The sequence below is a fragment of the Aegilops tauschii genome, chromosome 3, assembly GCF_002575655.3.
Source record: "Aegilops tauschii subsp. strangulata cultivar AL8/78 chromosome 3, Aet v6.0, whole genome shotgun sequence".
NCBI classification, from domain to species: domain Eukaryota; kingdom Viridiplantae; phylum Streptophyta; class Magnoliopsida; order Poales; family Poaceae; genus Aegilops; species Aegilops tauschii.
In genome coordinates, this window is record NC_053037.3 from 517595989 (window position 1) to 517667668 (window position 71680).

Sequence of the window (71680 nt, forward strand, 5' to 3'; positions counted from 1 at the left end):
CTCTGCGAAGATCTAGTGCTCACCCATCTACCATTAGTTATTCCAAGCATGCCAGGCAACGACCAAAGCTTCGACGTCGACACCTACCTGCGTTACATCTTCAGCGAGGAGAACGAGCCGGAGCAAGTCGGGGAGCAAGAGCTTCATCGGCCGGTGCAGGCACCATGGCCCATCTGCAGCGATATCGGTGTCACAGTCCTTGGGAGCACAATCGACATATTGCAGAGGAGGTGTGATGAGCAGTTTGCCATCCACCGTGCCAAATGATCGACGACCCACCCGAAGAGCCGCCGTCACCAGTTCTCATCGAGAGCATGATGCCCCGCAAGGAATGGGCAGAGGACCTCTGCGATTCAGTCAAGAGAAAGGCAGCATACGGCTTCATTATTGCCCGCGGCGGCCGTGTCAACCTCGATCCCGATGATGTGGTGGCCAGGCTCGAGCGCATCCTTGGCGGAGTTGACGTCCCCGATGAAGTAGAACATCACCAACGTGATATCTTGAGGATGCAGGTGATCGACGGAATTTGCTACCAGGCCAAAGACATGGAAATGGAGCGGTTCCGCGGAGTTGTCATGCGCGCGATTGCACGCTGTCAAGCTCTTCTAGAAGAGGCCCAGCAGCCCCAAGAGCCTCCCAGCGCCAGCAGCTTCGTAGGCGGAGGCGGGTCGGGACACTCGGATTGAACGGTCGCAAGGGTGCTATGCTGATCATGGAGTCCGAGAAGACCATCGTCGGAAGGCCGCTAGCTCAGCCTTTTAGCTTATATTTTATTATAATTGTATGCATATGTAGGTCGTGAGTGTTCTGGGCCTTGCCGCATTTGGCATTTTGAATTATCCTGAATATTTAAGACAATTATTAAGAATTATTAACAGTTGCCATTGTGACTTTGCCTCAACGGCGAGCAGAGCGCGCGCAGGGACGCCAGAGCAGAGCGCGCCGCGGCCGCCTCAATGGCGAGCAACCATGTGGTCAACCTTCTGCCATCAATAAATTTTGACCTTGTTTCTCGTCACATTGCTGATTACAACGCAATAAGTATAATTGCAAATCTGTTCACACCTATCAAACTAATATGTGTTCACACTTAGCACCGGGCTATATAAACTACCCACTCAAAAATTACTTCACAGATCCTCTCCTCATCACCCACAAAACTGGTTTTCTCTATCAAGTTGTTCCACCATGCCCGGTAGGAGGAGTTTAGGGTGGACATATAACCAGGCAGCAAAGACCAAGGCCGCGGAAGCACTAGAGAGGTCCCGCCGCGAAGCCGCAGCAGAGATGTCCCGGCGCGCCGCGGAGCCCTCGAACGAGCTCTCATGGGCACGCGAGGGCTCTCACAAGCGCATTCGCGGCGTCGGCCATTGCGACAAGCCGGCGTTCCTGAAGTCCTTCGCCGGCGATGATGACATTCTCGCTGGCATCACTACGCAGCAGGAGCTGGTCGATGGCTTGATGAACCTGCTTAAGATCAGCGATGCCTCGGTTGACAAGGCGACCGGCCTCATCGAGCAACTCATGGATGACAATGCGAAGCTCCTCAAGTTGGTCGCCGAGGAGGAGGAGGAGGCCGCCGGCTGGAAGATGCTGGATGAGCAGAGAAGTGCCTCGGAAATGACGCTGAAAGTGCTCGTCGAGGAACTGATGGGTGGCTTGAGGAAGCTCCGGATCGAGCGCGAGCAGGAGGTGGAGGAATCCGTGGCTGCTTTCAAGCAAATACGTGAGGAATTGAAGAAGGAGCTGCAGGATTTCGCCGCCCGGCGATCCATCGACGAGTAGAGACAGTAGCGACCCAGATCGTTGTCTGCAATTTCCTTTATTTCTTGCCCCCGTGTCTTCCGGGCTTTGCCACATGTGGCATTTTAAATTATCCGGAATATGTAAGACAATTATTATGTGCGCCATTGTAAATTTGTCGTCGTATTATCCGTTGCCATTTTATTTGTGGTCGTATTATCTGTTGCCCTATGTGGCAATTTAAATTAGGGCGGAATACTAGTTGAAAACACGAACAAAGCAAATGCTGCCATGTGATCACAAGCAAACACCCTCCGTCCAGGTGCTTTAATTAACCCATTAATGGAGAAGTTGTGAGCGAGGCGGGCGGCGGCTGGTGCATGGAGGTCAAAGAGCTCGCTTCCCGGTGAGCATGGGCGGCCTTGCTGCCCGCACGTGTCCCGTCGAGCCTGCGAGGTGGACAGGATGCACGCCTCCCGTCGAGCCTGCGCGGCAGACTGCTCGCACGTGTCCTGTTGATCCTGCACGGCGGACTTCTCGCACTCACCCCGTCTAATCAAACAGCTGCACGCACGCCACCGAGTATGGTTAAATTTCGAGACGGTAAATATAATACAACCATTTGCGATATTGACGTGTCAACTTTTTGTTTCAAAAAGGACTTCGTTGGCTACTAATGTGTGCGCCTCTTCTCAAACTGGACGATTTTTTTTACCATGACATATATGTGCCATGTCATGAAACCATGCCAAGTTTCATGTTTCTTGGGTGACTTTTTTATTTACTGGGATTTAAAAACCGAGGTTCTCATTGTTTCAGGACGACGACAAGTTTGTAATTCATTCTCATTCCTTAAACGAGACCTAAACATGCACCCAATGACACATGTATGATTTCCCACCCATTTTGCTTCACTGGAGCATGTGGTTGTAGTTCAAATTTGAATTATGAACTACATTAAATGCATAGAAAACTTAGTAATTAGTAATATATATACATTGGCCGAACGAACCCTGAACAATTTCAAATTTTAGCCCGACACTCCTGTTATTCTATGTTGCCTGTAGAAAACAAAGTTCAAGGCGAGAAGAGGCATCGATTATCGTTTTGCCCACAAGAGGGGCATGTTTCCCTACCGGAACCACGAGGGTTGCAACAGGCTCCGGTTTGTAAAAGGCTTGTAATATAGCTTCGCCCAATTAGACAATTATATATACCATGTAGTGACACCATGCCATGTTTCATGATTTCCTGGTGAGTTTTGGATTTACAGACATTTAAAAACCTAAATTCGCAATGTTTGTGGCCAGGTCAGGACGGCGAGACGGTTGAATTCGTTCCCATTCGTTCCATGGGACCTAAACATGCACCCCAAGGAAACATGTACGTTTTTTCTAGCCATTTTGGTGCACTGGAGCATGTATTTGTAGTTCGGATTTGAATGATGGACATTAAATGCCTAGAAAACTCAATTAATAAATAAAAAAGGTCAAACGAACCCTGAATAATTTTAAAGTTCAGTGCGAATCTCCAGTTGTTCCGTGTCGCGTGTAGAAGAAAATACGAGGCTAGAAGAGGGAGTGATTATCGTTTGGCCCACAAGGGGACACGTTTCCCTATCGAAACCACGAGGGTCTTGCGACAGGCTCCGGTTTGTAAGAGGTTTGTAATAAAGCTTGGCTCAAATTGGCAATGTTTTTACCACGACATATATGTGCCATGACATGACACCTTGCCACCTTTGACGACTTTCTGGTGAGTTTAGGATTTAAGGGAACTTAAAAACCGAGATTCGAAATGTTTGAGGAAGAGCCAGGACACCGGTACGGTTGTAATTCGTTCCCATTCCTGGCATGAGACCTAAACATGCACCCAAGGACACATGTATAATTTTTTTAGCCATTTTGGTGAACTGGAGCATGTATTTGTAGTTCAGATTTGAATTATGGACATTAAATGCCTAGGAAACTCAGTTAGTGTATAAAAAGGCCAAACGAACCCTGAATAAGTTTAAATTTCAGCACGGATATCCCGTGGTTCCATGTTGCCCGTGGAAGAAAATACAAGGCAAAAAGAGGCAGTGATTACGTTACGCCCACAAGGGGAACATGTTTCCCTATCAGAACCACGAGGCTTCTTTGAGAGAAGCTCCAGTTTTTGTAAGAGGTTTGTAATAAAGCTTGGCCCAAATTGGACAATTTTTTTACCACGACATATATGTGCCATGACGTGACACCATGCCACCTTTGATGACTTTCTGGTGAGTTTAGGATTTATGGGGACTTAAAAACCAAGATTCGAAATGTTTGAGTACGAGCCATGACACCAGTACGGTTGTAATTCGTTCCCATTCCTGGCATGGGACCTAAACATGCACCCAAGGACACATTTATAATTTTTCTAGCCATTTTGGTGAACTGGAGCATGTATTTGTAGTTCATATTTGAATTATGGACATTAAATGCCTAGGAAGATCAATTAGTGTATAAAAAGGCCAAACGAACCCTGAATAAGTTTAAATTTCAGCATGGATATCCTATCGTTCCATGTTGCCCGTAGAAGAAAATACAAGGTGAAAAGAGGCAGTGATTACGTTTCGGCCACAAGGGGGACACGTTTCCCTATCGGAACCACGAGGCTTCTTTGAGAGAAGCTCCGGTTTGTAAGAGGCTTGTAATAAAACTTGCGCCGCAATGGACGAAAAGATATCCTCGACATATAAGTGCGATGTTGTGACACCATGGCAGGTTTCACGATTTTCAGCTTAGTTTTGGATTTACGGGGATTTAAAAACCGAGATTCTTCTCACGAAATGTTTTCAAATAGCACACGGTTCACTCACGAAAGCCGATATTCAATGAAAACTTCGTGAAACCATATTTTAAAGTTTCATAAAAATCTGAAAAATTTGTGGGATGTTAAGAAGGTGATGTTTTATTGCGACACAAAATTTCAAGTTGAAAAACATTACGAGATGTGAGCTATGAAAAAGACAAATTCCGCCCTGAATAGTGACATTACTATTCGGCACTATTCAACACTGATTTTGTCTTTTTCATAGCTCACATCTCTTAATGTGTTTCAACTTGAAATTTTGTGTGCCAATAAAACATCATCCTCTTAACATCCCGCATTTTTTTGAATTTTTTCAAAACTTCAAAACATCTTTTTCTCGTGGTTTTCACCGGTTTCCACCGAATGTTGGTTTCCGTATGATATCCCCCCCCCCCCCGCTAGGCGCGCGATCTGAGTCCTGCGTTCTGACTGGCCAGAACCCAAACCCCACGGATCGTACGTGTGCATCGTTGGATGCTCCCAGATTGAACGGCAACCTTGAGCCCTTTCGACAGCACATGCAGTACATGGGTAAGCACTGTGCGCATGCATCGTGTAGCTCACGCTTCCTTCTCTACTAGTAGGTTTTCATTCAAAACAGGTTACCGTTTCTCGCCACTCCTCTCATCGGGTTCCCGCCTCTTCTCCCAGATATGCATGATGTAGATGTTCGTTTAATTCTTATAGTTCATCTCATCCAAAATCAATTAGTTTTGTAAAAAAAACTATTTTAAGATTCATGGAATTGTGCATTGTAAAGGTAAAAACAAAAAGTGACAATTCATTTAGAAAAAAAAGGTTTGGGCAATTAAGATATGAAAGATTCTAGAGAACAAAGGAGAAGTGCTTGTGTTTTGAGGTTTGTGCATTATGCTTAAGTTCAACCATGGAGTCTTCTAGATTGTACATGTGGTAGAATCTGGTGGAATGTAGATGATATCCAACGGCCAGTAGTGCTCGGATTTGCCATCTCTGTACCGTCGGATTGGCTTCATCCAACGAGCAACTTTCATAGTTATTCGCACACTATATATGTGTATAGATGTATAGATATATATAAATGTGTCCCATGCTAGACAAAATAAAGTTTGAGCGCATGCGTGGGACACCCCCCCCCCCCCGCCGTCGCCTCGAAGTTGGGAAACTGACATCATAGGTATTGAACCAGGCTTGGAGTCGGGTACGGTGTTCGGTTTGTAATGTACTTGGCGTGGCCCATCGAAGTTGTGCATTTGGGATTTAAACACATCATACACCATCGTACCCATACATATTTTCGGGCCGCATGCAGTGTATATGGGGTCTTCTGATCGACCACGTCTCCCTTGTGCGGTTTTTTGTGACGACACTGATATCTGTGGGCTCCCCGAGTGTATATATATCATCCCTTTGACCGATAATGAGGGGTATGTGTTGGCCATGAATGGATTCCTCCTAGTTCATGTTAGGGCCGGTCACCGTCAAATGTCGGTCAACCAAAGCTCGAGCTCATGTGTTGTCAGGATTCCCTCCCAGATGCTCGGATTGCTGGGTTCGACCTACATCAAACCTTGCGTATGTATCTCGTCCTTAACTACCTTGCCTTCATGGTTGTTGTCTGTATCGAGAGGTAGGCACCACATCTAAATTGTACATTATTCTATATTGAAAACACACATCACCCCTTCCCAACGTACATCATTTTGGGCCGCATGCAAGAGGTTCTGATTTTGTGGTCCCTCTTGTGCGATGTTTATGATGGTTCAATCTATTGGCCCAAGCGGTTTATTGACAACAACAACTGTCATTTGACCAAACGAAAGATTCATTGGTCCGTCTTATGGTAGGTCATGGCGACATGCATGTATGACCAAAGTATCGATCATTACATGCATCCACCCCGCTGACACGAAGTGGGAGGTGGTGGACCAAGCATCCTAGCTAGGTACGACATTATGTCATTATATATATCCTAGCTAGGTGGTTGTTAGGGTGCTTTCGGGTTTGCGAGGCAGGTGCCACCAAAGTTATGCATTGTGTATTTAAAGTTTTAAACATACCCAATATTCATACATATATTTGGCCACTTCTAGGTGGTTCTTGACTTCTGGCCCCTCTCATGGATCTTCAATGACGCGCCCAACCGTGGGCCCGCGGGGTCAAAGTTGTGCATTGGAATTTTGAACATCACATACCACCCTTTTCACTCATATATTTGGGCCACATGCTGGTGTGGCTGTCTTTTGACCCTCCCTAATGTTATTTTTTGCTGCAAAGACTCTGATGATCGTCAACGGACACGGGGTATAAAATCCTAACCGTGTGCGATACAAGTGCGATGTGAATCACCACGACCGCGCAAGCGCGAGCAAATTAATATGGAGGTACTGGCTCAACCATGTGTGATGCAAGTGCGCTGAAATCACCACGACCGCGCAAGCGCGAGCAAAGGGTGGAGGTACTGGCTCAACCGTGTGCGATGCAAGTGCGCTGAAATCACCACGACCGCGCAAGCGCGAGCAAAGGGTGGAGGTACTGGCTTAACCGTGTGCGATGCAAGTGCGCTGTAAAACCACCACCTGTGGAAGCTAAAGGCGGGTAAGTTTATTTGAAAATTAGGACGAACCGTGTGCGATGGACCAGCTAGCTAGAAATATAAAAAACAAACTACCCGCCTTGAGCGTTGCAAAAATTGGAGGATCCGCGCCACTTTTCCTCATTATCATACACGCATATTATTATTGGACCATGCGCGATCTTGGGCACTACCGCCCCGCATCAATTCCTTTACCCAAATTTTAGTAGCCGCCGTACTTCAACCGTCGCTCACACTCCTCCAGCACCGCCCCGCATTTGAACCATCGCCCTCCCTCGTCCACCACCATCCCCACCCACCATTACTAAAATTTTCATTAGCCGCGGCGTATCCTCAAACACCCCCCCCCCTCCACAGTCCCCCACCCGCCCCCCTCCCCCCTTTGAACCCTAGCTCACGGCCGCCGCCGGCGCCGCCGCCAACCCTGCCGGTCTGCCCATTCCTCCTAGCTTAGATAATAAAGTTCAGGTTATCCAGCGATTCCCATATCGTCGCCCCACTCCCCAGTTTTTAGATGAGGCCTGCGGTGTCTAACGCCAACGATGCGGTTATATCTCCCACGTGTCGAGGCACGACTTAGAGGCATAACCGCATTGTGGTATTGTCGCAAGAATGGTTATCTTCACACAATCCCATGTAATGAACAAGAATGGGATAACGAGAGTTGGCTTACAATCGCCACTTCACACAATACATAAATATAATTCATACATCATCCAAAATCCACACATAGACCGACTACGGTCAAATCCAAATGAAAATAAGATAACCCCAAATGCTAGATCCCCGATCGTCCCAACTGGGCTCCACTACTGATCATCAGGAAAAGAAACATAGTAACGACCACGTTCCTCATCGAACTCCCACTTGAGCTCGGTTGCGTCATCTGCACTGGCATCGTCGGCACCTGCAACTGTTTTGGTAGAATCTGTGAGTCACGAGGACTCAGCAATCTCACACCCGCGAGATCAAGACTATTTAAGCTTATAGGAAAAAGGATGGTGCCATGAGGTGGAGCTGCAGCAAGCACTAAGCATATGGTGGCTAACATACGCAAATGAGAGCGAGAAGAGAAGCAACGCAACGGTCGCGAAGCTATAAATGATCAAGAAGTGATCCTGAAACTACTTACGTTCATGCATAACTCAAACCGTGTTCACTTCCCGGACTCCGCCGAAAAGAGACCATCACGGCCACACACACGGTTGATGTATTTTAGTTAAGTCAAGTGACAAGTTCTCTACAATCGAACATTAACAAATTCCCATCTGCCTCATAACCGCGGGCACGGCTTTCGAAAGATAATACCCTGCAGGGGTGTCCCAACTTAGCCCATTATAAGCTCTCACGGTCAACGAAGGATAAACCTTCTCCCGAAAAGACCCGATCAGTCTCGGAATCCCGGTCTACAAGACATTTCGACAATGGTAAAACAAGACCAGCAAAGCCGCCCGAATGTGCCGACAAATCCCGATAGGAGCTGCACATATCTCGTTCTCAGGGCACACCGGATGAGCAGTCCGTACAACTAAAACCAGGCCTCAAGTTTCCCCGAGGTGGCGCTGCAAAGGGCTCTAGTTTGGACCAGCACTCAGAGGAACACTGGCCCGGGGATTTAAATAAAGATGACCCTCGAGCTCGCGAAAACCCAAGGGAAAATGCTTAGGTGGCAAATGGTAAAACCAAGGTTGGGCCTTGCTGGAGGAGTTTTATTCAAGGCGAACTGTCAAGGGGGTCCCATAAATCACCCAACCGCGTAAGGAACGCAAACTCAAGGAACATAATACCGGTATGACGGAAACTAGGGCGGCAAGAGTGGAACAAAACACCAGGCATAAGGCCGAGCCTTCCACCCTTTACCAAATATATAGATGCATTAATTAAATAAGAGATATTGTGATATTCCAAAAATATCCATGTTCCAACATGGAACCAACTTCCACTTCACCTGCAACTAGCAACGCTATAAGAAGGGCTGAGCAAAAGCGGTAACTTAGCCAAACAAAGGTTTGCTAGGAAAGGATGGTTAGAGGCTTGACATGGCAATATGGGAGGCATGATATAGCAAGTGGTAGGTAGTGCAGCATAGCAATAGAACGAACAACTAGCAAAGCAAAGATAGAAGTGATTTCGAGGGTATGGTCATCTTGCCTGCAAGGTTCTCAGAGTTGTCGAAAGCTTGATCCTCGTAAGCGTACTCAACAGGTTCCTCGTTCACGAACTCGTCTCCCGGCTCTACCCACAGCAAGAATACAAGCAATGGAACCACAATCAATCACGGGAAATGCACAAGCAACATGACGCAAAACATGCATGATATGCGGGATATGATATGCGATGCATATGCGTGCTCCGGAAGAAAAAGAATGAACAAGGAAGTAACTTGGAAAACCAAGTATGCCACTGGAAATATGAGATGATTTCGGTCGAAATCGATATAAAGATCACCGGAAACGGATGCACGGTTTGCAAATGGCAAGCAAAACAAGAATGACACGATTCTGCGATTAACAGAATGATAGCACTTAAAATACCTCAAGTAACTATGCTACAGCACCCCAACATAGCAATGAAGCATATGGCAGTAATCTACAGGAGATGCTTGACAAAAGATGAACACTGAGCTACGGCTAGATCACACCATAACAGGTTCAAACAAGCATGGCAAAAATGCAAAAGATAACAGTTTCACAGACTTTATGAAATTACTGGACATGGCAGAAACAGCATCAGGTAGCAATGTTCAGAGCAAGCAATCAACAAGCTACAGGAACTTAACATAGCAAAACAAGGCATGGCATGAATCTACTAAATGCAAAGAACAAAAGTCCTTTACTGACCATGAGCCAAAAAGGATCAGAAGATATGATGGCACTCATGTAAACATAGCAAGTTTCGTTAACAGGTTTCAGACTTAGCAGAAAACAGAGCATGGCATTAACAGCATTATGAAGGCATCTTGCTGAGCTTGATTCACTCATCACAAAGCAATGCATGACAAAACAAGCATACCTACAGTAAGATGGCATGTTTAAGAAGCTATCCATGGCAAGAGCAAGATTAAGACATGCTATGGCACTATAATTGCAAACAGGGGCATGGATGGATAGAGCACAATTATATCTACAAAACATCCTTACTGAACATGCCCAAAAGAAGCATGGATCTCTCTGTAGACACATGGATACATGGCAACAAAATAACAGCAGTTACAGACTTGGCAAAATTCCAAGTTCCTGAAAACAGAAACATCACGAAGCCTAGTTTGCATGCTTGTGCTAGTCACCACATAGATCACAAAAATACATGGCATACACCTCTGTAAAGATGGCATGGCATAGATCAAAACACCTGTAGAGCTCATGCTCATAAGATGCATACATCAATTGCAACAAAAATAACAAATCACCAAGTTCTGATAAATAACAGCAGTAAACATCACATAGCACTCTTGCATCAGAGATTTGGGCATCAAGATGAACTCAAACGAGCATGGCACAATGGAACAAAATGAAGAGCATCTCGAGATGAACATTTTGATAAATCATGCGCGCAAAACGGAGCAGTATGAAAAGAGTTATAATGCAATGAACATGGCAACAGAATGATAAAGTTTGGGGACTTGGGAAAATTCGAGAAGGGGGAAAAAGTCAACCTCCGGACAGATCTGGATCGAGCCGGCTCGAGGCTCGCCGGGACTCGCCGGAGAAGGAGGGGAAGAGGGCGGTCGAAGGCGGAGGAGCTCGCCGGGGTCGGGGCCGGCCGGAGTTGCGGGGACGAGGGCGGAGGAGCACGGGGCCGCCGGGGCCGGCGACGTCCTCGGCGTCGGGGAGGAGAGGCGGCGGCCGGAGCGGCGGGCGGCGGCGGACGGCGGCGCCGGCGTGGAGGCACGGCCGGCCGGGCGCGGGAGGCGGTGTCCACCGCGCGGGCGGCGCTGGAGACAGGCGGCGGGCGAGGCGCACGGGCTCAGGGGCCGGCCGTGGGCCTCGCGGGCCTGCGGGCGGCGGCGGACGGCGGCTGCCACGTGGCGGGCGGCGATTGGACGAGGGCGGCGGCAGGATTTTTGTTCGGCGCGGACCGGACGTGTCCGGCAGCGCACGGAGGACGAAGGCTAGGGTTAGGGTGGATTTGATCCGAAATTTTCGGGGAAGGGGTGTTTATATAGGTAGAGGGAGCTAGGAGACTCCAAATGGAGTGCGGTTTTCGCCCACACGATCATGATCGAACGACCGAGAGCATGGAGGTGACTTAGATGGGTTGTTGGGCTGTTTGGAGGGGGGATTTACTGCAACACACAAAAGGGCTTTGCGGTTACCCGGTTAACTGTTGGAGCATCAAAGGACCTCCAAATGGAACGAAACTTGACAGGTGGTCTACCGGTGGTATACCAAGGCCACTTGACAAACCTCGGTCCATTCCGAGAACATTTAACACCCGCTCACGAAAGGAAACAGGAGGGATGCGCCGGTGCATGTGGGAGTGCCGGATTGCAAAACGGACAACAGGAAAAATGCTCGGATGCATGAGACGAACACGTATGCAAATGAGATGCACATGATGACATGATATGAGATGCATGACATGAACAAAATGCAAAACGAAAAATAAAACCCGACCACGGAGGGGATATCATAACACATAGCCGAAAATGGCAAGAGTTGGAGTTACAAATATGGAAAGTTACATCCAGGGTGTTACAACACTCCACCATTACGAGAGGATCTCGTCCCGAGATCTAGGACTGAAAGAACTTCGGATATTCGGAACGGAGGTGGTCCTCGCGCTCCCAGGTGGCTTCTCGGTCGGAATGGTGCGACATATGCCAACGGATGGCTTATCTGTGTGGGAGCCAATAAAACGTCGTCGGTGCCTGGAAAAGGGATGAGGCGAAGACATGCACGCCGGCGGATCTTACCCAGGTTCGGGGCTCTCCGAGGAGATAACACCCCTAGTCCTGCTCTGCGGGGTCTCCGCATGATCACTAGATCAGGAAAGGTAGCTACAATCGCTCCTAGAGCTGTTTTGGGGTTCAAGGGAGAAGAAGAACAAGGCTAGCTCTATCTTCTCTCTATCTATGGTGTGTGTGCTATGCTTAGAAGCCAACTCTATGATCAGAGGCCAACCCTACGATCAGAGGCCAACCCTTTGCATGGGTGCTCCGGGGGGTTTATATAGGCCTACCCCCTGGGGGTACAATGGTAATCCGACTGGGCTCTGGTCCCAGCCGTCAGTGTCTATGCTCGCCGGCTTCTCCGCCGGCTGCTGGGTCCCGCCGGCTGGTGGGTCCCGCCGGCTGCCGGCTTCTTGGTCGACAGGCCGGCCCCATCGCCTAGGGTCTTGTCGGTGGCTGCTTACTGTAGCCTCGCCTCTGGTGACGAGGGCTTTGTCGAGGTAAGCGTGGCTACAGTGGGCCGCCTCGGGGGCTCTCACTGTAGCCTTACCTCGTCCCTTCTCCTTAATGGGGCTCCTGCGTCGAGGAAGGGGGTAGCCGGCTTCTGGGGGCCGGCTACGCCCTTGGCCGACTGGGAAAGGCCGAGCCCCCTTCAAGCCTCTCTCTGGCTGAAGGGGCCCGCCGCCCGTGGGCCGTACGGGAGTCTGTCGTGGATGACGTCGAGGCTAGCATGGCTACAGTGCCGAGCCGCACGGGAGACGGCCGTCCCGTACGGCCTCCTGTAGCCATGCCCGCCTCGGGCTTCGGGGGAAGTGGGCCGCACTATGGCCACACCCCGTCTTGTCGCCGTTATGTGGGAACAGCTTTGGTGGTTGTGGTCTCGGCCGGCTTCTAGGAGTCGGCATTCTTCTTGGCCGGCTTCTTGGAGTCGGCCACCCCGTAGTCGTCCTGGGGAGGGGTTGCTTGAGGCTGGGTCGCCTTCCGGGAGTCGGCTTCAGAGGTAGCCGGTCAGGGAAGGCGGCCCAAATGTTTGGAGTGCTTGAAGGCCCAAAGGCCTGATAATTTTTCTAAAGAGCCAAGGGTAGTCGGTTAGGCTACCCGTGGCCATTTACTCCGACAGACATGGTCTCCGATCTCGAAAGCCAAGTCACGGTGCTTACTATCATAGTAACTCTTCTGGCGCGATTGCGCGGCTTTGAGATTTTCACGGATGACTTTACACATTTCTTTAGCCTCTGTGATTAAGTCGTTGCCAAGAAGTTGGCGTTCAGCAGTCTCTGACCAATTGAGAGGAGTACGCCCACGCTGCGGTTATATCTCCCACGTGTCGAGGCACGACTTAGAGGCATAACCGCATTGTGGTATTGTCGCAAGAAGAGTTATCTTCACACAATCCCATGTAATGAACAAGAATGGGATAACGAGAGTTGGCTTACAATCGCCACTTCACACAATACATAAATATAATTCATACATCATCCAAAATCCACACATAGACCGACTACGGTCAAATCCAAATGAAAATAAGATAACCCCAAATGCTAGATCCCCGATCGTCCCAACTGGGCTCCACTACTGATCATCGGGAAAAGAAACATAGTAACGACCACGTTCCTCATCGAACTCCCACTTGAGCTCGGTTGCGTCATCTGCACTGGCATCGTCGGCACCTGCAACTGTTTTGGTAGAATCTGTGAGTCACGAGGACTCAGCAATCTCACACCCGCGAGATCAAGACTATTTAAGCTTATAGGAAAAAGGATGGTGCCATGAGGTGGAGCTGCAGCAAGCACTAAGCATATGGTGGCTAACATACGCAAATGAGAGCGAGAAGAGAAGCAACGCAACGGTCGCGAAGCTAGAAATGATCAAGAAGTGATCCTGAAACTACTTACGTTCATGCATAACTCAAACCGTGTTCACTTCCCGGACTCCGCCGAAAAGAGACCATCACGGCCACACACACGGTTGATGTATTTTAGTTAAGTCAAGTGACAAGTTCTCCACAACCGGACATTAACAAATTCCCATCTGCCTCATAACCGCGGGCACGGCTTTCGAAAGATAATACCCTGCAGGGGTGTCCCAACTTAGCCCATTATAAGCTCTCACGGTCAACGAAGGATAAACCTTCTCCCGGGAAGACCCGATCAGTCTCGGAATCCCGGTCTACAAGACATTTCGACAATGGTAAAACAAGACCAACAAAGCCGCCCGAATGTGCCGACAAATCCCGATAGGAGCTGCACATATTTCGTTCTCAGGGCACACCGGATGAGCAGTCCGTACAACTAAAACCAGGCCTCAAGTTTCCCCGAGGTGGCGCTGCAAAGGGCTCTAGTTTGGACCAGCACTCAGAGGAACACTGGCCCGGGGGTTTAAATAAAGATGACCCTCGGTCTCGCGAAAACCCAAGGGAAAAAGGCTTAGGTGGCAAATGATAAAACCAAGGTTGGGCTTTGCTGGAGGAGTTTTATTCAAGGCGAACTGTCAAGGGGGTCCCATAAATCACCCAACCGCGTAAGGAACGCAAACTCAAGGAACATAATACCGGTATGACGGAAACTAGGGCGGCAAGAGTGGAACAAAACACCAGGCATAAGGCCGAGCCTTCCACCCTTTACCAAATATATAGATGCATTAATTAAATAAGAGATATTGTGATATTCCAAAAATATACATGTTCCAACATGGAACCAACTTCCACTTCACCTGCAACTAGCAACGCTATAAGAAGGGCTGAGCTAAAGCGGTAACTTAGCCAAACAAAGGTTTGCTAGGAAAGGATGGTTAGAGGCTTGACATGGCAATATGGGAGGCATGATATAGCAAGTGGTAGGTAGCGCAGCATAGCAATAGAACGAACAACTAGCAAAGCAAAGATAGAAGTGATTTCGAGGGTATGGTCATCTTGCCTGCAAGGTTCTCAGAGTTGTCGAAAGCTTGATCCTCGTAAGCGTACTCAACAGGTTCCTCGTTCATGAACTCGTCTCCCGGCTCTACCCACAGCAAGAATACAAGCAATGGAACCACAATCAATCACGGGAAATGCACAAGCAACATGACGCAAAACATGCATGATATGCGGGATATGATATGCGATGCATATGCGTGCTCCGGAAGAAAAAGAATAAACAAAGCAGTAACTTGGCAAACCAAGTATGCCACTGGAAATATGAGATGATTTCGGTCGAAATCGATATAAAGATCACCGGAAACGGATGCACGGTTTGCAAATGGCAAGCAAAACAAGAATGACACGATTCTGCGATTAACAGCATGATAGCACTTAAAATACCTCAAGTAACTATGCTACAGCACGCCAACATAGCAATGAAGCATATGGCAGTAATCTACAGGAGATGCTTGACAAAAGATGAATACTGAGCTACGGCTAGATCACACCATAACAGGTTCAAACAAGCATGGCAAAAATGCAAAAGATAACAGTTTCACAGACTTTATGAAATTACTGGACATGGCAGAAACAGCATCAGGTAGCAATGTTCAGAGCAAGCAATCAACAAGCTACAGGAACTTAACATAGCAAAACAAGGCATGGCATGAATCTACTAAATGCAAAGAACAAAAGTCCCTTACTGACCATGAGCCAAAAAGGATCAGAAGATATGATGGCACTCATGTAAACATAGCAAGTTTCGTTAACAGGTTTCAGACTTAGCAGAAAACAGAGCATGGCATTAACAGCATTATGAAGGCATCTTGGTGAGCTTGATTCACTCATCACAAAGCAATGCATGACAAAACAAGCATACCTACAGTAAGATGGCATGTTTAAGAAGCTATCCATGGCAAGAGCAAGATTAAGACATGCTATGGCACTATAATTGCAAACAGGGGCATGGATGGATAGAGCACAACTATATCTACAAAACATCCTTACTGAACATGCCCAAAAGAAGCATGGATCTCTCCGTAGACACATGGATACATGGCAACAAAATAACAGCAGTCACAGACTTAGCAAAATTCCAAGTTCCTGAAAACAGAAACATCACGAAGCCTAGTTTGCATGCTTGTGCTAGTCACCACATAGATCACAAAAATACATGGCATACACCTCTGTAAAGATGGCATGGCATAGATCAAAACACCTGTAGAGCTCATGCTCATAAGATGCATACATCAATTGCAACAAAAATAACAAATCACCAAGTTCTGATAAATAACAGTAGTAAACATCACATAGCACTATTGCATGAGAGATTTGGGCATCAAGATGAACTCAAACGAGTATGGCACAATGGAATAAAATGAAGAGCATCTCGAGACGAACATTTTGATACATCATGTGCGCAAAACGGAGCAGTATGCAAAGATTTATGATGCAATGAACATGGCAACAGAATGATAAAGTTTGGGGACTTCGGAAAATTCGAGAAGGGGGAAAAGTCAACCTCCGGACAGATCTGGATCGGGCCGCCTCGAGGCTCGCCGGGACTCGCCGGAGAAGGAGGGGAAGAGGGCGGCCGGAGGCGGAGGAGCTCGCCGGGGTCGGGGCCGGCCGGAGTTGCGGGGACGAGGGCGGAGGAGCATGGGGCCGCGGGGGCCGGCGACGTCCTCGGCGTCGGGGAGGAGAGGCGGCGGCCGGAGCGGCGGGCGGCGGCGGACGGCGGCGCCGGCGTGGAGGCGCGGGCGGCCGGGCGCGGGAGGCGGCGTCCACCGCGCGGGCGGCGCTGGAGACGGGCGGCGGGGGAAGCGCACGGGCTCGGGGGCCGTGGGCCTGCGGGCGGCGGCGGACGGCGGCTGCCACGTGGCGGGCGGCGATTGGATGAGGGCGGCGGCGGGATTTTTGTCCGGCGCGGATCGGACGTGTCCGGCGGCGCACGGAGGACGAAGGCTAGGGTTAGGGTGGATTTGATCCGAAATTTTCGGGGAAGGGGTGTTTATATAGGTAGAGGGAGCTAGGAGACTCCAAATGGAGTGCGGTTTTCACCCACACGATCGTGATCGAACGACCGAGAGCATGGAGGTGACTTAGATGGGTTGTTCGGCTGTTTGGAGGGGGGTTGCTGCAACACACAAAAGGGCTTTGCGGTTACCCGGTTAACCGTTGGAGCATCAAACGACCTCCAAATTGAACGAAACTTGACAGGTGGTCTACCGGTGGTATACCAAGGCCACTTGACAAACCTCGGTCCATTCCGAGAACGTTTAACACCCGCTCAAGAAAGGAAACAGGAGGGATGCGCCGGTGCATGTGGGAGTGCCGGATTGCAAAACGGACAACGAAAATGCTCGGATGCATGAGACGAACACGTATGCAAATGAGATGCACATGATGACATGATATGAGATGCATGACATGAACAAAATGCAAAACGAAAAACAAAACCCGACCACGGAGGGAATATCATAACACATAGCCGAAAATGGCAAGAGTTGGAGTTACAAATATGGAAAGTTACATCCGGGGTGTTACACGGTGTCCCTCCCCGCCAGATCCACATCCCCTGCTCCAGAATGTCGCGGCCTAAGCTCGACCACGTATCCCGGGGAGCCCGACGAGCGTTCGGCCAAGAAGAGATTTATCATGGCCTCTCCGGCGGATGTTGGCGAGGTGGCCGCCGTTCGCCCCGACCTGTCGATCCCGGAGCAACACGTCACCGCGGAAGCCGGCGAAGACGCTCACTACGTTGCCATGCCGAAGGCTTCATGTCAGCGGGCTAGTGTATTACTGTAACTCGGGAAAGCTGGCTACGACATCAAGCTCGTCCACACCGACGGCTTCACGCGGGCCATGTCACAGGTTAAGTGGTCCATCCCCAACCCCTCTGGTTCAACCACCGTCGATCTCTTCGACGGCCCTGCCGCTGATCTCCTCCGCCAACCGGTCAAGGATTTGCGAGCTTTATACGCCATCGAGCCCATTTTGTCACTTCTGAAGGACATGTTCTACGGCGGCGGCTTGGGATCCTCAATTGCCAAGTCAGATCTCATCGACCACGACCAGGAGGAGGGCACCCACGAAGGTTCTTCCAAGGTGAAACAGCCCATCTGTGACATTAGAGAGTGCACCATGGGTCTGTGCTCTTCCAACTGGAAGGATCCCGTCCATGAAATGTGAGGCAACATTCTATCAGCAAATATTACCTTTTCTAGCTTGCCAACCCGTACCCTTTGTTGAAGTAGCATTTGCCGTGCGGTGTTTTAACTGTGCCGTGTTTAATTATTTCAGTTATGCAAAAATGTATTGTTCAATAGGTCTATGTGATGTTTAAGTATGAATTGTCCACTTTAGTTTCACGAATGGCTATATTTGGTTGTTTATAGTGAGTAGATGCCTTGTTTATCTGTATTTGGTTGTTAGGTTGGTTCGAGTGAGCATTTTTTCAGTTACCGAGCAGATGCCTTGTTTATCTGTATTTGATTCTTAGTTTGGTTGCAGTGAGTATTTGTCCAGTTATCAAGCAGATGCCTTGTTTATCTGTATTTAGTTGTTAGGTTGCTTTTTTTAGCATTTGTCCAGTAATCAAGCAGATGCGTTGTTTATCTGTATTTGGTTGTTAGGTTGCTTTTTTTAGCATTTCTCCAGTTATCAAGCAGATGCCTTGTTTATCTTTATCTGCTTGTTAGGTTGGTTGCAGTGAGCATTTGTCCAGTTTTCAAGCATATGCCCTGTTTATCTGTATTTGCTTGTTAGGTTGGTTGCAGTGAGACTCTATCCAGTTTTCAATGGCTATACTTGGTTGTTATACTGGTCATTTATGCCTTGTTTATTTCAGTCATTCACAATGTGTGGTTCATTATGTGCAAGTCGGAACTGTGCCACTCGACTACATCAATACCAGTTTGAACGGCTATATTTGGTTCCAGTTATTCCTGGTGTAGTTAACAAATGCCCTTTATTTCAGTTTTACACATTTATCCAGTGTGATGTTTAAGCATTACCTACGTTCTATTCATTTTCAACAATACCAGTTTGAATTGCAATATTTGATGGCTGTTAAGCCTGCTGTCGGTAATATTGCCTTCCATTTTATATCTGCTTTAACAGCATGCTGAAACCAACACATTCAAGCTATCATTTGGAGATGATGTTGTTTACCTTTGCTATATTTGTTTGATGTTAAGATTGTTGTACTTATCATGCCTTTCCACTACTTATGCAGGACAACAACGGGAGTGGCCACCATTTTCCGCCGAGGTTAGCTTCATCCCTCGGCTTGTACTCCCCCCGTCATTCCATAATGTAGTGCATATAGATCCAGGCCTGGACACTAGTTAGCTTCTAATATTGACTTGTTGCTTGTAGGTACATATGCCCTTGGCAAGGATCCACGCATCGACCCTTTTTGCGTATGGGGCAATGAGATATTGATGAACAAGCATCAAGTGAGGAAACTGATAAGGATTATTAGTAAAAATATACGAATGGTGGCAAGCAAATTATTTGTTTATGCTCTATCCAACACAACAGTGAGTTGTAGGATGGTAACTACAAACTCTGCAGCCTTCTATTTTTACTGCTCATAATGAGTTGTTAGACAACAATGTCTGAATCTTTTTCATTCCTAGTGGTTCCCGAAGCAGTTCACTCAAGATTACCTCGCAAAGTATATGATTGGTGGACACGCAATGAAGGTTAAAGTATTTCATCCAGACTACAATCAGCATCGAGAAGTCCTAATGAAGACAATGAAGGATGGACGGGCAGCCATCACAAGGGGTTGGCCTAGAGTCGTGCACGCCTTACGCATGGAGGAGGGCACAATATGGGCATTCTGCTTCACCTTCTCCGGCAACCAGAATGTCTTTCGCCTCTCTCTTTACAGTCTTTAGTACAACTGTGGTTCATCATTATTTACTTGGTGCTTCTGTAGTTCTTCAGTATATGTACTTGTGCATTGAATTATGGATTCGCGGTTGAACCTATATTTGTAATAAACATGGTTGGATATGAAATAAGTGATTGCCTACTTTCAAATTCATAACATGTGATTTTTAAATTAGGGATTAATTGGATTAATTAGTGATTAAATAGGGATTACACTGCACACAGTTTGCGAAAGCGAAACGTCTGCGATATACGTGGAGATCAGAAACGTTTCTACGATCCACTACGTGTGCGATCAATCTCCACTGCACATACGACTTTCTCTTGAAAACTGTTTGCGTTAGGCCACCTTACGCAAACGTTTATCACACAAAAAGTGTGTGTGATGGACAGCCTTTGCCACACAGTTTCTTTCTACGCACCGTGTGTGACGCATTCAATAATGCAAACGATAAAATTATTAATCATGTGCAATGGCAACGCTATCATAAACGATTTAACGGGAAAAATTGTGTGTGATGTACCTGTGAACGGAAACGTTTTCCTTGGAGCGACTGTGTGGGATGTGCATACGAACGGAAACGTTTAGCGGGGACTGACTGTGTCGGATGTACTTGCGACCGGAAATAATTTTGTCGTATAATTGTATTTTTTATCTGTACTGTATGTATTTCTGTATTTGAGCGCTCGCCGGTCGCACACGACCTCATTTTGCCGAACGTGTGTGCCAGGAGGGCATATCCCCGACGGTTTTTGGGTCGTGTGGGAAGGACCTCTCTATCGCTCACACTCACTTGGAGACGGTTCCAAATGCCGTCGCGGAAAGGGGTTTTAAACTGTTTATTTAGGACCGACGCGCACCAGTGATTCATGATTCCATGTATCTCATCTATCATTAATTATGACATCAATCTCGCCTGCTAACACAAGCTAATGTTCATATACATCAGTCAAAACAAGTAACAAACAAGCCAACCAATTGTACAGAGCCAACATAGCACCAAAACAAGCCAGTCAACATGGCAATGCATAGGAACACTCTCGAGAGGCCCATAATGGCAGGCCCCAACCACTAGTGTGTATCAAACTTCACATGCATGTTACTTTTGGTTGCTTCGCGATAGGCATTGGTGTTTCATTCATTTTTTCCTCTCGCAACCAACACTAATTAAACCCTCTAGTTGCATTTTTTTGGCGGGAAAAACATGTGATCTATTCTTCAACTGTCAAGGCAGTACAAAGAACACTAAAGGTAACATAGGTTACATCCAGGTCCGTAGACCAAGTAGCAACGACTATAAACAGTGGAGCGAGCCAAAGGCGTGCCACCGTCATTGCCTCTCCCTCGCCTGAGCCAGGCAAACCTTGTTGTAGTCCAAGAAGTCCTCGTGCTAAGGTCCCGCAAGACTAACACACTAGAACAAAAAAAGTCGTAGATGAAGATAAGCATATATCAAAATGATCCAATCTATTGATGCATGAACACAAATCATATATAAGCGGATCCACCGGAGACAAACACCAATCAAATCTCGCGAGATCCGCCTGTGACACACCTTCACATGCCCTTCGACGATACTAGACACACCACCAGGACATGGGTTAGGCGGGGAGAACTTTATTCCATCTTCAGAAAGTTGTTGCCGCCTTACCATTCTGAGCAGGACATAAACACTAACAAAACTGAAAAAACTAAAAACAATGCCCTCATGTCGACAAAGGTTCCGATGGGAGGCAGAGGAAACCCTAATTTCCTGGGTGCTCACGAGCAAAGGAGTACGTGCTACTTTTGCTCCGAGCCCTCTCTAGTTCCATCTCACCATGCCTTCCATGCTTACATACCCAAAGACGCGTCATAAGAAAATAATATAACGAATTCTATCAATTTTTGGTTCTCAATGAGGAAATAGCCAATGCACGAAGTAGATGGATGAGCATGCAAGATGTAGTAATACATGGAGAATCACTTAATTATGTTCTTAGTTAGAGTGATTTTCGAGATGATCTTAATAAATCGAGTATTACACAAACTCAAATTCTTCCCTTTACTAATAATTGTGTGCGTGCAAAGCACGTTAATACGAGGCAAGAAATTAATTGTATTGCGCATTAATATTAGGCAATATACAAATTGCATGATAATATTAGGAAGAATATAATTACTTGGTTAATAGTGCCATTGATATTAGGAAAGATATTAACTAGTGGAGGGTGCTAAATATTTTTAGTGCTAAACATGTTTAATGCTAAACACCGGAGCGATGTAGACCGTTGGATAGATGTGTTTGAATGTGAGCACTGATGGAGCTTGAGATGAAATCATGGGGGGCATGGGATGAATGGGGGGACAAACAAGATTGCCTTAGGCTAACTTTAGTCGAAAGTTAGACCAAATGTTAAGGCATATGTGCATGTTTTCCTATGAGCTGGGGGGGCATGGCCAGGTTGGCCCCCAAGAAGCTCCGCCTCCGCCATTCAATGTGAGATTTGTTGGATTTCCATAATTAATTCTTTTTATATTGGCATATATGAAAATCCTACAAACACTCACAAGTACAAACTCGCATGTTATCCCTCACGCAGTAAGGAGATAGAAGCGTTAATGGATTTGGGGTCACACAAAATCGCATATTTACAGTTAGATAGATGGGAATTTCGAATGGAATGCAACAATGAGTCAATGGTAATATTTCGAGCTAAAAAACAATGGTAATATTTGGCTCGCGTGGTTTGTTTTAGCAGGAAACTGACGATGGATTTTATTTTGGATGACCTGCGTGAGAGCTGCCACGTGGGTCAAGCCACAAAGTGTTTTAAGATGACAAAAGAGGTGAGCTTTTATCTGGAAATGTTTAGCAACGTGCCAATTCTTGTCAATATGATCCAATCTCTACTATTAAAAGGAAGTATGCAGTCGCGATGGTATGTTGTGGTTTGATTGGTTTTGTACTTTTTTGTTTTAACATTAATTATGGAGAGTATAATTCTTCGGACGGAAGGAACAAATTGATTATGAAAAAAATATCATTCTGAGAACGTGAGGATCATATTAATCATAGGAAGTATCATCAAACATTGGACAGGAAGACCATGTTAACTATGAAGAATATTATCATTTGGACGGGAGGACCACATTACTTATGAAAGGTATCATCTTTTGAAAGGGAGAAAGACGTTAATTATGGAAAGTGTCATTGAGCGTTTGAGGTGATGATCACTAGAATATGTATGACCCCATTGCAAGGCAAGAGTAATTAGTTACTTTACCCATGATATGCGACAAAGTCAGGGTACCGCCTGGCAAGGGTAAAAGTAGAACTAGGAGATACCAGACTAATGGGTCATGCTTTGCGGGCCAGCCTAGAAGCGTGTGTCTGGCATGTCACGTGCCCGGTCCGACACATGGCTAAACTGGTCGTGTTAGGCCCACGACACTCCTAGGGCCGTGTCTGGACCTCGAGGCAAGGCCCATGTGCGAGACTCCACGACCCTTTTTAGGGAGCTCCTAAGTGGTGCCTTAAGCGCAACTACGAGGAACGGGCGCTCATGCGACCCTGCTCGTGGGCTTGGCCCATGAAAGGCGAGCGCTTGATTGCTTCACCGGTTACCCCTTGTCACTCAAGCGTAGTATGACCGGTCATGGTTGACCAGTTCGACCATTGACTTAAAAAAAAGATTCTTCTAAAAAATAAAAGCATGGAAAAAATTCAAAAATACGTGATTCAAAAATGTTCATGGATTTCAAATATCAAAGGTAGTTAACAAATTTGAAAAAATCATCGATTTTGAAAAAAAAATCATTGAACTGGAAAAAAAGTTGATCACTTTTTTTAAAGTTCACTAATTTGTAAAAAGACATCAAATCAGGAAAAAGTTCATCAAATTAAAAAAAAAGGTGCGCCTAAAAGGGTGTGCGCCTATTTGCGTAAACTGAAAAGACGGACGCCTTAAGCGTCGTTTAGGAACTGCCCCCTTTTCATTACTTTTTCTATTTATTTTAATTTTTTGAACAACCCAGAAAGCAAAAATAGGCCCAAAACAACCCAAAAGGCTCAATAGCACGCAGGCCTGTCGGCACAAGTGTCGTGTCGGGCGTGTTGGCGCGGCCTATTTATAAACATGTCGTCGGGGCCCTGCCGTGTCGGTATGCTTAAGGGTGGGCCGGGCCGGGCCGGCAGATGGCCAGGTTGAGCTGTTAATTTTGCATTCTAGTCCTGTATTAGTTATGAAACAATATTGTTCCTTCTGAAGTATAGGTGGCCAAACGGGCCAGGCCAAAGAGGCCAGCCCGCGAGCACGCCGGCACGGCCCGCCATGGGCCAGGCACGACACGGGCTAAACGAGCCGTGCCCGGCACGCGGCACGCCTTGGGCCGTGCCTGGGCCTGGAGCCTAGGCACGCGGGCCGGCACGATACAGCCTGTTAATTTTTTTATATAAGTTTCAGATTTTTTTTATATATGTATACCTAAAATATAGCCCAATAGGCCTAAAAACCAGCCCAACAGACTGAAAATATACAATCCAGCGTGCTAAACGGGCCAACGTGCCGGCCCGTTTACTAATCAGGCCGTGCCTGGGCCTGGATGCGCAGCACGTGGGCCGGCACGGCACGGCCCATATAATAAATGTGCCCTGGCTGGCCGGGCCGGGCCAGGCACGATTACGCCGGGCCGGGCTGGCCCGTTTGCCCAGGTATGTTCTGAAGCGTCGCAAAGAAAAAAAAATCGCCGAGTCGAACTCGAACAGTCTAGGGCATTGGACTCTGACGGCCGGGAAGCCGCTCGGATCCCCTCCAGAATCCCATCGCCAAACCCCTCAATCGTCTCAATTCGGGCCGCGGAACCCTAGATTTCCGCCGGAGATCCGTCCATCAGGCCAGCCACTGATCCCCTCTTCGATCAGCGAGTACCCAATCCGCCCCTTTTTGGACGGGAGGCGCTGCTAGATCCTCTGCTCCCGATCCACAAATTCCAGCGGAGCATTCCTGATCTTCGTCAACCTCGGGCCACAGTCTCGGTGAAGAAGCTAGGTCCGGCAGGCACCATGGGGAGGCCTCTGATCTACGAGATACTGGAGAAGCCGGCGAGCAGCGGCGTGATAGCCCTCTGCTCCCTCATCTGGTTCCTCATCCAGAAGAGGGGCATCGGGTACGCGGACGTGGGGCTGAGCTACGAGGCGGCCGTGGAGGGCGGGCAGCACTGGCGGCTCATCACCGCCGCCTTCTCGCACGTCAGCGTGGTGCATCTGGTGTTCAACATGAGCGCGCTGTGGAGCCTCGGCGCCGTGGAGCAGGCAGCCGGGCTCGGCGTCCAGTACTACCTGCACTACACCCTTGTCCTCGTGGTGCTGTCCGGGCTGCTGGTTCTCGGGATCTACCACGTGATGATCCGGAGGTTCAAGGTGGACTACTTCCGGAGGGTGACCGCCGTGGGCTACTCGTGCGTCGTGTTCGGGTGGATGACCATCCTCGCCGCAAAGCAGCCGTCGTCCAAGCTCAACCTCTTCGGGGTCCTCTCGCTGCCCATCAGCTTCGCGCCCTTCGAGTCGCTCATATTCACATCAATCATGGTTCCCCAGGCCAGCTTCATCGGCCACCTGTTAGGGATTATTGTTGGTTACTCAATTGCCTGGGGTTTGATTCATGGGATGAATAACTACTGGGCGGTCACAATGCTCGGGTGGATCGTGCTTGTCTTCGTCTTGAGCTTGAAGCGCACGGGGTCTTTGGAAATGAGATTTATCGAGATTGAGCCAGTTACGGACCCCTCGCTGCCGTCTGTCGGTGTGGTCGCCTCCAGAAATGGTAGGGCTCTGCAAATGGATATGCTGCCCGGAAGAGGGGTTGCAGATTTTGTATGACCTTCAGTGTGGAAGAGCTGCTCACTGAAATGTTTGATAGGTCTTGTTTCAGCTTGTAAAACTGTATCATGTTGACACAGCCCTATACTTTCAGTTTTGAGAATCTGGTGTTATGGGTTTCTTTTATCAGATGTGAAAGTTCTTTTGTCTCAACTTCCAGATGCATGTTCATTTCGAACAGAAAGGGGTCCTTTTTGTGAAGTAGCATGTAAAGGAATGAGAAGCATGTAAAGGAATTTGTGCTGTACATATCAGATTGTTTCCATCCTAATGTGTAGATTCAAGTTATAAACCAAGATATTGCTTTTCATATGGATGATATAGCTTGGATGAAGAACTGGTATGTTCATTCTATTTGTTTCAAAGTTCAGATAGTGAATCGGGGCCAGTACAAGTGTAGGACAGTATTGTTCTGCCAGCCATTGCCATTTTGTGTTTTGAAGTGCGGATAGGTTTTTGTTTCACTATGTAAAATTGTACCATGTTGACACAATGCTATACTTCCAGTTTTGGAAATCTGGTGGTATGGGTTTCTTTGGTCATCTCAGATGTGAAGTTCTTTTATCTCGACTTGCAGATGCATGTTCATTCGAACAGAACGGATTCGTCTATGGAGGATGTATATTGTATCATGTACAGGAATGAGAAGCATGTAGAAAAGAACGACTGAATTTGTGCTGTGCATATCAGATTGTTTCTATTCTAGCAAATGTGTAGACTCAAGCTATAAACCAAGATATTGCTTTTCATGTGGATGATATAGCCTGGATGAAGAACTGATACGCTCCTTCTGCCAGACAATGCAGAGTCACAGGCATACATCAGACTTGTTCTGCCAGACAATGCAGAGTCACCTTGCCCCTTTTGCATCAATGTGTTTGGACGATTCTGATGCTATTCTGGTATACCAATCAATTAATCAAGGAAGTTCCAAGTATAGATATGTACTCCCTCTGTAAAGGAATATAAGAGCTAAACACTCTTATATTTCTTCACGAGGGAGTATTTACTTATAGTGCATGAAAGAAACGCTAATATATGCTTCTTCTGGATGCATGCTTTCCTTTCACTACCTGAGAAGCTAAATTCTAGCAGGCGTTTGTGTATGCTGATTACAGGAGCAACATAGAATTTTGTATTCAAATTGAGTGAGAACTCCTCAGTAACAACAGTTGCTTGTGTTATGCAATAAATATGGAACCTCTTTATTATATCAGCAAAGGTAATGTTCTGAGTTTACAAAAGGAAGTACATCACCGACCATGTACATTACACGCACAACATCACATTTCAGGTCCAAGGCCAAGTTTTTGAATTTTGAGGATAAGTGGAATTGCCTGTCCTGCTGTCACATAGGATGATCTTCGCGGTCAATTCAATCAGTTTCCCTCACACGAGACAAGAAACACTTCAATTATCATTTATTTGCAGCAACTATAACACAATGTCCGTGTCAAATCCCAGTTTCTCCTTTGGAATGATTGAAGATTTGGGGGGCTTCAAAGCTCATCCTGAACAAGAAATCAGAATGTTATAAGTCACATGTTATCTATCTAATTTACCATTTAGAATTATTAAATGAAAGCATGAGATGCTTCTTACATGGTAGTCATCCCAGTGATCTCTGTTGCGCTGAGACACAAGACGAGAAGGATGTCAATAATCATGCATTCATTTGTATATGATGTCTATGTCTTGCACAGTCACAGTTTCACAGTTAGATACATTTGTATATGACACCACAGCACAAGGCAACACACCACGGCCTTCCAAGAATACCAGTATTAGAACATATTCAAGTATACTTGTTTACCATATTAGCAATGTCTTGAGGACTAGGATTTTGTAATATGTTGATATATTCCATTAGTCAATAAGTGTGTTAAGGGAATCAGCGAATAAGACTTCAAAGGGTTCTAGGATGGATGGTAGTCAGAAATTGATACTTCAAAGAGTTCTAGGGTGGCTTCAGGAAGAAAGCGAACGGCATGTGAGCTTACTCTTTTGTATCTGTCCTTGTAATGGTCCCTGCCACGGTGTCGATCACCCCTCTCTCTCCTCCGTCGCTCTCCTTCCTCCCTTGCTTGTTGAGCTTCCTGTACACAAGCAGTTATGTTTAGCTTCTTTCACAATGACAGTTATTCTTTTGCTGTTCTGCCTCAAGGGCATCAAAAAATGGCCAGTAACAATTGCTAATTGAAGATTTTAACCTTGTCTTCTCTAGCTTTCCTCTCCTTTTCAGCTTCTTCAAAAGCCTCCTTTTCAGCCTATAACATACAGAAAAGTAAGACACTGCTTACAGGATATCAGCAACATAGGTTAATTCAGTAAACATGTGAGGTTACCTCCTTATTTGCACCCCATGTTTCATCAGCAACCTGTTTTGCATACTCCGGGTCATCGCAAATGAGAATGTTGTCAAAAACCGAACCGGCTTTTACCTGCACATGAGTAAGGTTTAAGTCAATATCAAATGTGTTTCATTCAGAACAACCAATAGTTATGATGGAACATGTATCTCCAGAAAACCACTATATTGTAATATATGGTACCTGCCAAACTTCAATTCCAATGTACTTCAAAGGTTTCAGTACATATAAATCTGGATCATCCTCAAACTCTGCAGAAGTGCGACAGTTCATGGTTTAAGATTCTTTCAAACTTTGACAAGAGGTTCACTTCAAAATCAAGTGTCGAGTCCAATATCACTTCTCCTATTTGCTTACCTGGGTTATCAATCCATGGGATCTTCCATTTACCCTTGTAGTTAGGGTTCTTAATTTTCTGTGGGCAGAAAATGTTAGAACATGAAGTCTACCAAAGAAATAAAGTAGGATGAACGACTGATGGACAAACAACAAGACAAACCTTGCGCTTCCATTGTCCTTTGTATGCTGGATTCGGTATCCTTCTAGGTTTCCATATGCCATCATCATCATCGTCCCACGTGTCGGGCTGATTAAGAACACAACATGCATATATTTGTCATCATGTGGTGTGCTTAGTTGTACAGAGCTTCATCATAAGAATGTTTCTTTAGATGTGCTACGGCATCCACAGTTTATGTGAGGGTAACTAGAATGCTTCAAATGCAAAACATTTGCAGAAAAACCAAATATTTAGAGCCAGATAAGTGGGTAAATGGGTCAACCTCATGCTAATAAGTTAGAACTGAATGATGCATTACCGAATAAGTCAGGACCATTTATAATATCGAGTATGAAGTGCAGTAACTTAATGTTTGATGTCTTGAGCTTCATTAAGATAGGAACTTGCATACCTTTTTATCCTTTGGGTCAGGAATCTCTCTTGGAATAGAATCATAGCCCTGGCCAAGGTAGATGAACCGTTACAGAACAATTTGCTACACTGTAAAATAATCAAATTCACATAATAATGCATGGGCACACAAACCTCAGGTTTAACCGCATCTGGATCCTCAATGTACTCTCTGTCATCCCAATCCTTAGGCTGCAAAAGGCATATATGTCAAATAGATGATTCTGTCACTGTAATGTTTCTAGTTGTAGTACAGTTCCATTTTTCAAAAAAGTGAGCTACTCCCTCCGTTCCAAAATAGATGACTCAACTTTGTACCAACTTTAGTACAAAGTTGAGTCGTCTATTTTGGAACGGAGGGAGTACCTTTTTGGCACCAACATCCTTAATTTTACGAGGAGGCAAGATGTCCCAATCAGTGTACATGCTTCCAGATTCTCTTTCACGGTTATCAACCAGTAAACTATAAGATGCGTCGGGCCTTAGAATGAATGTGTAAACATGCGTCAGCCTGTCGGTTTCGCATTGCAGATCTTTCTTGATAGGGTAGTTCTGCCCCTGGTAAGAGAGTATAAGATGCAGCTTCTTTGTTTGAGTCCCACATATATCTGGCCCAAACATCAAGCTGCATAAGAGAACATGAGAAGGTTATCAGCATAACTCAGCAGTAGACTAGTAAAACTTAACAAATAAGCAGTTTATATTTCTTCATTTCGCCTTAATCGTGAATGGACATTCGCAAGCTATAGCATCTAGGTGGACTTATACAATATAACAAATTATGTGAGATAAATCATCTTTGCTCATCAACTATACAAACATTCACATCACATGGTTAAAACAGTGACAGAGTTTTCTTAGGCGCTTACTAACAGCAATGGTGGATCTTTGTAAGAACATGGAATTAAACGGGGCAGAAGTAGGCAATAACATACCTGTATGGAGTGTCTCCGCTATATTTCTTCTGGTTGACATAGCCAGACATCAGCTTAATATAGCCGCCGCCACATTCAATTTCCTGCTCAAACTTTATGGAGTACTGGACCACCAATGTCCTGCCCTTGTTACTGAACTCAGGTATCTTGGCTGAGATAGCAAAATGCCTAGCATCTATCGTTGTTTGTATGCCTGGAGGACACAAATAGAACACAAGGATCAGACAGTATTCAGAATTAAGCTAGCGCAAGCAGGAGCTTATTTGACCTGCGACCAAACCATCATCATCATCAATTAAACAAGAACTATGATGGATGAAAAAGCAAACCTTTGTCATCAGGATCTCCAGAATATTTTCCTGCCGTGTGCTTGAACATACCGGCTTTCCCTTCGCTCTTCTTCCAATCGGATTTGACCCACCGAGTCTCCCAACCATCTGAAACATGCAACTATATGAGACAGCTAGAAACCAGCAGTAACTTAACCAAACTCATGTATTGGACAAGGCATCGCAGCTAATTCAAGCAAACCAGCCCATCCGCAATTCACTGGCCACTCCATCACACTGATGCTCCCCATGAACACAGACATCAGTTCAACTTAAATACCCAATCCCACTTCCCACCCAGTGTCAAGGCTGAGGGAACTAGTTACTTCAATAGGAAACATCACTACATCAGTCACCTCTAACCACACAATTCCTAGCTTGGTCTTTCAAAGGAAGTCAACATCCTTTGTGAACCGAAAAACCATGAACAGGGGCAGCAGAAATTCCCAAGGACATGAACAAAATAGTGGTCAATCCAGGGGGGCGACACAGAAAATTTTCAGGCGCCCATCAATCACTCGCCCAAAATGGAATTTGGGGGAGCAGCGAATCCAGTTCAATTCGCAAGGACCAGCACAGAAATAGCAGCAGGGGCGATACGGAGCACGCAGGCACCTCCGAAACTGGTAACTAAGCAGCAAGTCTACTCTAGACTGAGCTGGGGAAGTGGGAATACTACCTTCGAATCGCTCCTCGAAGATGACCTCTCCGGAGGCGAGGAGGAGCAGCGACGAGAGCGCGAGGAGGCGGTGCAGGAGCTGGAACTGGAGCTGGCGGTCGCCCCGCCGGCGGCTGCTACCCATCATCGGTGGCTCGCCGGAGACGAGGAAGTGGTGGTGGACTGGTGGCTGCCAGCCAGGCTGCTGCTTCTGCTCGGCTTTCCATTGCCAAGGGAATATTTGTAGCGCGCGGGGCGCCGCAACAGCCCGCGGATGTGGCGCGTATTCACGGTAATGCCCCTCCGGCCCGACCAACCAAATGATCGGGTGATGGGAGCGTGGTGGCATTTTCGTGGATTCGCGACGACCGGGGGCCGTTTGCGGGGGCGAGTGGGGGTGTGGACCGGAGCGGCGCGGCCTTCCCCGTCCCGGGTCGCCAGCGGACGCCGGCGACGACCCGTCAAAGTCCACGGTGGTGGACCCACGACCGCGAGGGTGAGACGTCCCCACCTGGGCGCCGGCCCCACTTTTAAATGCGGCAGCAAATGAAGCTCGGCGAGGCTCCGGTGCCAGCCAGTGGGGGGACGCCACGTCGTCCCACTGACGTGGTTCGCGCTTTTGTCGACGTGCTGCTGCTGCTCCGCCGGACCGGAGACGCTCGTCGTCGGCCGTGCTGGCGCCGCCACCGGTCGTCGCGACTCGTGGTGCTGGACGGACTAGTGGTACGCGCTAGCCGTAGAATTCCACCGCGGTTCCGCGCCGTGTCTTTGGGCCAAGCTTCTGGTCCACAAGCGCGACGTCGACCGACCGAGCCGATTGGCCCGGAACGGGTCGATCGCCTCGCGCTGCTCGAGCAAGCAGCGCGGCAGCTCACTCTGCTACTATGTGCATGCAATTTTCTAGTGACGGCGGCTACGTAAGTCATATACTGTTCTTTTTTTATTTGAGAAAAATAAGCAATATACTTGTCATTACAGGTTGGGTATGCATAAGCCAGCTGTCTGTAAGGATGGGTTTCAAACAGTTTATTGAACTAACAGCTTGTTTTCAGTGATGATGAATACTCTAATATCTGCACTAGCTCATGGTTTGAAGTCAATTAGAAATCCCACTACATAATTCTGGTAGAAAAAAAAACAGTTTTTCTGTTTTTGTGTTACATTTTCACGTTACAAAATGTGGGTTTACACCATCTGACAAATAAATACAATTGTGATTCTTACATATTTCAAACAGCTAGACAGTGGAAAGCGTCCACAAGATTCATACAAATCGGGGCATCTTAGCAACATGTGATAAACAGCACAGCTGCTTATTGGCAGAACAAAGTATAATATAGAAATATAAACCATTTGTTGGAATTAACGGGCCATGTCCTAGGCCTTCGCCCATTTACATTTCAAAAAATGGACCAAAATGAAGGGGGTAAATAGGCAGTGCCATCTACCACATAAATCGAGATAAGGATCATTCATGTAGTTTAAATAGTGTCGATGCATTTTCTAAAATATTTATGCAATTTTGAAATGAACAAATATTTTAAAAGAAGGTTCATGTAATTTTATATGTGTCACGCATTTAAAGATATTCATGCAATTTAAAAAGTGTTCACATCCATTTTGAAAATGTTTGTATAATTTAAAAGTGCTTGTATTATTTAAAAAAACTGAAAAGGCAGAATACAAGAAAAAAGAAAATCCAGGAAAAACTGCAATAAAAACCAGAGAAGAACAAAAAACAAAAGTACAAACCGGATAAGAACCGGAACAGGGAAAGGAATCTGGAAAATAAGAAACACGAATGGGTTGGCCCATGTAATTTGTGGGAGTGAAGCAAGTGATCTACAAAAAATTGCCATCAATTGCAAAATATTTTCTCATATATTAAATATTCCTTTGTGGCCATAAGTGTCTCATAAATTCAAACCAATACTTTTTTCCTCTTCCATAAATCATAAATTTTTTCCATAAGTCATAAAAATTTATGGAGATGATATTTGTCTCCACATTTGCATCTATGCCAAAGGTTGGTTCCATTTGAATTATGAAAAATACTATTTCCCTATTTTAAAAAGTGACTTTTATCCAAAAGTGTTGTTCTGATGCCAAGCCCATGTGAGATCGGGTGAACAATAATATAAAATAAAGGGGAAATTTCAAAATTTCCTTACTTTTTTTGTTACAAACATTTATAAATTTTTCATTGCTTGCAAAGCTTCATCATGAAATGACATTCGTGGAAGACGTGACCAAAAAAACAAAATTGATGATCCAAAATGCTTTTGAAAATAACATTCTGGAGCATTGATTTTTTTGCCATGTTTTCCACGAATGTCATCCGGTGATGATACATTGCAAGCAATCAAAACATTTGTCACACAAAGAATTCATTTTTTTGGATTTTCCCCTTTTTTATTTTACTGTTCATCCGAGCTCACATGAGCTCGGGATCAGAACAACCGCGTGCACTTTTATGTCACACTATAAGGCAACTATTATTTCATTAATTTGATAAATCAATAATTCATGGACCTTCTCCTAGCATATGTTGCCAATATGTGCAAAGACTTGAGTTTTTTTTGTAGGTAATCGGGGAGTTTTATTCAATGTCAATGGTGTTACAGTCGACCAATACTAGATCAGAAATAAAAGTTGGACCACGCTACAACCAACAAGCGTGCTATGGGTCATGCGAGCATAATTAGCCAAAGAATGTGCTACCCTGTTCTGATCTCTCGAAAGCTTCATATGTTTAAACTCCCTAACCACTGAGAATTTTTTTAATTTCCTTTACTAAATTACCATACTCTGACTTGAGACGCGAAGTGTCTGATACAGAAGACAACACTACCTTAGAATCTGACTGCACCAAAATCAGAAGACTTGACCATTGAAGAGCAAGGTTCATGCCTAGCATAATTGCTTGAATTTTGGCTTCTAGGGGATTGTCGCAATAGAAGAGCACTTGGCAAGCAGCGAAGATCACTCCTCCCGCGTATCTCTTAATATCATGCCTACCCTAGCCGAGCCATCCTCAGTACTGAAAGAAACGTCGACCGAGAGTGCCAGCCAGTCCGCCAGCGGGGCCGGGAAAGAGGGGGGCGACTTTGGAGGCTTTGCACCCTGAGTCCATCCTGTGTACATCACAGGGGATTTTCCCTTTCATAATACCCCCGACTGGTTGATAGATGTCATGCTAGTTTTCTCTGCCCACTCGAACTTTATTCCTCTTACAACCGGGATCCACTCGTCCAAATCCACGATGCACCAAAGAGCTCCATTTCTATTGAGCCACGAGTATAGTATCTTTAGAGATATCCATTTCCAAACCCCACACGGAAAGGAACCAAGCGTGTTTCTCGTGGCTTGGGCGCATACGGAAGCGCACAAGAATGGCGTGGAGTCGCAGCCCGCTCAGCTCTACGGAGAATCATCTGGATCGGACAGAATTTGCAACGCCAAAGAAACCAAGCACCGAAGCAACATCATCTTCTCAGCGACCTAAAAAGCTGGCCTGTTGAGCTACTCGATCGACACCAGCGAAGCAAAGCAGAGCAGAGCAGAGAGCTCAACTGGCAACAAGAAAGAGAGATCGCAGCAATATGAGGAAGCTGGTGAGTGCGTGGCTGCTAGGCGCCCTGGGGCTGGCCGAGCTGCTCGTCATCGCGGTCGTCCACCTGACCTACGGGTTCTACCTCTTCACCATCGCCGTCTGCCGCGACCTCTCCCGGCTGGCCGGCGCGCCGAAGGACGCCGTCGTGGGCGACGGCCAAGCGGAGGCTGTGCTCGACGGCGCGGTGCCGCCGATCGTGCTGGTCCACGGCGTCTTGGGGTTCGGCAAGGGCGTACGTGGTCTACTCTAGTCTCAAATGCCCGCCTGACCTGGGAATCTTGCGTCTTGCTAAGCATTCTGGTTTGTCTCAGAGGATGGCCGGGATGTCCTACTTCGCCGGCGCGGAGGAGAAGGACGACCGGGTGCTAGTGCCCGACCTGGGCTCGCTCACCAGCGTGCACGACAGGTGATCGATCCATGCATTTGCTGTATGACCTAGCTAGCATATAACATCTTGTACGTACGTACGGTTTCAGCACAAGCACACATGCATGCACGTTTGACGTCTGGTTTCAGGGCCCGGGCGCTGTTCTACTACCTGAAAGGAGGACGGGTGGACTACGGCGAGGAGCACAGCAGGACGTACGGGCACGCCCGCTTCGGCAGAGCATACGACCGCGGTGAGAATTGATAGATAGATAGATCATCCATTATCCCTTGGTCTGTGGTTACATGGATTGTTTGTGACTGATGAATTCAGGGCACTACCCAATGTGGGACGAGGAGCACCCAGCCCACTTCGTGGGCCACTCGGCCGGCGCGCAGGTCATCAGGCTCCTGCAACAGATGCTCCATGACAAGGTACTCCATAGAGCCAGTCACACGCAGTGAAAACCTCTTTAGGAATTCGATCGATCGGTTGGTAATTACCAAAAATCCTATTCTTACATAAAGGTTCTACAGAATCACGCATGAAAACCTCAGGAATTCGATCGGTTGGTAATTACCGAAAATCCTATTCTTACATAAATAAAGGTTCTACAAAATTACGCAGTGAAAACCTCTTTAGGAATTTGATCGGTTGGTAATTACCAAAAATCCTACTCTTACATAAAGGTTCTACAAAAATCTTTACATACTAGTGTGTTCAGATCGGCAACCACCTCCCTGATTATTATTATTTTGCGGGTGAACCACCTCCCTGATTTTAGCTACGATAATCCTACACCAACGTCCCCGCTACGAAGACCTCTTTTAGGCACCTATTTAGAAGCTTTTATGGCTTTTTGGACAAAATAAAAAAGTTGCAAAAGCAGAAGCAAAAGCCCAAACAAACAGGGCCTCAGCTATCTGCTACCGGAATGAACTGGTGCAATATACTTTTTTTTAACTATCTCCTCCTTTATTCATTGATCAAAATAATGGCAACGCTTAAAAGAAAGGGAATAATCGCACTAAGGGCAGTATCCATCCAACAACCAGGGGGAGAAAACTTAGCTAACCTAGGCGCCAATTCGTGAGCTACTTGATTGTTCTCTCTCTATTACAATGTACATAAATGACATGATTGAAATCTAATGACATGAAATAGCAATCATCGAATATAGCACTAGCAACCGAAGAAGAGTTGCCCTCCTATAGAGCTTCCACCACCTCTACACCATCGGAGTTGATTTCAATCTTGCTACATCCAGTAGTACAGACTAGATTCATTCCAAATCTTACTGCACATACTCTGCTGTAACTGAATCAAAGCATATGTCTATTTTTTTTTTGTAGCAGCAATGAGCGTGTCTTTAGATTATGTGCTTAATCATGGGTAACCTTCCCTAACTAATTCTCCCGCCCCTTGATGTTCACGGGGGTGGGCCCCTTCCACCCTTAATCAATCCAATGCTAAAGTTCCACGTCATTTTACGTAAAACCCATAACTATTTTATGTAGGTGTAGCATCTCTCGTCAAAAATTTCATAGAACTCATACGTACGAATAGGATCGTTCGGTAATTAATTACCCGATTAAGGGAGGAGCTAGGCCAAGCAATACATACAGTCTTCTTTTTCGAGCGGCGATATGTGTAGTCTAATAAACACGTTGTCATGCGATATACGTTGCTAGGGTTTGTTAAGATTGCTCGAAGAGAGGAGAAAGTTCGTTTGGGTTGTTGGGGGAGACAAGGGCGTGAGAATCATGCATGCATGCAGCACACACCACATCACATGCACGTTTTCCGTATGTGCCATGTTCTCACCCATATGAATGCACGAGAGTAAGCGTCAAGGCTTATGGATGTTGAAAATTTATACTTGGATAGCCAAAATGCGATCTGCTCTGCACAATCACCATATGGAATATATGTTTTCTGTCCACCTGACCAGCATGCACACGCACAAATACTGACAAATTGCGTCATCTCCTCAGGCATTCGACGGGTACGAGAACACCTCTGAGAACTGGGTGGTGAGCGTCACCTCCCTCTCTGGCGTGCTCAATGGTTCCACGACAGCCTACCTCGGCGGAATACGGTGAGTCCCTTCAGCGTCATGATGGGATCGGGTAGTGGTCACCCTGATCGATACACGCGACCATGCTGCAAAACAGCAGGGTGGTGACAACCAAACAACATCAGCTCCAAGAACAAAAAAATGAGACGTACCAAAGTCGAAAATACAATGGTGAACATGGGTCCACGTCCACCCCTTATAAACTTTAAAAAACTAAAAACTCAATTAGAAAAGCGGAGAAGTCTAAAATTTTAGGTCAGCAAACCTAGTCAACTGTTCTACTCATACGTGAAGTTCCTCCGACATGTTATTTTCCATACCATGGACTTTGTCTTTTTTCCCTAGAATACTCGAGCATGTTTGTTAAAGAATACTTATAAATCTAAATCGTGCTTATGGGCGAGGCACCCTGCGGACTGCGGTTTGGCTAGGATCAGGTACATATCATATCTTGAGTCTTTGTAAGAATGATATTCCTCCGTGGGTTTACTAAAATCTCCCTCCCCCCTCCCTCACCCAAAAAATAAATCAAAATCACTTTATTTTTTTACTTTTTTTTTAATTTATTATTCATAAAGGTGTGCGTGGACACATGTTTCAAAAATCAGTGCAAAAGCTCAAAATTTAAAGTTTTAGAAAAGATGTATTGGTGCAGCAACATTCTTCACATACATCATTTTTTTTAGGGAATTCTTCATATACATCATAGTTTAAATGATATACAGCACCAAGTCAGGCTAATTTTGTAGTTACCATAGGTAACTACAATTATGGACCCATAGATAATTTGTAGTTACCGATAGTTTAAATAACATATCCTCAAAAAAGTTTAAATAACATATAGCACACGTAAATAAATTGATATGGTATGATTATGGACCCACAAATCAGTGCTAATGTGTAGTTACCTGTGCGGGGGACTGATGGAAAATACCAATCCCCATGATCCCCGATGGATACTACGTACTCCCTTCGTTTCATAATAATTAAAGTTTTAGATTTGTCTTACATCAAACTTTCTTACGTTTGACAAACTCTACTAAAAAATATGCAAAGATCTACAACACCAAATATATTTTATTAGAAAAAAATCACATGAGACTAATTTAGTGTTCTATATGTCATATTTTTTTCTATAGATTTGGTCAGACTTAAACAACTTTAACTTGTGGCAAACCCAAACTTCAATTATTTAGGAATAGCGGTAGTACTTTTGATCAATATGCATACCCAATTATCTCACCCAAACTTGTCGCTTAATAGCAGCCACACATAATCGGGTAACAAGTATCCATTGTCATCTTGATTTCATACATTCATCTCGTGGCACCACGACACCTTCTATACATTGGTCCTCTATTCAAATAGTGTCGTCTACAACGTGGCAGTCCAGAAGATGGCCGGTCTATAAGGTTCGTCTGCCTCGCCCAGATCTACCGAGTGGGTACCACCATCTACCACTGGCTCGACATACCCTGGCTCAGGCGCTACTACGACTTCGGCTTCGACCACTTTGGCATGTCTTGGCGCACAGTCGGTGTGTCAGGCCTACCCAGCCTACTCGCTGGCACCTCGGGACCGTTCGCCACAGGAGACTGGATTCTACCGGACCTCACCATCCAGAATGCCGCGAGGATGAACGCCGATGTGCGCACCTTCCCTGACACGTTCTACTTCAGCTACGCTACCAGGCGGACGACCAAGTTTTGTGGCATCACCGTGCCGTCCGGTGTTATGCACATTCACCCTCTTGTGTTCATACACGTCATGCAGTTGTGTCGGTGGCGCCACTTCGCCGCCGAGCCCCCTTGCAAAGGTTACAGGTTAGCCATCTTAGATGGTACATTTGGAGTTCAATAATGTTCAAAATTGGACCCATTTTTGTGAGGTTTTACTATTTCTCAGTCACAATTAAGTAAGTCTTACTTTGGACGTGATGGTAGGGATGAAGATTGGGAGGATAATGATGGTGCATTGAATACTATCTCCATGACACATCCTCGGATTCCAGTAGAACACCCGAGCATCTTCGTAGAGGATGATTCGGATTGCCATCAACTTCAACCAGGAATCTGGTATGACATACACAATCAAGCCTATGTGATGTGACATGATTTTGTATTTCGTTCCAGGCAGGCTCGTTTGGGAATGTGGAATGACAAATATTTTTTAGTTACAACCTTGTTCTATTTTCTACAGAAAGCATTTTTTCTTCTTCTGAAAACCTTGTTCTACTTTCTACAGAAGCAGTGGCGGATCTAGTAGGGGTGCCACGACACCCCTCTAAAATGCAATCTAATTTTTAATATACAGTAGACACTAATCATATATGAATTTAATGTTGTTTGAGAAGTATTTGCTAGGATTATGATGATATTTGGACCAAATTGCACTATCCATCAATGTGCATAAGCTTTATGAAATTTCTCTATCATAAAACAAGAGCACTTACATTCTTGTTTTTTGTTGTTGTGGCAATGCAAACTCAGGTATTACAAGATCGTGGAGGCAGATCACATGACGTTTGTGATGAACCGCCCTAAAGGAAGCGTGCAATTCGATCTCATATACGACAACATCTTTAGGAACTGCAGGAAAAATGTGTTTAGGACGGCCCCACTTACGCTACCAAATCAAAACTCGACCTAGGTTAACATCTTTGCTTATCGTACTTACACAATACATGATACTGGGTGTACAATTTCTACAACTTGGTAGAACTTGAGGCTCTCCTCGAAACTGTTGGCAGTGTGATATGTGTGCAATATATGTTTTGTATACATGTTCTGAGCTCACACGTACTTTTCAACACGGACCCCTCTTAATAGTATACAACCAAAGAAATAAAAACATCGGAAACACCATCGTCGGTCTTTTCCTTCCAGAGGGGAGCCTAATCGTCTTGTGTCACTTTTGAATATGCATGTTTAGCTCAAGCACATGGTTAGTCCGCAAATTACGTTGACATCAACACCAAAACACTTAGGCAGGGAAATGCCCTTTCAGCGATAACACCCATCCCTCCAACAGTGACTAGCTTTCCTCCAAGGAAGTGAACATCGGGATACACCTTCATCTCTGTGTCGTCGGTTATCCCTAACCCAACTCCCAACTTGTGGTTTACTTTGGTCACTTGACGTGCATTTATTGTAACATGTTGAACATACTACATTACATTACTTATCTCACTTTAGCAATTGTTTAGGCTCACCTCTATATTCCGCATTGCCGAAACTTCATAATAATCAATTAAAATTTGTAATTGTATCTATTGACCCCCCCTCTAGGGCCATCCCAATCCTTTCAATTTTTATTAGAGCCTCGTGCTCTGTCTTGTGGCTTAACCGCCCTAGAGCGAGATGACTGGGAAGAGGGATGTGCAAGATACCAACCATGTGGCACTTTTTGGATTCCGGAAAGGAAACATCCTCTAGACAACTAGAGGATAAGCATTATACCTCCACAGAAGTCATAAACTTGTTGGATAAACAAGCCCCTGGATTGAAGATCATGGTTGAAGAGGCTGTAGCGGAAAGGCTTGCAAGTGGTGGGAGTCCTAATGGAGTCTCCATCGGCCCCAGAGTGAAGGAAAGTCCGCCGATGACTCAACAAGTGCTCTCCTTTCCTCTCCTCGAAGTAATCATGATGAAATGGGTGGGATTACCTTAATGCAGTTCACCAATTCCAAAAGAACCTATGATAAAGTATCAAGGTAACCCCCTGTTTATAATGTAAAGGGGAAGTTCTCGGCTAGGAATTTTGAAATGCAGGATCATATTAGGGACACTTCGAAGATGTGGAAGATTATCTCCACTGGATTCTACCCCATTGATCCAACAACCTATCTCCTTGAGAAGCCTATGATGATCAACTCAAAGACTTTGCATGCATTTTAATAAGGAAGGGCTTGCCGGAGAGTATGAAGGAGCCACGGATTTGTCGCCATGTCTCGGTATTGTTGTTGTCGTCGCCCTCTGCCATAAGATTTTGGAGCACGTGCGCCTAAGATGGATCCCGATGTGTTCGACTCTAAGAGTTTGTGACAGTTCTATGCTCGCATGCATTGATTTGACCTCGTGGTGATATGTATGCAAAGAATATGCACGCGGTCGGCTACCTCCATACATGTATGCCATGTTGTATTTTAGTTCCCCATGACAATGATATGTGGATGCTTTCATGCAGCTTCGTCTTCGTCAGCAAAAGGGTGGCGACAATCGATAACAACAGATGGTGTGTCTTTGTCTTGGTGGCTCTTCAAGCATCGAGTCTCGAGCTCCGGGGTGAAACCCTAGGTCGATGGTTGCACCTGGTGATTGCGATGTTTCACATGTTGTGTCCTTGTTGTAGGCATTGCTTTAGATTCTGCTCATGTCATTTGAGCTGGAATTTTACTTGAAACACGTGAGCTAAACAAGTAGCTCATGACTCGGCTCGACTCGACTCGAACTCGATGACTGACTAACGAGTTGAGCCGAGTCATGTTTTGATCTGAGGTCATTACAGTGTAAATTATTGATTGTTGCAATATGTGAAGAAATGTAGGTGTCTACGAATATATTTTATAGATTAATTGCATACATAATGCACGTATTTTGTTATTCTGGTCTATAGCGAGGTCAACGAGTCAAACGACTTGGCCCGCGAATTACACAAATCGAGCCGAGTTTGAATATGAGCTCGTTATATTAACGAGCCAAACCGACCTAATTCGTTATCTTAACGGGCTCTAATGAGTCGAGCCTTGGCTGGACTTGAATCCCACCCTTACTACTGCTCTCTGGGTAACGGGTTTGGGGGCTTTGTTTACAGTATCTAGCTCGTGCGTCGTTGTTGTCAGTGTATTGCAAATTGTTGGCTTTGTTGGCCTTTTTTTTTATGACTGGTTGTGTACATTTTTATATGGATCTTGATATTGATACTGTGTCATTGTAAAGGTTGGGGTGTAATTGACATAACCTATAATCTTGTTTTAATATACTCACAATAAAAAAAAATCGATTTTCTGGAGATTCAAGTAGCCGACAAAGGGCCCGGAGCCGAACTGCCGCAGCAAAACTCCACCCAGATTCCCTCTTCACTCCACGCCGCCCCTCTCCCCCGTCTCCCCGATCGCCGTCTCCGTCTCCATCCTCCCGCTGCCGCCGCCGCCATGGACGGCGTCATCGGCCAGGTAAACAATCTCCGGCCCGTCGCGCTCCGCCCGCTTCCCCATCTCCTTTTCTCTGACCCGGCGTGCCCAAACGACCGCAGATCTTGGAGAAGCAAGTGCTGTCGGCCGCGAAGGCGGTCGAGGACAAGCTAGATGAGCAGATCGCCGCGCTCGAGCGGCTCGACCCGGACGACATCGAGGCGCTCCGCGAGCGCCGGATTCTGCAGATGCGCCGCGCGGCCGAGCGCCGGGCCAAGTGGCGGGCCCTGGGGCACGGCGAGTACACGGAGGTCCCCGAGAAAGAGTTCTTCTCCGCCGCCAAGGCCAGCGAGCGCATGGTGTGCCACTTCTACCGCGACAACTGGCCGTGCAAGGTGCGCTCCTTTCTTGGCTTCCTTCTTTTCATTTCACTCCTGTACAGAACATGTTTAGATCGGATTGTTTAGATGTGGATCTCGTGGTAAATCATATTCGATTGGCAATGATAATGCCGTGCCTTTCGTAGATCCGGATATCTTGAGCTGGGTTAATGCTTTCGTTTCGACCTGGTTCTTTACCCAACCCCTGAAATTGCTCTGGGATCTGCAATACGGACGTCGGCTGCTCCATCTGTACTGCACAAACCATGCTCTTTAACTTAGCACTTCTCACTCCTTCCAACTTAAGTTACTTGCCATTTATGAGTTAAATGAAACTTGAATAATTGTTTAGCCGGCGCACTCACAAATGCTTGGTGTCTGATTATTATTATTTATGGAGTCCAACATCCTTGTGTTTGCGAAAATGCGCGAGGGCTGCTGCCCTAGAGGTGAAGGCCATACTTATTGGATGAATTTTATCTGTTAGGTGGACCTGCAAGTGCCATCACGTACCACTTCTATTCACATTTAGATTTAGATGCCGATTTGGATTTGGCACAAGAACTAAGGAGAGAGTTGAAAGACATTACTAATGCTCAACAAAGTCCATACTAATATGGTACCAAGCAAACCCCCAACAAAGTTCATACTAATATGGTACGAAGCAAAGTCTGGAATGTGGAGAGGTTGTAGTAGTCCAGGGTACTAAGTGTGCTCGGGTTTATTGATTTGACAAGCGTGGCATTGCTTGACGAAGTCAAGAATGTCTTGTTTCATACCAGACCAATGGAAAAGGAGCTTAATCCTTTTATATGTAGCTCTACGGCCTGAATTCCCACCCAACTCTGAATTATGTACCGCACCTCTTCGGAGGATTGTAACTGAACTTCTACCTTTTCAATGAAAAGAAACGCAAAGGTCTTTTGCGTTTTCTCGGAAAAAAACTCTGAATTATGTAGTGTAGAGATTAATTTGTTTCTGAGGGCATTCTGTGAACCTACAATGGCTCTGTTTTTATGTTGGACCACTCCTTGCTTGAAATTATAATTGGGAAGGGAGTCCAGGCTAGTCGTCAGCTGGGTGATTAGATCGTTGCATCTCTGATCCTGGTTGTAGCTAGCAACCACTTCAGCAATCCAAGCTGCTTTTGCAGTACTAGCAAATAGAGTGCAATTTGTGCTGAACTCTAGAGAGAGCACCGGCTACTCTGTTTTGTTGCCTTGTTTATATTTAATAGTATAATTATAGTCCAGTAATTTGACCAATAGCTTGTGTAGAATGCCCTCTCTCAGTTTCTGCTCTTGGATGTACTTGCGACTCTGTTGAACTGTTCTTGTGATCAAGGAAGAAGTAGCAAAATAGTGTTTCCATTTTTGTTAATGCTTCAATGATGGCCATTGCCTCTTTATAACAAGTGGAGAGAGCAGATGCCCTAGGAACAGTTGTTTTGCTGAAAAAAGAGATAGGCCTGCCACCGTGCATGAGGACTGCACGAATACCATAAGCACATGTCTCTGCATCTACTATAAATTGTTTTGTAAAGTCAGGCAGGGCTAACACATGTGCTTGAGTCATTTTATGTTGAGTGTTGAATGCATCTTGCTGTTGAAAATTGCCCTTTTCAGGACTGTGAAAAGAGGTTTGCATTCTGGATGAATCTCCTATGTTAACCAGGGAGGCTTAAAAAACTTACGAGCTGAGTAATATTTTTTGGGGGTGGCCAATTGATAATTGCTTCAAAATTTCAATGGATCAGTAACAGCTCCATCTCCAGAGAGAGATTTAGGGGGATTTGGGAGGGATTTGCAATGGTTCACTCTTGGCTTTGTGCATATCCAGAGCGTGTCCACTTGTGCATGTGTTTAGAGCATCTCCACCGCGCGCTAAAAGTCAGAATACAGCGCCGGGTTAGCCAGCTTTTGCGCGCGGCGGTGCGCTGGCTCCAGCGGTCGCCGCAAATTAAAGCGCACCCACGCCGCTCCAGCAGGCGCGCTATAAAATTCAATACATATTTGGTTCCGTAGATACCGAAATATAAAACGAAAAATTACTACTACTAGTCCGACTTGAACTCTACCTCGGTGATGTCCTCCTCCGACGTCGGAGCGTAGGCGTCAAGGAAACGCTCGTCGCCGGAGTCCCAAGAGGACGCATCTCCTAGCGCTTCGTTGTATTTAGCGACCGCCTTCCGCGTTCGCTTGTCCTCGCGATAGGCGGCTCGCTCCTTCCTCCTCTCCTCCCTCTCCGCCCTCCTCTCGGCGAAGAACTGTTCCTTGTTGATGATATATTGCGGGAAGCGTTGCCTCCATAGCGCCATGGCTTCCTCGTCCATCTCGGCCAGGCTGAGATGGCGCTCCCGCCTCCGGTTTCTGCGCCGATCCTCGTCGGTGATAAGCCGCGGGAAAGGCGCCAACTCCTGTGCCCGCTCTCGCGTCGCCACGTCGGTGAAGTTCATGTCCCAACGGGACCGCCGGAGGTGCCATGCCGCAGCGTCATACGCGCGGGCGCCATCCTGGGCGGTGTCGAAGGTTCCGAGGCCGAGGCGCACACCGCCGCCCAACCGGATCAAGGCGGAGTAGGTGCCGGACGGACGCACGCGGACGCGGCGGTAGCCCGAACCTCCCCGGCGGCGAGGCGGCATGGTGGCGCAGTGGTGGCGTGTCGGCGGCAGAGGGCGGCAGAGGGCGATGAAGAGATGGAGAGAGCGGCAGAGGGCGCTGCAATTTATAGGCGCGCCGGACGCGGTGCGCCAAATCTAGCGCGCGAGTGGCCGCCTTTTCCCGCGCGCGCGATCGTTTCCCGCGCGCGCAAGTTTCCCGCCACCGTTGGAGCGCGCGAAAACGTCCCCCGCGCGCTAAAAAGCCAATTTACCGCGCGCGCGTCTTTTGGCGCGGCTGTTGGAGATGCTCTTAGAAGTCAAAACTCAGGCCTGACTTCATCTCAGAATTATTTGAGTCCTTGAAGAATTTTCCTTCTAGAAGCTGAAGCTATTGTTGGGATGCTATGCTGGAAAGTTGAACTGAACTTGATCATCTCGCAACATGAAGAGTGCTGGAGGTGCCAAGATACAGCTTGGTGAAATTATTAGGTTCTTTTTTATGATTTTTTAAAACAGGGTTTGGACAAAGTTCACTTTTGTTGGTTTCTGTTTTATAATTTTAGTTCAAGAATTTTGAACAAAACAAGTGGCTGGTTTGAACACTAGAGATCAAGGATATGGCAATGAAGGTTGGATTAAATTTCGAGAATTTTTGAAAGAAAAATATATGTGAGACGTTGTCATGTAGATTGTTTGAGAATTTTGGTTCATGTCAATTTTTGAACATAAGCTTGAACCATTTTTTCTTCTTGAATGCACATCTAAGTGTGCCATTGTGACTCAGAAGAACGCTGTGACGGTGCTGCAAGTATTTGTTCCTATTTAGTGCCTTTATGTTGTTTTTGTCATGTGGCACTGATGATTGCAGTGTTATTTAGCTGAAACTTGCATTGTCCAAAAGTATTTTCTTACATCTCTCCTCTATTGGGCTGCAGGTTATGGACAAACACATGTCGATTCTTGCTAAACAGCATGTAGAAACACGGTTTATCAAAGTCCATGCTGAAAAGGCTCCCTTTCTGACTGAAAAACTAAGGGTTGTTGTGCTCCCAACTCTTGCCCTAGTGAAGAATGCCAAGGTTGAGGATTATGTGGTAAGACTGCTCTTAACAGTTTGTTCTTCAGCTGTGTGAAAAAAAAAAATGTCATCAGGCGTGTGTGTTAAACTATTATTTCTGCTACTACCAGGTTGGATTTGATGAGCTGGGTGGTAAAGATGACTTCAGCACTGAAGATCTGGAGGAACGCATTGCGAAAGCTCAAGTGATCTTCCTCGACGGGGAGGGGCCTGCAAATCCTTCCAAGCAAGCTGCTGCCAGCAAGCGAAGCGTTCGACAATCAGATACTGGCAACTCAGACTCTGACTAGTTCTGTTCCTGTATTGAAAGCGTGTGCGCCAAGGATTTTTATATATAGGATTTACGCCAAGCTGTTATGCTATCCTTAGTAGTAATAGGAAAGAAGTTTGTGTGGCGATGGCGATTTGAACCGCAATTGTCACTGTTGTAGATTGCTCTTGTTTTTACCATGCGTTCATACCCGGTTTGGTCTGTTTATTTGAATGGAAATGTTTTTTGTTGCTAACATGACTTTTCTTGCTCCATGTGATTGCCAGAAAATCGATGAATTTCTTGACAAGCAGATCAAATGATACCCTAATTTGCGATACTATTGCTTGTGGATGGAAGTTATGATCAGTTGTAGAATGTCACATTTCTTATATCTACTGTATAACGAGTTGCCTGGGCACCCGCTGTATAGTGCACATCAATAGATTGTGTACAACAAAGCTGCATCTGCAGGGGGCCTGGGGGCACGGCATTCCCTTTGCCTCATGAAAAGTGACATTTTCGGCACTGATGTGGTATTGAAGATATATATTTTTATCACTGTTTCCATTGCAACATACACATATAAACAACAAAATTATAATACTACAATGTTAAAGAACACTCCTTGAGGCTTATCCATGCATATGATTTTAAGTTGAATATTTCTAGGATCAACAAGATATGCCATACCTTGCCGCTCATATGTTGACCCAATTATGTTTCTAGATTGTGGCCTTCAACATATATATGCAATTGGTTCAGCGGCAAGGGCTTACATACATACATACTCCCTCCGTTCCAAATTACTCGTCGTGGTTTTAGTTCAAACCACGACGAGTAATTTGGAACGGAGGGAGTACATTGGTTCAGTGGCAAGGGCTTACAGTATGCAATTTCTTGGTTTAGTTGACACGGACTTGCCTTAGATTGTCTGGAGAACTTGGGCTCCCCAAAATGCAAGTTTTTCGCTTGGCTAGTCATCAACAATAGAATCTGGAAGGCGGACCGGCTTCAGAAGCGGGGATGGCCTAATTGCAACCTGTGCCCCCTTTGTAAGCACGTTCAGGAATCAGTGGCTCATCTGCTTTTCAAATGTCGCTACATGGTTAGAGTTTGGAGCATGATTAAAGTGTGGCTAGGCCTTCATGACATTTACCCGCAGAACTGGGGCATTGTTGACACGGTGAAGACTAGGTGGAGCACCAACTCCTCCAGGACGACGCAATCTCATCGACCGCTACCTCTCTTATGTTACTCGTCTCGTGGGAAATCTGAAAAGAGTGGAATGCTAGGGTATTTCGTAACGTCGCAGTGCCTGTTGGAGTTTTGGTAGCTAGAATCAAAGACAAGACGGGGTTATGGTGTCTGGCCGGTGTGAAACATTTGTGTAATATCATGTCGCGAGAGTGATATGTTGTATTTGGCCTTTGGCCCAGACCCCTAAAACTCCTTCTTATTCAATGAGAATGGCAAATCTTTTGCCTTGTTAAAAAAGATATATATCCGAGGATAATTAATTTTTGTTTGTGCCGTACTCATTAATAACTACTCCCTCCGTCCGAAAAAGCTTGTCGGACGAAGGGAAGTACATTGCAGAATAAGTCTAACTATCAGAAAAAAGAATCCAATGAAATAGCAAAAGAATCACAGAGGCGTCTATCCAAATCTTCAGCCAAAATCCTGTATTGCATCGACGATGTTGGTCGTCTTTGTGCTAGTGAGGTATCTTTTACATTCATTGGTTCTAATGTTTCATGTTACGTCTTGAAGTTTTATCTTGTTAATCACCCGAATGAGAATTTATTCAAAATAATTGATGACATGGAAGAATACCCTCTCCGCGCCTGACTTGCGCTACAGACATCTTTGAACACTAATGAAAAAATGGCTTCCATATTGAAGGGGAGACCAATGGCTGCTATTCAAGTGTTTGTGGGGCGTTGGGTCGGTCATAACTTAACTGAATACGTTCCTATTCCTCCTGCCATGTGATTCATTTCACTCCAAACTTTTAGAATTATATTGTATTCCCTTCGTCCCATAATGTAAGACGTCTTTTGACACTAGTGTTAAAAAACATCTTACGTTATGAGACAGAAGGAGTATGTCTTCAGCATCGTATCCTAGGAAAATAATGACCACGCCTCATGCAGGCGTGTAATGATGTCCCAATCACAAAGTTATTCATTCCTGAACAATAAGCTTGTTACTCAAATTAATTCTTTATCGGTCAGTGTGTTAAATTAATCATCATAAAATTGCGCGGAATTTTTGCATGACAATTTACAACATGATCTGCTTATAGCTATTTCTATGTGCTTGTTATAATTCTAATGAGCTTAATTAATAAGAATTGCTCCATGGTGAAATGACGAGGGTACTACAACATCGTCGTTTCCAACGGGTTTGTGTCCCTGCCTACTATGTGCAGGTTGAGTTTGAGTGGCGCATCAACATGCTGTCGTGCGACGGGTTGAACGAAAGTTTACAGTTGGCCTCAACCATATAGGGGGTGAACCGGAACCAAAGAGGGCGCATCACGTTGTGTGGAATAAGACGGCGAGGTGGAACTCCATCGGCCCACCATTTGCTGCGGCCTCCTGCCATGCCGTGGCTTTCTTTCTTGAGTTCGGTGTGCCGGTCGGCCCTTTGGCATGGCAAAAGGTGCGGCGTCCTAAGGCCCATTTAAATAAGGGCCGAATATATCTATATACCTAAATAAATTAAAAATTGATTTGCAGAACGTAAAATCAACATGGAAAGAGGGCACGTGCTCCCCCCCCCCTCGACGCACTTCACCATGTCGTATTTATTCAATAGTTATTTATAGTCGAGTACATGTATCTTATAATCATTGTTTGCATCAAGTAATCACATATAGATGGTGTATTGAGAAAATCACGTTTTCTTTTATGTTTATGCCTTTATATTTTTCATGATATATGATATATATTGTTTAAAGTACATATATTACTCTGTTAAGGTTCACTGTGCCTCAATCACACTAGGGCCTCCATATTACTAGGGCCAGCTATGGTCGTATATGAAATCGATGTAGTTGAACGTGGTCTTGCCCATTCGCACGCGCAATGGTGCCGGAAACATCGTGTGGGGTGCCGATCTATTTGCGATTGAAGTAGAGGTCCACCTCCACATGTTGTACCAGGTAGTCGACCTTCATCTTATTGGAATGGGAGATGCGTCCAACCCCATGAGGTTGACACGGAGCGCATGGCCACCACCGGGGCCGTCCAGCTCGTGGGTATAACCGCGATTCAAGGTGGCCTATGCCACCCTAAACCTGGGTACGTTCAAGCGGTTGGTTTAGCACTCCGCGATCGTGGCCATACACGCGACTATGAGGCCCACTGACAGGAGGATGCCGAGTAAAGTGGCCACCTTGGCGTCTAGCACGCTGTACTTCGAGCGCTATGGCTAAAGGCGTGGGCGTCAGATCATGTTGTGAAACAATTTATTTATGTACCAACAGTTCCCCACTCAGTGCAACCTAAACATTGGGAAACATATGCAACATCTAAGCAAAACTTGAACGATATGCAATATATAATTTGTACTGGTATAACAAATCCCCATTCAACGCTCTCACTGAAACAACTTGGAACATGTGCAGCAGAAACAAAGGAACTTGCACGACAAAATTGAAGGAAATATGCCCTAGAGGCAATAATAAAGTTGTTATTTATATTTCCTTATATCACGATAAATATTTATTATTCATGCTAGAATTGTATTAACCGGAAACCTTAGTACATGTGTGAATATATAGACAAACTGAGTGTCACTAGTATGCCTCTACTTGACTAGCTCGTTGAATCAATGATGGTTAAGTTTCCTAGCCATAGACATGAGTTGTCATTTGATTAACGGGATCACATCATTAGAGAATGATGTGATTGACTTGCCCCATTCCGTTAGCTTAGCATTTGATTGTTTAGTATATTGCTATTGCTTTCTTCATGACTTATACATGTTCCTATGACTATGAGATTATGCAACTCCCGAATACCGGAGGAACACTTTGTGTGCTATCAAACGTCACAACGTAACTGGGTGATTATAAAGGTGCTCTACAGGTGTCTCTGAAGGTACTTGTTGGGTTGGCATAGATCGAGATTAGGATTTGTCACTCCGATTGTCGGAGAGGTATCTCTGGGCCCTCTCGGTAATACACATCACTATAAGCCTTGCAAGCAATGCAACTAATGAGTTAGTTGCGGGATGATGTATTACGGAACGAGTAAAGAGACTTGCTGGTAACGAGATTGAACTAGGTATTGAGATACTGACGATCGAATCTCGGGCAAGTAACATACCGATGACAAAGGGAACAACGTATGTTGTTATGCAGTTTGACCGATAAAGATCTTCATAGAATATGTAGGAGCCAATATGAACATCCAGGTTCCACTATTGGTTATTGACTGGAGACGTGTCTCGGTCATGTCTACATAGTTCTCGAACCCGTAGGGTCCGCACGCTTAACATTCGGTGACGATCGGTATTACGAGTTTTTGTGTTTTGATGTACCGAAGGTAGTTCGGAGTCCCGGATATGATCACAGACATTACGAGGAGTATCGAAATGGTCGAGACGTAAAGATCGATATATTGGACGACTATGTTCGGACACTGGAAGTGTTTCGGGAGGTTTCGGACATATACCGGAGTACCAGGGAGTTACCGGAACCCCCCGGGGAGTATATTGGGCCTAATGGGCCTTAGTGGGAGAAGAGGAGGGGTGGCCAGGGCAGCCGCGCGCCCCCTCCCCCTCTAGTCCGAATTGGACAAGGAGGGGGGGCGCCCCCCTTTCCTTCTCTCCTTCTCTCCCTTCCTTCCTCTCTCCTACTCCTACTTGGAAAGGGGGAGTCCTACTCCCGGTGGGAGTAGGACTCCTCATGGGGCGCGCCATAGGAGGCCGGCCCCTCCCCCTCCTCCACTCCTTTATATACGGGGAGGGGGGCACCCCTTGAAGACACAACAATTGATCATTCATCTTCTAGCCGTGTGCGGTGCCCCCCTCCACCATAATCCACCTCGGTCATATCGTAGCGGTGCTTAGGCGAAGCCCTGCATTGGTAGCATCATCACGCCGTCGTGCTGACGGAACTCTCCCTCGAAGCTCTGCTGGATCGGAGTTCGTGGGACATCACCGAGCTGAACGTGTGCTGAACTCGGAGGTGCCGTACGTTCGGTACTTGGATCGGTCGGACCGTGAAGACGTACGACTACATCAACCGTGTTCTCATAACGCTTCCGCTTACGGTCTACGAGGGTACATGGAAAACACTCTCCCCTCTCGTTGCTATGCATCACCATGATCTTGCGTGTGCGTAGGATTTGTTTTGAAATTACTACGTTCCCCAACAGTGGCTTCCGAGCCAGGTTTATGCGTAGATGTTATATGCACGAGTAGAACACAAGTGAGTTGTGGGCGATACAAGTCATACTGCTTACCAGCATGTCATACTTTGGTTCGGCGGTATTGTTGGATGCAGCGGTCCGGACCGACATTACGCGTACGCTTACGCGAGACTGGTTCTACCGACGTGCTTCACACACAGGTGGCTGGTGGGTGTCAGTTTCTCCAACTTTAGTTGAACCGAGTGTAACTACGCCCGGTCCTTATTGAAGGTTAAAACAACACTAACTTGACGAAATATCGTTGTGGTTTTGATGCGTAGGTAAGAACGGTTCTTGCTCAGCCCGTAGCAGCCACGTAAAACTTGCAGCAACAAAGTAGAGGACGTCTAACTTGTTTTTGCAGGGCATGCTGTGATGTGATATGGTCAAGACATGATGCTAAATTCTATTGTATGAGATGATCATGTTTTGTAACAGAGTTATCGGCAACTGGCAGGAGCCATATGGTTGTCGCTTTATTGTATGAAATGCAATCGCCATGTAATTGCTTTACTTTATCACTAAGCGGTAGCTATAGTCGTAGAAGCAATAGTTGGTGAGACGACAACGATGCTACGATGGAGATCAAGGTGTCGCGCCGGTGACGATGGTGATCATGACGGTGCTTTGGAGATGGAGATCAAAGGCACAAGATGATGATGGCCATATCATATCACTTATATTGATTGCATGTGATGTTTATCTTTTATGCATCTTATTTTGCTTAGATCGACGGTAGCATTATAAGATGATCTCTCACTAAATTTCAAGGTATAAGTGTTCTCCTTGAGTATGCACCGTTGCGAAAGTTCGTCGTGCCGAGACACCACGTGATGATCGGGTGTGATAATCTCTACGTTCACATACAACGGGTGCAAGCCAGTTTTGCACACGCATAATACTCGGGTTAAACTTGACGAGCCTAGCATATGTAGATATGGCCTCGGAACACTGAGACCGAAAGGTCGAGCGTGAATCATATAGTAGATATGATCAACATAGTGATGTTCACCATTGAAAACTACTCCATCTCACGTGATGATCGGACATGGTTTAGTTGATATGGATCACGTGATCACTTAGCTGATTAGAGGGATGTCTATCTAAGTGGGAGTTCTTAAATAATTTGATTAAATTGAACTTTAATTTATCATGAACTTAGTACGTGATAGTATTTTGCATGTCTATGTTGTTGTAGATAGATGGCCTGTGCTGTTGTTCCGTTGAATTTTAATGCGTTCCTTGAGAAAGCAAAGTTGAAAGATGATGGTACCAATTACACGGACTGGGTCCGTAACTTGAGGATTATCCTCATTGCTGCACAGAAGAATTACGTCCTGGAAGCACCGGTAGGTGCCAAACCCGCTGCAGGAGCAACGCGAGATGTTATGAACGTCTGGCAGAGCAAAGCTGATGACTACTCGATAGTTCAGTGTGCCATACTTTACGGCTTAGAACCGGGACTTGAACGACGTTTTGAACATCATGGAGCATACGAGATGTTCCAGGAGTTGAAGTTAATATTTCAAGCAAATGCCCGGATTGAGAGATATGAAGTCTCCAATAAGTTCTATAGCTGCAAGATGGAGGAGAATAGTTCTGTCAGTGAGCATATACTCAAAATGTCTGGGTATAACAATCACTTGATTCAACTGGGAGTTAATCTTCCGGATGATAGTATCATTGACAGAATTCTTCAATCACTGCCACCAAGCTACAAGAGCTTCGTGATGAACTATAATATGCAAGGGATGGATAAGACAATTCCCGAGCTCTTCGCGATGCTAAAAGCTGCGGAGGTAGAAATCAAGAAGGAGCATCAAGTGTTGATGGTCAACAAGACCACCAGTTTCAAGAAAAAGAGTAAAGGGAAGAAGGGGAACTTCAAGAAGAACAGCAAGCAAGTTGCTACTCAAGTGAAGAAGCCCAAGTCTGGACCTAAGCCTGAGACTGAGTGCTTCTACTGCAAAGGGACTGATCACTGGAAGCGGAACTGCCCCAAGTATTTGGCGGATAAGAAGGATGCATGGCAAGGTGAACAAAGGTATATGTGATATACATGTTATTGATGTGTACCTTACTAATGCTCGCAGTAGCACCTGGGTATTTGATACGGGTTCTGTTGCTAATATTTGCAACTCGAAACAGGGACTACAGATTAAGCGAAGATTGGCTAAGGACGAGGTGACGATGCGCGTGGGAAATGGTTCCAAAGTCGATGTGATCGCGGTCGGCATGCTGCCTCTACATCTACCTTCGGGATTAGTTTTAGACCTGAATAATTGTTATTTGGTGCCAGCGTTGAGCATGAACATTATATCTGGATCTTGTTTGATGCGAGACGGTTATTCATTTAAATCTGAGAATAATGGTTGTTCTATTTATATGAGTAATATCTTTTATGGTCATGCACCCTTGAAGAGTGGTCTATTTTTGATGAATCTCGATAGTAGTGATACACATATTCATAATATTGAAGCTAAAAGATGCAGAGTTGATAATGATAGTGCAACTTATTTGTGGCACTGCCGTTTAGGTCATATTGGTGAAAAGCGCATGAAGAAACTCCATTCTGATGGACTTTTGGAATCACTTGATTATGAATCACTTGGTACTTGTGAACCATGCCTCATGGGCAAGATGACTAAAACGCCGTTCTCCGGAACTATGGAGCGAGCAACAGATTTGTTGGAAATCATACATACTGATGTATGTGGTCCGATGAATGTTGAGGCTCGCGGCGGGTATCGTTATTTTCTCACCTTCACAGATGATTTGAGCAGATATGGGTATATCTACCTAATGAAACATAAGAGCATCTCCAGCCGTTGGCACCCCCAAGAACATCACCGAACCAAAAAAGTTGGTGTCTTGGGGGTCATCCGGCGAAATAAAGAGGGCATCTTCCCAGTCACACCCCACCCCAAGAAAAAGTTTGTAAGGAGAATGATTAAGTGGGCCAAGAAAAAGGACATGTGGTGAGACACGATTCGCCGAAACTTCCGCCGGCGCCCCCAAGAGACCCCCAGCGCGCCGGGTTTCGCCTGGGTTTGCCGGCGCTATTTTGATGTCATGGGGGGCGTTGGGGGCGTGGCTGGGCCGTTTTTCGGCGAAAAGTGCCGTCCGAGCCTAAAACCGAGCCTAAAAATGTGACACCCCAAAATTTTGGCCTTGATTTATTAATTAAAATTTTGCCGGGGAATTAAAAATTTTATTTTCTGGTTTTATCTGTTAATTTCAGATAACTCTGTCCCTCTGAATTTTTGAGTTTTTCCTTCTGGATGGAAACTTTTCGAAAATATTGTTGGACTTGTACATCTCCCCAAGACCATTTCTTTTATCAGTGGAATTATTTCTACAATTATTTTTCCTGAGCTTTATTTCTTTAAAAATGATTTGTCATAAGTTTGAGTTCCATTTGCACTACAACCCTTTCAAATACTCCTTTAAAATTGCAACCAAAATTTGGGGATGTCATGTGATGTTTCCACATCACTTTTGTGCAAAAATATCTTTTGGTCATTGGAGATTTTGAGCTCTACACCAAATTTTCAAATCTGGTCCAGTAGGTATTTTTGCACTACAACCTATTTAAATATTTCTTTAAAAATTCTTCCAAGTGTTTGGAAATGTCAGTAGATGCATATAATTCAACTTTATGCAAAAACCCATGAGTGTTCATTGAAAAATTTGAGCAAATCATCCTCTTTTGCTCTCTGGTCCAGTTTGGCACTTTCTACTGCAACCCCATTTTATTTTGCTCTGTTGCCCATGATTCTTTTTCCTGCTTATAGTCCTCCCTACAAAACCCTTAAGTCTAGGAGAGTGGACCCATTGGAGTAATTTTGGTCCATGACATGATAGCTTTTAGTTTCTGCCCAGAATTGGTTTTCTCAAAAACTTACACTATCAAGTGTCTAGTCTTGACCAACTAACCTTGCCACCCCCTTTATCATCTAAAGAGAATATGATCTGGAGAGTTTGGCCACCCCAAGAGTTGCCTAGATGCCCTTAGCCTTTTGTCGAACACTTTGTGTGCATAGCCAGTATTGGCATGATTTTTAGTTTACATCATAAACTTGATCCCCTGACCTAACCACCATGTCCATTAACCTCCTTGCAAACTCTAGCATAGTCCTGTTAATTGCCAACCTCGCTCAAGCACTCTAGCCCGCCCTGGCATTCTGTCGAGCATGTTGCGTGCGTGCTCTGGGCGCGCCCAGAGCGCGCGTTTTGCACGTGCATGCACCCGAGCCGCCGCGTCCCGCCCCTGGCCCTTGCTCGCCTGCAGAGCCACGCCCATCCTCGTCCGCACACCAGAGCGCTCCAAGCTTCCCCCTGGCGCCCTACAGCGCCGCCGTCAGAGCCTCTTGGCGGCACGCCGGCGTCCTCAGTGCGCCTCTGCCATGGACGGCGCCGCCCGAGCCACCCTCGCTCGCCAGCTCGCCCCTGGAGCAGTGCCCGCTCGTCAGCTAGCCTCTGCCGCCATCCCCAGCCTCGACACGTCGCGCTGCAAGCTACAGAACGGCGGTTCGCCGTTCCTATCCACTGCCGCCGACGATCTTATCCTCGACCGCCTATAAAAGGGGCCCCCGAGCTCGCCTAGGCCCTCAGGAAACCTCAAGCCAACCCTCTAGAGCTCCCCTAGCCCGCAATCGACGGAGGAAGGCCGTCTTCCTCGTCTCCGGCCGGTTCGGTCGCCGCCAGTCTCCGGTGCCATGCGCCGTGAGCTGAGCCTCCCTAGTCCTTCCAGTGCTTCCATCCTCCTACCCTCGACCGTGCGGAGCCGCCCAAACCCTCAGCTGCGTCGGAGAACCACCGTAACCCCGGCCCCCAAATCCACCCGAAGCCATCTCCGCCGCGAAGCTCGCCGCCGGCAACTCCCTCCGTCCCCACCTGCCTAGCGACCACCAGGAAGACCGCCCTGGACTGGCGGATCCATCCCCGCCCTCAGGACCCTACGGGGAAACGCCGCTCGTCGACGGCGATCGCTGGAGTCCCGCCTCCGCTCGGGCAGAGGAAGAGGAGGGAGAGGCGACTGGTCAAACCTGACCAGTGGGCCCCCTGGACCCACTGTCAGCGACCCTGAGCCGGTCCACGCTGGCTAAGTGGACACGTAAAGCGCAGAGTACGTGTCCCCCTCTCGAAAGCGTATTTTGTCCGAAACGTTTTCTTTTCTGTTTTATTTTAAAAACAGAACTTTGACTGGCTATAACTTTTTAAATATAAGTCCAATTGACTTGATTCTTTTTCTGTTGTTTCTCAAATTCTATCTAGTTTATTTTCATATTTATTTGAAAATTTTCCAAACAACTATTTTTGTACTGTTTTGAAACTATGTGTTAATTTGAATATTTTCAAAAATAGGATTTTTGAAGAGAGGAGAAAACTTTCAAAAGTTTTGGAATGCACCCTGCCTCTCCACAACTTGAAGGCAAGCATTCTGAACCCTGGCATAATATTTTTGTGTGTTTTTGATACGGTTACAACACCACCTTGACACGGAGCATTCGTTATTTTATGTGACGATACAATCATACAGATGAGTGCAGAATGAGGATTCTTGCTATTAGAAATGGATATGCTTGTGATAGTAATCATCTTCGTATGCCTTTCATGCCTACCGGAAGGAAGCCGGGAAAGTCTCTGTCTTGGGTAGACACGAGCTTGTCCCTAGTTCCTCGTCGAGACGAGGGTGTCCGGTATGGCATGATGAAGTATGATGAGTGGTGATTGTTGGGGATCGTAGCAGAATTTAAAATTTTTCCTACGCATCACCAAGATCCATCTCTGGAGTATACTAGCAACGAGGGGAAAGGAGTGCATCTACATACCCTTGTAGATCGCGAGCGGAAGCGTTCCAATGAACGTGGTTGATGGAGTCGTACTCGCCGTGATCCAAATCACCGATGACCGAGTGCCGAACGGACGGCACCTCCGCGTTCAACACACGTACGGTGCAGCGACGTCTCCTCCTTCTTGATCCAGCAAGGGGAAGGAGAGGTTGATGGAGATCCAGCAGCACGACGGCGTGGTGGTGGATGTAGCGGGATCTCGGTAGGGCTTCGCCGAGCTTCTGCGAGAGGGAGAGGTGTAGCAGGGGAGGAGGGAGGCGCCCAAGGCTGTAATGTTGCTGCCCTCCCTCCCCCCCTTTATATAGGCCCCTTGGGAGGGGGGGGGGGGCGGCCAAGACCCATCTACATGGGGTGGGCGGCGGCCAAGGGAAAGGGGGGTGGCTTGCCCCCCAAGTGAAGTGGGGCGCCTCCCACCCTAGGGTTTCCAACCCTAGGCGCAGGGGGGAGGCCCATGGGGGGCGCCCCAGCCCACTAAGGGCTGGTTCCCTTCCCACTTCAGCCCATGGGGCCCTCTGGGATAGGTGGCCCCACCCGGTGGACCCCCGGGACCCTTCCGGTGGTCCCGGTACAATACCGATAACCCCCGAAACTTTCCCGGTGGAGGAAACTGGACTTCCTATATATAATTCTTCACCTCCGGACCATTCCGGAACTCCTCGTGACGTCCGGGATCTCATCCGGGACTCCGAACAACTTTTGGGTTTCCGCATACTCATATCTCTACAACCCTAGCGTCACCGAACCTTAAGTGTGTAGACCCTACGGGTTCGGGAGACATGCAGACATGACCGAGACGCCTCTCCGGTCAATAACCAACAGCGGGATCTGGATACCCATGTTGGCTCCCACATGTTCCACGATGATCTCATCGGATGAACCACGATGTCGAGGATTCAATCAATCCCGTATACAATTCCCTTTGTCAATCGGCATGTTACTTGCCCGAGATTCGATCGTCGGTATCCCAATACCTTGTTCAATCTCGTTACCGGCAAGTCTCTTTACTCGTACCGTAATGCATGATCCCGTGGCTAACTCCTTAGTCACATTGAGCTCATTATGATGATGCATCGCCGAGTGGGCCCAGAGATACCTCTCCGTCATACGGAGTGACAAATCCCAGTCTCGATCCGTGCCAACCCAACAGACACTTTCGGAGATACCCGTAGTGTACCTTTATAGTCACCCAGTTACGTTGTGACGTTTGGCACACCCAAAGTACTCCTACGGTATCCGGGAGTTGCACGATCTCATGGTCTAAGGAAAAGATACTTGACATTGGAAAAGCTCTAGCAAACGAACTACACGATCTTTGAGCTATGCTTAGGATTGGGTCTTGTCCATCACATCATTCTCCTAATGATGTGATCCCGTTATCAATGACATCCAATGTCCATAGTCAGGAAACCATGACTATCTGTTGATCAACGAGCTAGTCAACTAGAGGCTTACTAGGGACACGTTGTGGTCTATGTATTCACACATGTATTACGATTTCCGGATAACACAATTATAGCATGAACAATAGACAATTACCATGAACAAAGAAATATAATAATAACCATTTATTATTGCCTCTAGGGCATATTTCCAACAGTCTCCCACTTGCACTAGAGTCAATAATCTAGTTACATTGTGATGAATCGAACACCCATTGCGTCCTGGTGTTGATCATGTTTTGCTCTAGGGAGAGGTTTAGTCAACGGATCTGCTACATTCAGATCCGTATGTACTTTACAAATATCTATGTCTCCATTTTGAACACTTTCACGAATGGAGTTGAAGCGACGCTTGATATGCCTGGTCTTCCTATGAAACCTGGGCTCCTTCGCAAGGGCAATAGCTCCAGTGTTGTCACAGAAGAGAGTCATCGGGCCCGACGCATTGGGAATCACCCCTAGGTCGGTAATGAACTCCTTCATCCAGACTGCTTCCTGTGCTGCCTCCGAGGCTGCCATGTACTCCGCTTCACATGTAGATCCCGCCACGACGCTTTGCTTGCAACTGCACCAGCTTACTGCTCCTCCATTCAAAATATACACGTATCCGGTTTGTGACTTCGAGTCATCCAGATCTGTGTCGAAGCTAGCGTCGACGTAACCCTTTACGACGAGCTCTTCGTCACCTCCATAAACGAGAAACATATCCTTAGTCCTCTTCAGGTACTTCAGGATATTCTTGACCGCTGTCCAGTGTTCCATGCCGGGATTACTTTGGTACCTTCCTACCAAACTTACGGCAAGGTTTACATCAGGTCTGGTACACAGCATGGCATACATAATAGACCCTATGGCCGAGGCATAGGGGATGACACTCATCTTTTCTCTATCTTCTGCCGTGGTCGGGCATTGAGCCGCGCTCAATTGCACACCTTGCAATACAGGCAAGAACCCCTTCTTGGACTGATCCATATTGAACTTCTTCAATATCTTGTCAAGGTACGTACTCTGTGAAAGACCAATGGGGCGTCTTGATCTATCTCTATAGATCTTGATGCCTAATATATAAGCAGCTTCTCCAAGGTCCTTCACTGAAAAACACTTATTCAAATAGGCCTTTATACTTTCCAAGAATTCTATATCATTTCCCATCAATAGTATGTCATCCACATATAATATGAGAAATGCTACAGAGCTCCCACTCACTTTCTTGTAAACACAGGCTTCTCCATAAGTCTGTGTAAACCCAAACGCTTTGATCATCTCATCAAAGCGAATGTTCCAACTCCGAGATGCTTGCACCAGCCCATAGATTGAGCGCTGGAGCTTGCATACTTTGTTAGCATTCTTAGGATCGACAAAACCTTCCGGCTGCATCATATACAACTCTTACTTAAGGAAGCCGTTAAGGAATGCCGTTTTGACGTCCATCTGCCATATCTCATAATCATAGTATGCGGCAATTGCTAACATGATTCGGACGGACTTTAGCTTCGCTACGGGTGAGAAAGTCTCATCGTAGTCAACCCCTTGAACTTGTCGATAACCCTTAGCGGCAAGTCGAGCCTTATAGATGGTCACATTACCATCCGCGTCCGTCTTCTTCTTAAAGATCCATTTGTTTTCTATGGCTCGCCGATCATCGGGCAAGTCAGTCAAAGTCCATACTTCGTTTTCATACATGGATCCTATCTCGGATTTCATGGCTTCTAGCCATTTGTCGGAATACGGGCCCGCCATCGCTTCTTCATAGTTCGAAGGTTCACCGTTGTCTAACAACATGATTTCCAAGACAGGGTTGCCGTACCACTCTGGTGCGGAACGTGTCCTTGTGGACCTACGAAGTTCAGCAGTAACTTGATTCGAAGCTTCATGATCATCATCATTAACTTCCTCCCCAGTCGGTGTAGGCACCACATGAACATCTTCCCGCGCTGCGCTTCTTTCCGGTTCGGAAGGGGTGACTATCACCTCATCAAGTTCCACTTTCCTCCCACTTAATTCTTTCGAGAGAAACTCTTTCTCCAGAAAGGACCCATTCTTGGCAACAAAGATCTTGCCTTCGGATCTGAGGTAGAAGGTATACCCAATAGTTTCCTTAGGGTATCCTATGAAGACGCATTTTTCCGACTTGGGTTCGAGCTTTTCAGGTTGAAGTTTCTTGACATAAGCATCGCATCCCCAAACTTTTAGAAACGACAGCTTAGGTTTCTTCCCAAACCATAATTCATACGGTGTCGTCTCAACGGATTTCGACGGAGCCCTATTTAAAGTGAATGCGGCAGTCTCTAAAGCATAGCCCCAAAATGAGAGCGGTAGATCGGTAAGAGACATCATAGATCGCACCATATCCAATAGAGTGCGATTACGACGTTTGGACACACCATTTCGCTGAGGTGTTCCAGGCGGCGTGAGTTGTGAAACTATTCCACATTTCCTTAAGTGTGTACCAAATTCGTGACTTAAATATTCTCCACCACGATCTGATCGTAAGTACTTTATTTTCCTGTCACGTTGATTCTCAACCTCTCTCTGAAATTCCTTGAACTTTTCAAAGGTTTCAGACTTGTGTTTCATTAGGTAGACATACCCATATCTACTTAAGTCATCAGTGAGAGTGAGAACATAACGATATCCTCCGCGAGCCTCAACACTCATTGGACCGCACACATCGGTATGTATGATTTCCAATAAGTTGGTTGCTCGCTCCATAGTTCCGGAGAACAGAGTCTTGGTCATCTTACCCATGAGGCATGGTTCGCACGTGTCAAATGATTCGTAATCAAGAGACTCCAAAAGTCCATCTGCATGGAGCTTCTTCATGCGCTTGACACCAATGTGACCAAGGCGGCAGTGCCACAAGTATGTGGGACTATCGTTATCAACTTTACATCTTTTGGTATTCACACTATGAATATGTGTAACATCACGTTCGAGATTCATCAAGAATAAACCATTGACCAGCGGGGCATGACCATAAAACATATCTCTCATATAAATAGAACAACCATTATCCCAGATTTAAATGAGTAGCCATCTCGAATTAAACGAGATCCAGATACAATGTTCATGCTTAAAGCTGGCACTAAATAACAATTATTGAGGTTTAAAACTAATCCCGTAGGTAGATGCAGAGGTAGCGTGCCGACGGCGATCACATCGACCTTGGAACCATTCCCGACGCGCATTGTCACCTCGTCCTTTGCCAGTCTCCGTTTATTCCGCAGTTCCTGTTTTGAGTTACAAATATGAGCAACCGCACCGGTATCAAATACCCAGGAGCTACTACGAGTACTAGTAAGATACACATCAATTACATGTATATCACATATACCTTTGGTGTTGCCGGCCTTCTTGTCTGCTAAGTATTTGGGGCAGTTCCGCTTCCAGTGACCACTTCCCTTGCAATAAAAGCACTCAGTCTCAGGCTTGGGTCCATTCTTTGACTTCTTCCCGGCAACTGGCTTACCGGGCGCGGCAACTCCCTTGCCGTCCTTCTTGAAGTTCTTCTTACCCTTGCCTTTCTTGAACTTAGTGGTTTTATTCACCATCAACACTTGATGTTCCTTTCTGATCTCTACCTCCGCTGATTTCAGCATCGAATACACCTCAGGAATGGTCTTTTCCATCCCCTGCATATTGAAGTTCATCACAAAGCTCTTGTAGCTCGGTGGAAGCGACTGAAGGATTCTGTCAATGAACGCGTCATCCGGGAGATTAACTCCCAGCTGAGACAAGCGGTTGTGCAACCCAGACATTCTGAGTATGTGCTCACTAACAGAACTATTCTCCTCCATTTTACAGCTGAAGAACTTGTCGGAGACTTCATATCTCTCGACCCGGGCATGAGCTTGGAAAACCATTTTTAGCTCTTCGAACATCTCATATGCTCCATGCTTCTCAAAACGCTTTTGGAGCCCCGGTTCTAAGCTGTAAAGCATGCCGCACTGAACGAGGGAGTAATCATCAGCACATGATTGCCAAGCGTTCATAACGTCTTGGTTCTCTGGGATTGGTGCTTCACCTAGCGGTGCTTCTAGGACATAATCTTTCTTAGCAGCTATGAGGATGATCCTCAGGTTCCTAACCCAGTCCGTATAGTTGCTGCCATCATCTTTCAGCTTGGTTTTCTCTAGGAACGCGTTGAAGTTGAGGAAAATGTGGGCCATTTGATCTACAAGACATATTGTAAAGATTTTAGACTAAGTTCATGATAATTAAGTTCATATAATCAAATTATTCAATGAACTCCGACTCAGATAGACATCCCTCTAGTCATCTAAGTGAAACATGATCCGAGTTAACTAGGCCGTGTCCGATCATCACGTGAGACGGACTAGTCAAGATCGGTGAACATCTCCATGTTGATCGTATCTTCTATACGACTCATGCTCGACCTTTCGGTCCTCCGTGTTCCGAGGCCATGTCTGTACATGCTAGGCTCGTCAAGTCAACCTAAGTGTATTGCGTGTGTTCCGAGGCCATGTCTGTACATGCTAGGCTCGTCAACACCCGTTGTATGCGAACGTTAGAATCTATCACACCCGATCATCACGTGGTGCTTCGAAACAACGAACCTTTGCAACGGTGCACAGTTAGGGGGAACACTTTCTTGAAATTATCATAAGGGATCATCTTACTTACTACCGTCATTCTAAGCAAATAAGATGCAAAACATGATAAACATCACATGCAATCAAATAGTGACATGATATGGCCAATATCATTTTGCTCCTTTGATCTCCATCTTCGGGACTCCATGATCATCTTCGTCACCGGCATGACACCATGATCTCCATCATCGTGTCTTCATGAAGTTGTCACGCCAACGGTTACTTCTACTTCTATGGCTAACGCGTTTAGCAATAAAGTAAAGTAATTTACATGGCGTTATTCAATGACACGCAGGTCATACAAAATAATAAAGACAACTCCTATGGCTCCTGCCGGTTGTCATACTCATCGACATGCAAGTCGTGATTCCTATTACAAGAATATGATCAATCTCATACGTCACATATATCATTCATCACATCTTCTGGCCATATCACATCACATAGCACATGCTGCAAAAACAAGTTAGACGTCCTCTAATTGTTGTTGCAAGTTTTTATGTGGCTTGTATAGGTTTCTAGCAAGAACGTTTCTTACCTACGTAAAACCACAACGTGATATGCCAATTTCTATTTACCCTTCATAAGGACCCTTTTCATCGAATCCGTTCCGACTAAAGTAGGAGAGACAGACACCCGCTAGCCACCTTATGCAACTAGTGCATGTCAGTCGGTGGAACCAGTCTCACGTAAGCGTACGTGTAAGGTCGGTCCGGGCCGCTTCATCCCACAATACCGCCGAAACAAGATAAGACTAGTAGCGGCAAGAAGAATTGGCAACATCTACGCCCACAACTGCTTTGTGTTCTACTCGTGCATAGTAACTACGCATAGGCCCGGCTCATGATGCCACTGTTGGGGATCGTAGCAGAATTTAAAATTTTTCCTACGCATCACCAAGATCCATCTATGGAGTATACTAGCAACAAGGGGAAAGGAGTGCATCTACATACCCTTGTAGATCGCGAGCGGAAGCGTTCCAATGAACGTGGTTGATGGAGTCGTACTCGCCGTGATCCAAATCACCGATGACCGAGTGCCGAACGGACGACACCTCCGCGTTCAACACACGTACGGTGCAGCGACGTCTCCTTCTTCTTGATCCAGCAAGGGGAAGGAGAGGTTGATGGAGATCCAACAGCACGACGGCGTGGTGGTGGATGTAGCGGGATCTCGGCAGGGCTTCGCCGAGCTTCTGCGAGAGGGAGAGGTGTAGCAGGGGAGGAGGGAGGCGCCCAAGGCTGTAATGTTGCTGCCCTCCCTCCCCCCCTTTATATAGGCCCCCTGGGAGGGGGGGCGCCGGCCAAGATCCATCTACATGGGGTGGGCGGCGGCCAAGGGAAAGGGGGGTGGCTTCCCCACCAAGTCAAGTGGGGCGCCCCCCCACCCTAGGGTTTCCAACCCTAGGCGCAGGGGGGAGGCCCATGGGGGGCGCCCCAGCCCACTAAGGGTCGGTTCCCTTCCCACTTCAGCCCATGGGGCCCTCCGGGATAGGTGGGCCCATCCGGTGGACCCCCGGGACCCTTCCGGTGGTCCCGGTACAATACCGATAACCCCCGAAACTTTCCCGGTGGCCGAAACTGGACTTCCTATATATTATTCTTCACCTCCGAACCATTCCGGAACTCCTCGTGATGTCCGGGATCTCATCCGGGACTCCGAACAACTTTCGGGTTTCCGCATACTCATATCTCTACAACCCTAGCGTCACCGAACCTTAAGTGTGTAGACCCTACGGGTTCGGGAGACATGCAGACATGACCGAGACGCCTCTCCGGTCAATAACCAACAGCGGGATCTGGATACCCATGTTGGCTCCCACATGTTCCACGATGATCTCATCGGATGAACCACGATGTCGAGGATTCAATCAATCCCGTATACAATTCCCTTTGTCAATCGGATGTTACTTGCCCGAGATTCGATCGTCGGTATCCCAATACCTTGTTCAATCTCGTTACCGGCAAGTCTCTTTACTCGTACCGTAATGCATGATCCCGTGGCTAACTCCTTAGTCACATTGAGCTCATTATGATGATGCATCACCGAGTGGGCCCAGAGATACCTCTCCGTCATACGGAGTGACAAATCCCAGTCTCGATCCGTGCCAACCCAACAGACACTTTCGGAGATACCCGTAGTGTACCTTTATAGTCACCCAGTTACGTTGTGACGTTTGGCACACCCAAAGTACTCCTACGGTATCCGGGAGTTGCACGATCTCATGGTCTAAGGAAAAGATACTTGACATTGGAAAAGCTCTAGCAAACGAACTACACGATCTTTGAGCTATGCTTAGGATTGGGTCTTGTCCATCACATCATTCTCCTAATGATGTGATCCCGTTATCAATGACATCCAATGTCCATAGTCAGGAAACCATGACTATCTGTTGATCAACGAGCTAGTCAACTAGAGGCTTACTAGGGACACGTTGTGGTCTATGTATTCACACATGTATTACGATTTCCGGATAACACAATTATAGCATGAACAATAGACAATTACCATGAACAAAGAAATATAATAATAACCATTTATTATTGCCTCTAGGGCATATTTCCAACAGTGATTCTGTCTGTTGGTTGAAATATATTTGTTATGCTAATCATGCAGGGAATACTTAAACCTCCCGAGTCGGCCGTAGATCGAGTCTTGTTCCAGTAACCCCCATGCTTGTTTCGTACTACCACTTGTCCCTGCCATAGGTAGGGTACGGTTCAGTAAGTTGTCAACCCCTTACCTAGCACACACCGTACAGAGAGGCCATGGTGGAAGATACCGGAGGCATCCGGTAGGCATGCCACCTGGTCCGGGGGCATGGGTGTTTCCGGTTGGAGCCGAGGGGGGTAGCTCCCCTAGTTTGCGCGCGGTATAAATTTTGTGATCCCATGCTACGTCGAGGTTGTAGCCTCCTCACTTAGAGTTTTGCTTAACGGGTGTCGTGGGTGATTCCAGACACCGGTAAGTTAGGCCGGTGTGCGCGGTTAGGTGTGTTTTCAATTAAAAGACCGTAGACGGAATTAGTCCCGATGGACTAAAGAAATCCGTTACCCGTGGGTAAAGAGTACACCCTCTGCAGAGGTTAAATCTATTCGAATAGCCGTGTCCATGGGTAAGGACTATAGTCTGAGATGGGTCAAGTATCGGTCTTAGTGACGGTCTTAGTGTCGGTCTTCGGAGGAAAAGTTGCTAAACCAGAACATTGATTATGGCCTGTGACATATGATGATGATGATTATTGTGGACTAACCATTTACATTGTTTGAATTATTGAGTATCCCTGGGACGGTTCTACCTCCTGGATATTCACTGTGATTATTCTTATATAAGCCCTTTATGTGGTGTCGCTCAGACGCCCGACTGTGGCATGCTTGTTATTTAAATTATTTATAAGCCCTTTATGTGGTGTCGCTCAGACGCCCGACTGTGGCATGCTTGTTATTTAAATTAATTATAAGCCCTTTAAGTGGTGTCGCTCAGACGCCCGACTGTGGCATGCTTGTTATTTAAATTTATTTATAAGCCCTTTTTGTGGTGTCGCATAGACGCCCGACTGTGGCATGCTTGTTATTTCTTTTATTTATAAGCCCTTTATGTGGTGTCGCTCAGACGCCCGACTGAGGCATGATTTGTCTTATTATCCTTTCGAGGCGTCGCTTCAGACACCCGATCGGTGCATTCTATTTCTACTCCCTTATTGCATATTCATATGAATAACCTGCTTGCGTGCATCATGGATGTTTATTTTATTTCATGACTGACGTTGTGATCATAGAATATTTTAGAGCATGATTATCATTCGTTATATTATACCTGTGTTCATAATGTTTGCGAGTACATTCAAAAGTACTCACTGGCTTGTCCCTGGCTATTGTCTTGGCTAGATTTCTTACTTGGAGAGGAGCGTTGCGATGACAGCCCCGGAACCTACGTAATGATGATAGCAGCCTCGCGAAGATAGGATTTATCCTGGTCAGGTGTTCCTGTGAAAAATGGAGTCCCACAGACGCAGTTGAACCACAAACCGCTTCCGCCATCAACCACTAGAAACCAATTGTTGTACTCATAGGCCACAATGGTCCTGTACTACATATTTTGTACTTGCTTGGAATTTCTGTATCAAGTTGGTGCCTCATCAGCTAACAGTAATCTTGGGGCTGGTGAGCATAAGGGCCATTTTCTGGGAAATTAATATCCTGAAATTCCGGTCCTGACAAAAAAGGTGTCCTGGGGGGCGTCCTGGGGAGCCTAGTGGAGATGCTCTAAGTCTGAAACATTTAAAAAGTTCAAAGAATTTCAGAGTGAAGTGGAAAATCATCGTAACAAGAAAATAAAGTTTCTACGATATGATCGTGGAGGAGAATATTTGAGTTACGAGTTTGGTCTTTATTTGAAACAATGCGGAATAGTTTCGCAACTCACACCACCCGGAACACCACAGCGTAATGGTGTGTCCGAACGTCGTAATCGTACTTTACTAGATATGGTGCGATCTATGATGTCTCTTACTGATTTACCGCTATCATTTTGGGGTTATGCTTTAGAGACGGCTGCATTCACGTTAAATAGGGCACCATCTAAATCCGTTGAGACGACGCCTTATGAACTGTGGTTTGGCAAGAAACCAAAGTTGTCGTTTCTTAAAGTTTGGGGCTGCGATACTTATGTGAAAAAGCTTCAACCTGATAAGCTCAAACCTAAATCGGAGAAATGTGTCTTCATAGGATACCCAAAGGAGACAGTTGGGTACACCTTCTATCACAGATCCAAAGGCAAGACATTCGTTGCTAAGAATGGATCCTTTCTAGAGAAGGAGTTTCTCTCGAAAGAAGTGAGTGGGAGGAAAGTAGAATTTGATGAGGCAACTGTACCTGCTCCCTTATTGGAAAGTAGTTCATCACAGAAATCTGTTCCTGTGACTCCTACACAAATTGGTGAGGAAGCTAATGATGATGATCATGTAACTTCAGATCAAGTTACTACTGAACCTCGTAGGTCAACCAGAGTAAGATCCGCACCAGAGTGGTACGGTAATCCTATTCTGGAGGTCATGTTACTAGACCATGACGAACCTACGAACTATGAGGAAGCGATGATGAGCCCAGATTCCGCAAAATGGCTTGAGGCCATGAAAACTGAGATAGGATCCATGTATGAGAACAAAGTGTGGACTTTGGTTGACTTGCCCGATGATCGGCAAGCCATAGAGAATAAATGGATCTTCAAGAAGAAGACTGACACTGATGGTAATGTTACTGTCTACAAAGCTCGACTTTTTGCAAAAGGTTTTCGACAAGTTCAAGGAGTTGACTACGATGAGACTTTCTCACCCGTAGCGATGCTTAAGTCCGTCCGAATCATGTTAGCTATTGCCGCATTTTATGATTATGAAATTTGGCAAATGGATGTAACGACTGCATTCCTGAATGGATTTCTGGAAGAAGAGTTGTATATGATGCTACCTGAAGGTTTTATCGATCCAAAGGATGCTAACAAAGTGTGCAAGCTCCAGGGATCCATCTATGGACTGGTGCAAGCATCTCGAAGTTGGAATAAACGTTTTGATAGTGTGATCAAAGCATATGGTTTTATACAGACTTTTGGAGAAGCCTGTATTTACAAGAAAGTGAGTGGGAGCTTTGTAGCATTTCTAATATTATATGTGGATGACATATTGTTGATTGGAAATGATATAGAATTTCTGGATAGCATAAAAGGATACTTGAATAAGAGTGTTTCAATGAAAGACCTCGGTGAAGTTGTTTATATATTGGGCATTAAGATCTATAGAGATAGATCAAGACGCCTAATTGGACTTTCACAAAGCACATATCTTGATAAAGTTTTGAAGAAGTTCAAAATGGATCAAGCAAAGAAAGGGTTCTTGCCTATGTTACAAGGTGTGAAGTTGAGTCAGACTCAATGCCCGACTACTGCAGAAGATAGAGAGAAAATGAAAGATGTTCCCTATGCTTTAGCCATAGGCTCTATCATGTATGCAATGCTGTGTACCAGACCTGATGTGTGCCTTGCTATTAGTTTAGCAGGGAGGTAACAAAGTAATCCAGGAGTGGATCACCGGACAGCGGTCAAGAACATCCTAAAATACCTGAAAAGGACTAAGGATATGTTTCTCGTTTATGGAGGTGACAAAGAGCTCGTCGTAAATGGTTACGTCGATGCAAGCTTTGACACTGATCCGGATGACTAGGTCACAAACCGGATACATATTTATATTGAACGGTGGAGCTGTCAGTTGGTGCAGTTCTAAGCAAAGCGTCGTGGCGGGACCTACGTGTGAAGCGGAGTACATAGCTGCTTCGGAAGCAGCAAATGAAGGAGTCTGGATGAAGGAATTCATATCCGATCTAGGTGTCATACCTAGTGCATGGGGTCCAATGAAAATCTTTTATGACAATACTGGTGCAATTGCCTTGGCAAAGGAATCTAGATTTCACAAAAGAACCAAGCACATCAAGAGACGCTTCAATTCCATCCGCGACCAGGTCAAGGAGGGAGACATAGAGATTTGCAAGATACATACGGATCTGAATGTTGCAGACTCGTTGACTAAGCCTCTCTCACGAGCAAAACATGATCAGGACCGAGACTCCATGGGTGTTAGAATCATTACTGTGTAATCTAGATTATTGACTCTAGTGCAAGTGGGAGACTGAAGGAAATATGCCCTAGAGGCAATAATAAAGTTGTTATTTATATTTCCTTATATCATGATAAATGTTTATTATTCATGCTAGAATTGTATTAACCAGAAACGTAGTACATGTGTGAATATATAGACAAACTGAGTGTCACTAGTATGCCTCTACTTGACTAGCTCGTTGAATCAATAATGGTTAAGTTTCCTAGCCATAGACATGAGTTGTCATTGACTTGACCCGTTCCGTTAGCTTAGCATTTGATCGTTTAGTATATTGCTATTGCTTTCTTCATGACTTATACATGTTCCTATGACTATGAGATTATGCAACTCCCGAATACCGGAGGAACACTTTGTGTGCTACCAAACGTCACAACGTAACTGGGTGATTATAAAGGTGCTCTACAGGTGTCTCCGAAGGTACTTGTTGGGTTGGCATAGATCGAGATTAGGATTTGTCACTCCGATTGTCGGAGAGGTATCTCTGGGCCCTCTCGGTAATACACATCACTATAAGCCTTGCAAGCAATGCAACTAATGAGTTAGTTGTGGGATGATGTATTACGGAACGAGTAAAGAGACTTGCCGGTAACGAGATTGAACTAGGTATTGAGATACCGACGATCGAATCTCGGGCAAGTAACATACTGATGACAAAGGGAACAACGTATGTTGTTATGCGGTTTGACGGATAAAGATCTTCGTAGAATATGTAGGAGCCAATATGAACATCCAGGTTCTGCTATTGGTTATTGACCGGAGACGTGTCTCGGTCATGTCTACATAGTTCTCGAACCGGTGACGATCGGTATTATGAGTTTTTGTGTTTTGATGTACCAAAGGTAGTTTGGAGTCCCGGATATGATCACGGACATGACGAGGAGTCTCGAAATGGTCGAGACGTAAAGATCGATATATTGGGCGACTATGTTCGGACAACGGAAGTGTTTCGGGAGGTTTCAGACATATACCGGAGTACCGGGGAGTTACCGGAACCCCCCGGGGAGTATATTGGGCCTAATGGGCCTTAGTGGGAGAAGAGGAGGGGCGGCCAGGGCAGCCGCGTGCCCCCTCCCCCTCTAGTCCGAATTGGACAAGGAGGGGGGCGGCGCCCCCCTTTCCTTCTCTCCTTCTCTCCCTTCCTTCCCCTCTCCTAATCCTACTTGGAAAGGGGGAGTCCTACTCCCGGTGGGAGTAGGACTCCTCATGGGGCGCGCCATAGGAGGCCGGCCCCCTCCCCCTCCTCTACTCCTTTATATACGGGGAGGGGGCACCCCTTGGAGACAC

The 71680-nt window shown here is 46.1% G+C and overlaps 4 protein-coding genes across 4 annotated transcripts; 3 read left to right on the plus strand and 1 right to left on the minus strand.

Annotated features, from left to right (window-relative positions):
* The first annotated feature begins 24604 nt into the window (after nt 1-24604).
* LOC109766126 (RHOMBOID-like protein 13) lies at nt 24605-26780 on the plus strand. Its single transcript, XM_073510950.1, has 3 exons — nt 24605-25697; nt 25982-26043; nt 26467-26780. Exons 1-3 carry the CDS (start codon nt 24888-24890, stop codon nt 26660-26662), a joined length of 1068 nt encoding a protein of 355 aa, XP_073367051.1. The 5' UTR covers nt 24605-24887; the 3' UTR covers nt 26663-26780.
* Nucleotides 26781-26884: 104 nt separating this feature from the next.
* Nucleotides 26885-31268, minus strand: LOC109766127 (calreticulin-3). The gene is made up of 14 exons (XM_020324897.3): nt 30926-31268; nt 30247-30354; nt 29918-30110; nt 29349-29607; nt 29118-29174; nt 28984-29031; nt 28572-28658; nt 28430-28487; nt 28256-28323; nt 28049-28144; nt 27914-27970; nt 27704-27799; nt 27306-27335; nt 26885-27214 (listed from the first exon to the last, which is right to left on the minus strand). The coding sequence occupies exons 1-14, from the start codon at nt 31251-31253 to the stop codon at nt 27203-27205; spliced, it is 1497 nt and encodes a 498-aa protein (XP_020180486.2). The 5' UTR covers nt 31254-31268; the 3' UTR covers nt 26885-27202.
* A 2946-nt stretch (nt 31269-34214) lies between these two features.
* Nucleotides 34215-39805, plus strand: LOC109766129 (uncharacterized). The gene is made up of 8 exons (XM_020324899.4): nt 34215-34749; nt 34829-34923; nt 35034-35137; nt 35218-35318; nt 36879-36982; nt 38350-38784; nt 38905-39036; nt 39451-39805. The coding sequence occupies exons 1-8, from the start codon at nt 34507-34509 to the stop codon at nt 39608-39610; spliced, it is 1374 nt and encodes a 457-aa protein (XP_020180488.1). The 5' UTR covers nt 34215-34506; the 3' UTR covers nt 39611-39805.
* Nucleotides 39806-41985: 2180 nt separating this feature from the next.
* Nucleotides 41986-46655, plus strand: LOC109766128 (thioredoxin domain-containing protein 9 homolog). The gene is made up of 4 exons (XM_020324898.3): nt 41986-42134; nt 42215-42487; nt 46007-46165; nt 46260-46655. The coding sequence occupies exons 1-4, from the start codon at nt 42114-42116 to the stop codon at nt 46437-46439; spliced, it is 633 nt and encodes a 210-aa protein (XP_020180487.1). The 5' UTR covers nt 41986-42113; the 3' UTR covers nt 46440-46655.
* Nucleotides 46656-71680: the final 25025 nt, after the last annotated feature.

Bases quoted from the DNA above. Each gene is read 5' to 3' on its own strand.
- LOC109766126 (XM_073510950.1), top strand. From the start codon at position 24,888: ATGGGGAGGCCTCTGATCTACGAGATACTGGAGAAGCCGGCGAGCAGC. The intron at 25,698-25,981 runs GTATGACCTTCA...CCTAATGTGTAG, and splicing joins GAAGAGGGGTTGCAGATTTT to ATTCAAGTTATAAACCAAGA. The intron at 26,044-26,466 runs GTATGTTCATTC...TGGATGATATAG, and splicing joins ATAGCTTGGATGAAGAACTG to CCTGGATGAAGAACTGATAC.
- LOC109766127 (XM_020324897.3), bottom strand. From the start codon at position 31,253: ATGCCACCACGCTCCCATCACCCGATCATTTGGTTGGTCGGGCCGGAG. The intron at 29,175-29,348 runs GTACTCCCTCCG...TGCCTTTTGCAG, and splicing joins AGGATGTTGGTGCCAAAAAG to CCTAAGGATTGGGATGACAG. The intron at 28,145-28,255 runs GTACCATATATT...ACTCATGTGCAG, and splicing joins TTGGAATTGAAGTTTGGCAG to GTAAAAGCCGGTTCGGTTTT.
- LOC109766129 (XM_020324899.4), top strand. From the start codon at position 34,507: ATGAGGAAGCTGGTGAGTGCGTGGCTGCTAGGCGCCCTGGGGCTGGCC. The intron at 35,138-35,217 runs GTGAGAATTGAT...TGATGAATTCAG, and splicing joins CGGCAGAGCATACGACCGCG to GGCACTACCCAATGTGGGAC. The intron at 36,983-38,349 runs GTGAGTCCCTTC...ACAACGTGGCAG, and splicing joins GCCTACCTCGGCGGAATACG to TCCAGAAGATGGCCGGTCTA.
- LOC109766128 (XM_020324898.3), top strand. From the start codon at position 42,114: ATGGACGGCGTCATCGGCCAG. The intron at 42,135-42,214 runs GTAAACAATCTC...AAACGACCGCAG, and splicing joins TGGACGGCGTCATCGGCCAG to ATCTTGGAGAAGCAAGTGCT. The intron at 42,488-46,006 runs GTGCGCTCCTTT...ATTGGGCTGCAG, and splicing joins GCGACAACTGGCCGTGCAAG to GTTATGGACAAACACATGTC.